Raw genomic sequence first — 72,089 nt, 5'->3', positions numbered from 1 at the left:
AACACGCGCACATTTTGGATTCCCAATCCAGCACGTTCAAGCGTCACCACACCCACGTTTCCGTCTGAGTGGCAGAACCGATAACCTGCCGTCGAGCGTCTGAGAAGTTTGTCACATGCTTCGTCGTCAGTGAACTTAAGATATACGACGCTGGAGACAATAGATAAGTGGATACCGATCAGCTCGTTAGGATCAACATGTACCACATCGCGTAAAAAACGCTCTACTTCGTGGGCCTTGGGTCTAGAGTACGTAGTGTCGAACTGCAGCTTGATCGTGGCTTTCCGATACGAAAGAGCCATCGTGTGTCAGGAACGTGACGGCAATACGTAACACTAGCGCGCCGGCGCGGTAAACAACAACACACCCGGAAACGCGACACGGAGCGGCCGGGACGTACCGCACCGCTCCACAGCCAAAGGCCGACTGACCCTAGACCACGGGTAGCTGTGATAGTGCTACTGGAAACAACAAGGGATGCGAGCCCCCTCCACGTAAAACACGACCACACCATGACACCACCGCCTCTAAATTTTACTGTTGGCACTACACACGCTGGCAGATGACTTTTACTGGACATTCGCCATACCCACACCCTGCCATCGGATCGCCACATTGTGTACCGTGATTCGTTACTCCACACAACTTTTTTCCACTGTCTAATCGTCCAATGTTTACACTCCTTACACCAAGCGAGGTGTCATTTGGCATTTACCGGCGTGATGTGGGGCTTATGAGCAGCTCCCTAACTGTCATAGTACTTGCATCTTAATGCAGTTTGGAATTCCTGTGTGATGGTATACAAAGATGATTGTCCATTACACATTACTACCCTCTTTATCTGTCGGCGGTCTCTGTCAGTCCACAGACGAGGTCGACCTGTACGCTTTTGTGCTGTACGTGTCCCTTCACGTTTCCACTTCACTGTCACATCAGAGACAGTGGACTTAGGGATGTTTAGGAGTGCGTAAATCTCGCGTACAGAGGTATGACACAAGTGACACCCAATCACAGTCCACAGCTCGTGGGTTCGATTCCCGGCGTGGTCAAGGATTTTCTTCGCCTCGTGATGACTGGGTGTTGTGTGATGTCCTTAGGTTAGTTAGGTTTAAATAGTTCTAAGTTCTAGGGGACTGATGACCATACATGTTTAGCCATTTTTGAATCCAATCACATTCGAAGTCTGTGAGTTCTGCGGAGCGCCCCAATCTGCTCCCTCAGAATGTCTAATGACTACTGAAGTCGCTGATATGGAGTACCTGGTAGTAAGCGGCAGCACAATGCACCTAATATGAAAAACCTATGTTTTTGGGGATGTCTTGATACTTTTGATCACATAGTGCAACCGTACGAAGTAAAGTAGGTGTAATGTCATCTAGATTCTGTATCTTACGAAACATTATACAGGCAGTTTATCTTTCGAAAATCGCCTTTGAATGTTGTTCCTTTGTAAAAAGATTGCATTAAGCATCAAGAAAAAACGAGTAATTTCTACCAGCACATATCAAATTTCGATAGTGAAATGATCATGAAATGAAATGTCGTGTGGCGAGGGTCTCCCGTCGGGTAAACCGCTCGCCTGGTGCAAGTCTTTCGATTTGACGCCACTTCGGCGACTTGCGCGTCGATGGAGATGAAATGATGGTGATTAGGACCACACAACACCCAGTCGCTGAGCGGAGAAAATCTCCGACCCAGCCGGGAATCGAACCCGTGCCCTGAGGATTGACATTCTGTCGCACTGACCACTCAGCTACTGGGGGCGGACGATGGTGAGATGAGGATGATGTTAACATGTTGATTACATTGTGATAACGATATGAGATGAAAATATGATGGTAATGATGATGTCATGGTGATGATTTGATGTGAGGGTGGTAATGATGTGAGGGAGATAATGATTTGATAATGACCTCAAGTCACATCCGGTCTCCTATCACTGTGCAAGTCCGCATCTCGTGGTCGTGCGGTAGCGTTCTCGCTTCCCGAGCCCGGGTTCCCGGGTTCGATTCCCGGCGGAGTCAGGGATTTTCTCTGCCTCCTGATGACTGGGTGTAGTGTGATGTCCTTAGGTTAGTTAGGTCTAAGTAGTTCTAAGTCTAGGGGACTGAACCACTGTGCAACTTTGCCTGTTGGTGATATTTTGATATGATGATGTAAGTAGATGAGAAGCTGATGAGATTGTGATGATGTCTATAAATGACAAGGTTGTGATGATAATGATATTTACAACGATTTTATTATAATTGGCGATCAAAAATTTTCGGTTTGAGGTATTGCTACAGCATATATGCAACATAATGCAACTTCAGTGCAGGTATACAGGGTGTTCGAAAATTCCTGTTGCAAACTTCTAGAACTTGTAAAGGGGAGTAAGTAGATAACAGAATGAGATTTTCACTCTCCAGAGGAGTGTGCACTGATATCAAACTTCCTGGCAGATTAAAACTGTGTGCCCGACCGAGACTCGAACTCGGGACCTTTGCCTTTCGCGGGCAAGTGCTCTACCAACTGAGCTACCCAAGCACGACTCACGTCCCGTCCTCACAGCTTTACTTCTGCCAGTACCTCGTCTCCTACCTTCCAAACTTCTGGAAACATCCCCCAGGCTGTGACTAGGCAATGTCTCCGCGAATTCCTTTCTTTCACAAGTGCTAGTTCTGCAAGGTTCGCAGGAGAGCTTCTGTGAGGCTTGGAAGGTAGGAGACGAGGTACTGGCATAAGTAAAGCTGTGAAGACGGGGCGTGAGTCGTGCTTGGGTACCTCAGATGGTAGAGCACTTGCCCGCCAAAGGCAAAGGTCCCGAGTTCGAGTCTCGGTCCGGCACACAGTTTTAATCTGCCAGGAAGTTTCAAGTTGATAGTATCTTGAATAACGACCCATGTCCGCAAATGTACCATTCCTGTGTTGCTGTCGTTTGAATACGTATTTCTTGTGTAAGTGGGCAGGATGGTACTCCATTGCATGCTCTTTTCGCAACAATTACGCACGGCTTCGAGAAATGGCACCTTCACTATCAGCAAGCTTGAGTATGATGCTCCAAGGAGACGCTGCCCGCTCAGATTGGAAGAGGCCATACTGTACCGTGTTGAAGGGCACCAGTCAAGGAGTACACGAGCAATTTCTTTGGATATTAGTGGGTCGAATTGTAAAACAAACTAGGTCTCTCCTAATCAGTTACTTGTAAGAATGGTTGCGTACCAACATGTTTCCAAACGGTATTAGTGCGTAGATGGTACGTTTGCGGATATGAGTTCCCATTCAAAATGCAGGGTGTACATAAAGTCTCCGAACACTTTCAATTATTTATTGCACAAGAACCAAACATTGTACAGATATCATACATGTGTCATTTTGAATAGAAACGCTGTATGTTTTTTTTTTTTTTTTTTCATGTACGCCGCCACAGAGTAGTTTGGTAATCATCCGATAGTCAGCGCTAGTCGCAAATATGGTGAGTTGACGCGCGGCGCGAACTTTCTGTGTGTTGGAATTCGACAAAAGCAAGTGAGCTACAGCTGATCGACAGCTGTTTAGAAACGACTACGGTGAGAAGCCACCAACAAGGAAGGCCGGAGTGGCCGAGCGGTTCTAGGCGCTACAGTCTGGAGCCGCGCGACCGCTACGGCGGCAGGTTCGAATCCTGCCTCGGGTATGGATGTGTGTGTGATGTCCTCAGGTTGGTTAGGTTTAAGTAGTTCTGAGTTTTAGGGGACTGATGACTTCGAATGTTAAGTCCCATAGTGCTCAGAGCCATTTGATTTTGAAGGCCATTTACCACTGACACAACAAGTTCGTTACAAAGGGTTGCCTGTGCCTGGCAAAGAGAAGCGGACGCCCCAATGCAAGTGAAGTGAGTGTGGAGCACGTACGAGAGACATTGGCAAGGAGTCCAAAGAAATACGGTGAACTCTAAATGACTCCAATGACAGTGAGCAAAGTACAGCGACAGAAGCTGTCTGTGAGACCATTCAAATTTGAGCTAGTGCAGAGGATCTATGACGATGACAAAGATAACAGTTTTGACTTTTCTTCGCAGTTGCAACAATTGAACGAGGATGGGGATGGCACTGTTTACTGCTTAATTTATAGCGACGAAGCCACTTTTCACAATAATGGTAAAGTGAACAGTCGTAATTTCCGAATGTGGCGTACAAATCAACCACACGAATGCACTGAATTTGAGCGTGATTCCCCAAAGGTAAATGCTTTTTGTGCCTTGTCACGTCGAAAATTGTACGGGCCATTCTTACCCGAGAGCACTGTCACTGGATATTCCTACTCGGACATGTTGCAGCAGTGGCTGATGCCTCAAACGCAATCGGACTCTCCGTTCATCTTTCAGCAGGATGGGGCTGCCACCCCATGTTCATCGTGAGGTTCGTGGGTACCTGAACACGCAGCTGCCGCATCGGTGGATCGGCCGTGTTACAGAAGGGGACAGCTGTTTCACGAAATGGTCTCCAAGATCACCAGATCTCACTCTGTGTGTCTTGTTTCTGTTGGGACACATTAAAGAACTGGTGTATGCACCGCCTCTACCACCTGATGTAGCAGAGCTCCGGGAGAGAACGCGGGAAGCGACTGCCAGAGTCGACGATGCCGTGCTGGGACGAGTGTGGCGAGAATTCGATTACCCTATTGACGTCTGCCGGGTCACTCATGGTTCGTGTATCGAATGTCTGTAAAAAAAAGACTTTCAGGTTTTCTCTTCAAAATGCAGAATGCATGACATCGGTACAATGTTAATTCTTGTGCAACAAATAACTGATTGTGTGTTCCCGCATTTTATGTACAGCCTGTACTATCTAATCACTCCCCTCCAAACGTAGAAGTCTGTAACGGGAATTTACGAAAACCCTCTATAAGCACCAATATGTAGACAAGGGATTATTGCAGTGTTTGTGTCTCTCTCCAACGTGTGTATCGTAAATGCGGAAACGTAATCTAAGGCGACGTTCAAAAAAACGGCTCTGAGCACTATGGGACTCAACTCCTGTGGTCATCAGTCCCCTAGAACTTAGAACTAATTAAACCTAACTAACCTCAGGACATCACACACATCCATGCCCGAGGCAGGATTCGAACCTGCGACCGTAGCAGTCGCACGGTTCCGGAGTGCGCACCTAGAAACGCGAGACCACCATGGAAGGCGACGTTATTACCAAATATGTGCAAACAGGCTTATCGTGCTGTTATTCCTTTGCGTGCTGCCAAAACATAAACACCGGTAGACATCCATCTGAGAATGAAGAAAGTGTGTGGGGCAGCATGTCTGTCGGAAAGCACCATTATGGAATTATACACAAAGCGGTGCTAGAACGAAATTTTCACTCCTCAGCGGAGTGTGCGCCGATATGAAACTTCCTGGCAGATTAAAACTGTGTGCCGGACCGAGTCTCGAATTCGGGACCTTTGCCTTTCGCGGGCAAGTGCTCTACCGACTGAGCTACCCAAGCACGACTCACGCCCCGTCATCACAGCTTTACTTCTGTCAGTACGTCGTCTCCTACCTTAGTTGTGCATGGTTCTGCATGGTTCGCAGGAGAGCTTCTGTAAAGTTTGGAAGGTAGGAGACGAGGTACTGGCGGAATTAAAGCTGTGAGGACGGGGTGTGAGTCGTGCTTGGGTAGCTCAGTCGGTAGAGCATAGGTCCAGAGTTCGAGTCTCGGTTCGGCACACAGTTTTAATCTGCCAAGAAGTTTCAAAGTGGTGCTATTGCTTCTTGGTATCACAGATTTCCATGTTGCAAATGTTCTAACGCAGGAGCTATGCCAACGCAAGTGGGAGACACCAGCACCCAATCTATAGTCCTTACCTTCCCCTATGTCATTATCTGTCTCCGTCCCTCAAAAAAAGGCCTCGAAGTGTCGACGCTTCCTGTCGAGCGATGGTGTAAACCAGGCAGTCACGGACTTCTTCACGAAGAAGGATACACTGTTTTATCAACTGTGTATCTTCAAATGGTTCAAATGGCTCTGAGCACTATGGGACTTAACATGTGAGGTCATCAGTCCCCTAGAACGTAGAACTACTTAAACCTAACCAACCTAAGGACATCACACACATCCGTGCCCGAGGCAGGATTCGAACCTGCGACCGCAGCGGTCGTGCAGTTCCAGACTGAAGCGCCTAGAACCGCTCGGCCACACCTGCCGGGTGTGTATCTTCAACCTGGTATATCGGCAGGATAATTCCCTCAATGCCCATGGAAATGTTGCCTGATTGGCATACCAATTCTGGACTGTACGAACTCTGAAAGTTTTTGATCACCCTTTACATATCAAGTTGTCTGACTGCTGATGACATTGAGAGTTGACAGTACTCTCTTAGGATTTAAAGGCTGGCTACAGCGCGCATACACAAGCTCTGGAATCTAAGATATTGTTATCGTGCTTCGCCAGCATGGGTAGCCGAACGGTTCTAGGCGCTACAGTCTGGAACCGCGCGACCGCTACGGTCGCAGGTTCGAATCGTGCCTCGGGCATGGATGTTTGTGATGTCCTTAGGTTAGTTAGGTTTAAGTAGTTCTGAGTTCTAGGGGACTGATAACCTTAGAAGTTAAGTCCGATAGTGCTCAGAGCCATTTCATCGCGCTTCGCAGCGCACGCGTTGACTGGTGGCAGTTTTGAAGGCCGGTGTAGGAGCCCGGCTGCCGTGGCGCGCACGTGTGTTGGGCGAGGGGTCGTCGCCGAGCTGCCGTACTGCCGTGTCCGCCAGCAGCGACACAGGATTGGGTACTGAGTTGATATTTTTTTATAATTTGCAGCGCGCTTATTAATTTAAAGCAAAGGGTTTGTGTATGTGCGTAGAGGCAGACGGTAATTTTGATAATGATAGGAGTTGAATTCTTAAGGAAAAACCATTGTTAGGCGAATAGATTAACTATTGCTTTTCGTCATTGATTTCTATTGTAATTGTCAGGGAATTGTTCCAATATGTATTTAATTGAGAAGTATTTCAGTCTGTCTCAAGAGTTTCACTAGTTTGTGATGCCACTGGAGGGACATTTACATACGAAGCGATTGTTCAAAGAACTTCTAGCGTTTTGTTAATTGAATGAGAAAGAATCGCTTTCGGAAAATAGTTTTTTGAGAAAGGAGTTATGTGTTTGGGTTATCATTTATCGAGTTTAGATTTGACCAAACCCTTTCTCTTGAATTATATGTAGTTGTAGTAAGCAGGAGCAGCAACAGCAGGAGCCGCCATACAGAACATGCATTGCAATCAGCATGAATAATAGGTTTTTTTTATGTTTTTGTTAAATAATGGAACGCAGCAGATCAACCAGTGCAGCAGAAAGACCAAGTAAGCTATTTGTCACGCACATGACCAATTAATATATATATATATATATATATATATATATATATATATATATATATATATATATATATATATATATATTAGGCGATCTCTGTAATAGTAAAGTTAACAAGAGCACAAGCGCGAGATTTTCACCGAGCGAGGTGGCGCAGTGGATAGCACACTGGACTCGCATTCGGGAGGAGGACGGTTCAACCCCGCGTCCGGCCATCCTGATTTAGGTTTTCCGTGATTTCCCTAAATCGTTACAGGCCGGGATGGTTCCTTTGAAAGGGCACGGCTGACTTCCTTCCCTAATCCGATGAGACCGATGGCCTCGCTGTCTGGTCTCCTTCCCCAACCAACCAACCAACCAACGAGATTTTCAGTAGAAAAAACGAATAAGAAGAAAGAGGTCGCGACTTTCAACATGATGATACGACTATGCATCGCCACTCTCAGAAAACACGAATCTCGCCTCTTTCCACTGTGACCTTACTTGCTGATGATATGATTATACTGAAATGTCGTCCGATGATAAGATGATGATACGATTATGGTATATTGTTATAATAGTGATGGTGATGATATGATGTTGAACTATCACACTTCGAAACGTGTATCCACTCTCTTACCAGTCTGCTTGGCGACGACATGCGTATGGCGATAAAACAATGATGTGATGATGACAATATGATGGTGATAATACACACATCAAAAAGAGTCTTGCATCACCTTAGTTCCGAGAGAGTTCCAGCACCTGCACTGAAAATTGGAATAGAGATCAACATAAACATCATGTCCACCCTTTTTACTACTCATGAAAACCACACATTTGCATGTTGTACCACCATACAGCGAGACCTTCAGAGGTGGTGGTACAGATTGCTGTACACACCTGTACCTCTAATGCCAAGTAGCACGTCCTCGTGCATTGATGCATGCATGTATTCGTCGTGGCATCCTGTCCACATGTTCATCAATGCACTGTTGGTCCAGATTGTCCCATTCCTCAATGGCGATTCGGCGTAGGTCCCTCAGAGTCGTTGTTGGGTCACATCGTCCATAAACAGCCCTTTTGAGTCTATCCCAGGCATGTTCGGCAACGCCCTTGCCGCAGTGGATCACCGAAGTTCAGCGCTGCCAGGGGTGGCCGGCACTTGAACAGGGGACCATTCAAGCTGCCATGCGCTGTTGTCATTTTTCCGGGTGCAATCAGCCTCCTAATGCCAATTGAGGAGCTACTCGACCGAATAGTAGCAGCTTCGGTCAAAGAAAACCATCATAAGAGCGGTGTGCTGGCTATAGCCCCACCTATTCGCACCCCCATCTGAGGATGACACGGCGGTCGAATGGTTCCTATAGCGTCCCCAGTGAAATACTTAAAACACTTAAAAAACAGTATTTACAAAGAAGAGACATTTAAAAATTGAATAATATATATTTTTATCATGTAGCCGTAAAATAATAATTTCTCTGTGTAAGTTTCGAGTGCAAAGAAATAAAACAATATGATCTAAATAGACGACAAGATACGCTCTCTCGTTAATTTTTTAGCCGTCTTCTCTTGTGTTGGTTGTGTGTAGACGGACATTTTGCGAGTGCTGGCAAATGTAAGGATATTTGTACTAATTCAGCAGATAATACACTACTGGAAATTGAAATAAGAACACCGTGAATTCATTGTCCCAGGAAGGGGAAACTTTATTGACACATTCCTGGGGTCTGATACATCACATGATCACACTGACAGAACCACAGGCACATAGACACAGGCAACAGAGCATGCACAATGTCGGCACTAGTACAGTGTATATCCACCTTTCGCAGCAATGCAGGCTGCTATTCTCCCATGGAGACGATCGTAGAGATGCTGGATGTAGTCCTGAGGAACGGCTTGCCATGCCATTTCCACCTGGCGCCTCAGTTGGACCAGCGTTCGTGCTGGACGTGCAGACCGCGTGTGACGACGCTTCATCCAGTCCCAAACATGCTCAATGGGGGACAGATCCGGAGATCTTGCTGGCCAGGGTAGTTGACTTACACCTTCTAGAGCACGTTGGGTGGCACGGGATACATGCTGACGTGCATTGTCCTGTTGGAACAGCAAGTTCCCTTGCCGGTCTAGGAATGGTAGAACGATGGGTTCGATGACGGTTTGGATGTACCGTGCACTATTCAGTGTCCCCTCGACGATCACCAGAGGTGTACGGCCAGTGTAGGAGATCGCTCCCCACACCAAGATGCCGGGTGTTGGCCCTGTGTGCCTCGGTCGTATGCAGTCCTGATTGTGGCGCTCACCTGCACGGCGCCAAACACGCATACGACCATCATTGGCACCAAGGCAGAAGAGACTCTCATCGCTGAAGACGACACGTCTCCATTCGTCCCTCCATTCACGCCTGTCGCGACACCACTGGAGGCGGGCTGCACGATGTTGGGGCGTGAGCGGAAGACGGCCTAACGGTGTGCGGGACCGTAGCCCAGCTTCGTGGAGACGGTTGCGAATGGTCCTCGCCGATACCCCAGGAGCAACGGTGTCCCTAATTTGCTGGGAAGTGGCGGTGCGGTCCCCTACGGCACTGCGTAGGATCCTACGGTGTTGGCGTGCATCCGTGCGTCGCTATGGTCCGGTCTCAGGTCAACGGGCACGTGCACCTTCCGCCGACCACTGGCGACAACATCGATGTACTGTGGAGACCTCACGCCCCACGTGTTGAGCAATTCGGCGGTACGTCCACCCGGCCTCCCGCATGCCCACTATACGCCCTCGCTCAAAGTCCGTCAACTGCACATACGGTTCACGTCAACGCTCCACGCTGTCGCGGCATGCTACCAGTGTTAAAGACTGCGATGGAGCTCCGTATGCCACGGCAAACTGGCTGACACTGACGGCGGCGGTGCACAAATGCTGCGCAGCTAGCGCCATTCGACGGCCAACACCGCGGTTCCTGGTGTGTCCGCTGTGCCGTGCGTGTGATCATTGCTTGTACAGCCCTCTCGCAGGGTCCGGAGCAAGTATGGTGGGTCTGACACACCGGTGTCAATGTGTTCTTTTTTCCATTTCCGGGAGTGTATATTGATTTAATATTATTGTTCACTTTCAATTTGTAAGAGGTGATCCCGATTTCATGCCCGCCTTCCTTGAATTAACCTGCATTCAAGTAATTTACAGTTCAACAATCGCAGCGGCCGATGCAGGCAACGACGCCATTATGTGGTGATATTAACCTATAAAGAAATTAGCGGAAGCGAGAAACTCGCCCGCTATCAACATAATACTCATTTTTCTCCACAGCGCACGAAGGTGGAGAAAATACGTAGCTTTAAAATTCTTATTTTCAGCACCACAGCCGAGAGGCAGGACTCGGACTACAATGCAGTGGTTAACGGAGGTAATAAAAAATACTCTCGCGCGTGTGTGGGCCGCAATTGTAATTAATGACTAAAGATGTTTTGCTTTAAAGTGAACTGAGTAGCTGAGGAAATTAACGTGAAAAGTTTATTACATGGTTCACCTTACATGCTCATGTCTTAAGATTCAGCGAGCCTAACATTCATTAACATAACAAATAATTTGAGATTAATATTGTTAAAAAGGAGAACTTCGCAAAAGCATTTAATAGTAAATCAAAATTGAATGAAATATCATTTTTATTAAGCGGCCTAACGACGGAGTAAAGTGCCAGGCATGTTCGATAGGGTTCATGTCGCATGTCTGAAGAACGTACTGGCCACTCTAGTCGAACGATGTTGTTATGCTGAAGGAAGTCATTCACAAGATGTGCACGATGGGGGCGCGAATTGTCGTCCATGGATGCCTCGCCAATTTGCTACCGATATGGTTGCACTATCGGTCGAAGGATGGCATTCACGTATCGTACAGCCGTTACAGCGCCTTCCATGACCACCAGCGGCGTATGTCAGCCCCATATACCGCCACCCCAAAACATGAGGGAACCTCCACATTGCTGCACTCTCTGAACAGTGTGTCTAAGGCGTTCAGTCTGACTGGGTTGCGTCCAGACACGTCTCTGACAGTTGTCTGGTTGAAGGCATACGCGACACTCATCGGTGAAGAGAACGTGGTGCCAATCCTGAGCGGTCCATTTGGCATGTTGCTGAGCCCATCTGTACCACGCTGAATGGTGTGGTTACAAAGATGGCCCTCGCCATGGATGTTGGTAGTGAACTTGCGCATTAGGCAGCCTATTGTGCACAGTTTGAGTCATAACACGACGTCCTGTGGCTGCACGAAAAGCCTCATTCAACATGGTGGCGTTGCTGTCAGGGTTCCTCCGAGCCATGATCCTTAGATAGCGGTCATCCACTGCAGTAGTAGCCCTTGGTCGGCCTGAGTGAGGCATTTCATCGACAGTTTGTGTCTCTCTGTATCTCCTCCATGTCCGTACAACAATTCACTCCGAGATCCTTGGCCAGTTCTCCTGCTGAGAGCTCTTCCTGGCACAAAGTAACAATGCGGACGCAGTCTAACCGCGGTGTTGACCATGTAGGCACGGTTGAACAACAGACAACACGAGCCGTGTACCTCCTTCCTGGTGGAATGACTGGAACTGATCGGCTGTTGGACCCCCTCCGTCTAATAGGCGCTGCTCATGCACGATTGTCTACATCTTTGGGCGGGTTGAGTGACATCTCTGAACAGCCAAATGGACTGTGTCTGTGATACAGTCAACGTCTGTCTTCAGGAATTCTGGGAACCGGGGTGATGCAAAACTTTTTTTGATGTGTGTATTATGATGATAATAGGAAGCAATATGAAAATGGCATGACAATCTAAGGATAGTGATAAGATGGTAGAGATGTGATTATGAAGTGCCTCACTCCCAATTGTGAATCCGGACCCCTTCCACAGCGTGATGTTCTTGCTGATGTTATGATGCTAATGATTATGATGTGATGAGGATATGTCAAGATGAAGAGACGATGATGATTGTGTGAGGTAGATATAATGGTAAGATGGTGATTCTTGTGTATATAGTTCCACGTAGTCAGCACGTACACAACTTTCCCATTAGAGCGCGCCCCGCTAACCACAACAGCGCAGGCGCAGCCCTCATCCGCCTCTGCACTACGAGATGGCGCTGCCTTACAGACGGACCAAATTCTGCTTCCACCGATCCGCGTATTACCATGTAACGCAGCCAATGAGATCCCTGCTAACGTAGAACCTTTTCTCTTTGCAGATCACACTCACGCAGTGACACATGAACGCGCGAGGTATTATAACGAGTGTACAGACCTCCGATTAGTCAGTCTGCATTTGTCTGTAGCAGTCTATGGTCAAGTTTCAGTCTGCGCCTACTAAGATTATCATACTCCTGTACATAGCCATGAAGATAAATGTACAGACACTTTGTCAAGTATCAGAGATATGTGAGAATAAGATTAACGTACCAAGACCAAAGGAACTTCAGATTGTCAATTGTAAATAGCATCCAGAAGCAAGTTAAGTAATATTTATGCTTGTTATTATTTTAATAAATGTGTGTGAAAATAAGTTCTGTTTAATGTTGTTCACCGTCAATCTGCTACTCTAAGCGTGCAAGTGGCATTTCTATCGTCTGAGCTAACGGCAGAAGATAAACACGCCACAATAAGACCACGAGACATATTGCTGACACTCGCCTACTTCGTTAGAGCGACAAGTCAAATAATCTGATGGTGTGTGTACTGAAGGTCTTACAGTATGCACACCACAGTGATAACACAATTACAAATTGCCATCCTCTCAAATATGTCTAGACTCGTATGACATAGTGACCCAGATTACTGATGATATGACAATGGTTGTAAGACTGTGACGATATTATGATGGTGACCACAAGAGGAGGGCATGATATGGAGATGACAGCACGATGATTGGTGGAGCAGAGCTGCTACCTGCAGGAAGGAGCTCCTGGAGAGCGCCGCCACCTTGCCCACGTGGATGGTGAGTGGCCTGGAGGCCTGCGTCAACATCACCAGCAGCGCGCGCCGCACTCCAGCCTCGGCCTCCAGCCAGCCGCATCCTCCGACAGACTCCACGACGCGCTCGCTCTGGAACATTTTCAACATCGTCACTCTTAGTATAAATTTGAAAACTTGCTGAACCACGGAATAATGTAGATACAGAGGTAAAAATTGACACACATGCTTGGAATGACATGGGGTTTTATTAGAACAAAAAAAAGTTCAAAAAATGTGCAACAGATGGCGCTGGACAGCTAAACGTCAGCGACTGCGCATGACAATCGTGTATAAAAGGAGATGTAATGAGAGTGAGTCAATCCCTCTGATCCTTTCCCCCCACTCCACCAGCCTGTTACTGCAGCTCCAGCTGGGGTGGTGGCCCGTCGGGCCACTGCCCACACCCAACTCTCCCAATCGCCTTTGCCGTCACCGCCACGCCGTCGCCTTCACCGTCACCATCTCCGGCGCCGTCTGCTGCGTCCACGCCGGGACCTGCCTGTTCCCGCCACCTCCCCATAGCTCCCATCCCTCATGTCACCACCCACCCTTCTGCCGCCGTTAAACGCCCTAGTGGCACCGCCACCTCCTCCGCTCTCAAAATAGCCCCGCCCCGTCCTCCTTCCCCCTCCCAGGATGCCATGGATGTCGCCCCACCTGCCCCTGCTCCCTTCACTTCCTCCTCCTCCTCCCCCCCTTCTTTATACAAATACCTCCTCTCCTGTCCGGATCCTTCCCTTCTCGAGGCCCGAAATCTCTCCCTCCTCCTCCGTCAACACGTCCCTGGTGCCCCGTCTCTCTCCTCACTCCCAGACGGGATTCCGTTCTCATCTCCTACCCCAGCCCTACCCTCCATACTGACATCCTCTCCCGCCTCCCCATCACCCGTTTTGGTCCCAACGCTTCCCTCACCCCTGCTCCTTCTCCATCCCCCAACCGCCAACCCCAACCCCCACGTCGCCCGCCGACCCTCAAAGCTGTGATCACTCGGCTTAGTCTGACGATCACGGAGGAGGAGGTGTTGGCGGAGCTCAAGGCGCATCCCACACTGGAGGTGCGGGCGGTCCGCCGCATTTTCAACTCGTCCGGCCCCACCCGCCTTATGCGGGTTTTCTCTGAGGACGCCCCTCCATTGACCGTCTATTGAAGGAGGGTGCCCTGCTCTTCCAACAGCGCTATAAGGTCGACCCCTCCCGTTCTCCTCCTCAATCCCTGTGCTGCCAGAGGTGTCTGCACTATAACGCACACCCAACAGCTGAGTGCTGCGAGGCCCCCACCTGCCCGCATTGTAAACAAACGCACTTCCTCCGGCAGTGCCCTAACCTACAATCCCCTCCCTCCTGCAAAAGCTGCAATCTCCCCCATCCCACCTACTCCCAAAAGTGTAAAGCCCGACCCCCTCCGACCACTCCTGAACTCACTGTACCTGTCCATCCTCTGAACGCTCCCACCCCTCCTGGCAATTCCCTTCGCCCCCCCCCCCCCCACCGCTGAGGACATCATCAGGTTCCTCACCATTGTCTTACAAAACGTCCACCGTTTCCAGCGCCCTCACACCCTTCAACAGGTTTCCCTCGCCGCCCGTTCCATTTTCCACTTGAAAATGTATGCCACCTACTCCAACAACCAGGCCCATTTCACCTTCTCCCGTCTTGACACCCTTGTCTCAATCCCTGTCATGGCGCGACAGCACCAAATCCTTTTCAACAACATCCGCTCCCTTCCTGCCAACAAGGACCTCTTCCTGCACACCCTTGCCACCCACCGTGTGGAAGCCTTCCTCCTCAATGAAACTTTCCTCCAACCCCACCACACCATCCACACGTCGCCCTACCTCCTTCACCGCTCCGATAATCCCCTCCCGATTGCGCGTGGCTTAGTTGCCATTGGTCACCACTGCCAGATCCCAGTGCCGCTCCAACCTCTCCTTCCCGACCCCACCGAACACCTGATCCATAGTCTCTTCTTCCCTGGCCTTACCGTCACCTGCGCCACCATCTATGTCCGCCCTAACACCCCTATTCCCTTAGACTTCCTCTCCCACACTGACCGTACCTTCTCCTCCTACGTGATCGCTGCCGACCTCAACATCCATAGTCGTTCCGCCGCCCAGTTACGGCGGTGGCATCGGTTCCTCTCCTCCCTTCAAGGTGACCTCATCCCCATCCCCCAGCACACCTGTCCCGAATCCAACTCCACTCCCAATGTTATCCTTTTCTCCCCTAACCTCCTTGGCCGCATAACGGTGGATGTCCTGGAACCTATTGGTAGTGACCATCTCCCTGTTCTACTCACCGTTTCCGACGGTCGTCGCCCCTGCCCCAACCCTCGTAATGACCCTCCCCCAAAGTATATCCATGACTATTCCCATGGCAACTGGAATGCCTACCGGGATACCCTCTCCACGCAGGTCGATAGCCACCTCTTCACTTACCGCCACCCTGACGATGTAGACCATGCCGCCTCCTTTCTCCAGCAGACCTTGTCTGAGGCCGTGGAGGCCCACATCCCTACTGTCGCCATCCACCCCCACCGTCCTACCTTACCCCCACAGGCCATCCTCCTCCTCCGTGAATCCCGTCGTCTCTACCGTGCCTTCCTCCACACACGTGACCCGGACACACTCTGCCGCCACCGGCAACTCCAGCGACACATTCGTAATTTGCTCGCTGCCAAGAAACGCCGGGACTGGCGACAGACATGCACCCGTTTGAATGCCACCCTACCTATCAACTCGTCCAAGTTCTGGTCAGCCTTCTGTCGCCTTACCGGAACTATACCCTCCCCCTACTATCCTCTCCTCCATGATGATCACCCATTCCCTGACACCCTTAGTAAGGCCAATCACTTTGCCTCCTACCTCTCCGATGTCTTTCCCATCCCCAATGATCCCCAGTTCGATTACTCCCTCTTCCCGGATGTCCGCGATCGAACTGACACCTCTGTCCCTCCCCTAGCGCCTGGTTTCCAGTACTTGGACAACATAGCACACACAGAACTCAATGCCCCTATCACTATACGGGATCTCATTGCTACACTCTGCACCAAACGCAACACCGCTCCTGGTCACGATCGTGTCACCTACCGTCACCTTTGTGAAGCTCCTGTCTCTTTCCTCTCCACCCTGGCCAGGCTCTACAATGTAGTCTTATCCACCAGTTACTACCCCCACCTGTGGAAAACCTCACATACCCTGATGTTCCTTAAACCTGGTAAACCTCCATCCGCTGTCTCCTCCTACTGTCCCATCAGCCTTACCTCGGTCTTCAGCAAGGTCCTGGAATCTATCCTCACCCGCCGCATCCACCAGCATCTCCGCCAGCACCGCCTCCTTCCCATCACCCAGTGTGGCTTTCGGCCATCCTTCTCTTCCGATGACCTTCTCCTTCACCTCACTCATCTCCTTTCTGAACAGCTTAATTCCCGTCGCTCTGCAATCTTCCTCTCCCTGGACCTCGAACGTGCTTATGACCGCATATGGCATTCCGGTCTCCTCTCCAAGCTCCAAACCTTCGCCCTTCCCATTAATTACGTTCGTCTGATCGGCTCCTTTCTCTCCCGCCGTCCTTCCTACGTCACCATCCATAACACAGATTCCTACACCTTTTTTCCCTCCGCCGGTGTGCCCCAAGGCTCCGTCCTCTTCCCCCTTCTGTACCTTTTGTATACGGCGGACATGCCGCGGCCGTCACCCCCCGTCCACCTTCTCCAGTTTGCCGATAACACCGCCATCCTTGCCCTTGCCCCCACCCTGCAGCACTCCCAACACCTTCTCCAATCCCATCTTGACCGGTTCACCGCTTGGTGCAACCAGTGGTTGCTCAAGGTCAATCCCTCCAAAACCCAGGCGATCATTGTAGGCAAAACCACCCCTTCCTTCCGCCTCCTTGATTTCTATCTCACTGTCTATGGCTGTCCTATCACCCTCACCCCCACCCTCAAGTACCGTGGCGTCACCCTCGACCATCGACTCTCCTGGACCCCACATCTCTGGACAATCCAAGCCAAGGCACGCTCCTGACTCTGTCTCTTCGAGCTCCTTTCTGCCTGTACGTGGGGTCTAGACCCCTCCACCATACTCCACACCTATAAATCCCTCATCCGCCCTATCCTCTGCTACGCCCATCCAGCCTGGATCTCTGCCCCCGCTACCTTTTACAAATCCCTCCAAATCCTTGAACGCCATGCTCTCCGCCTCGCCTATCGCATCCATCTCCCCTCCCCCAAGCGGATCCTGTACGATCTCATTCCTTTCCCCCACCTCCTCCTTTTCCTTGAGAGGCTACAGATCCAGTACACCTCACGCAAACTCGACCCTCCTCACCCGCTTGTCTCGCCCATCCTCTCCCGCCCCCGCCCGCTGCCGCGCCTGTATTCCCACGTCCCACCCGGTCTCCATCTCTCCACCCTCCATACCCTCTCCCAATGTGGCTTCCGCCAGCTCCCCCTCCCTGATGATGTCCTCCTTCCATCCATATACCCCTCCTACCAACTTTGATCCTCCTTCCCTCTTCCTGTCTCTGTTCCTTTGGGCATCCTCCCTCCCTCCTCCCTTTCTCCCCACTCCTCCCCCGGGCTTTCCCTCCCCTGTCCCTCTACCCCTCCTCCCATCTCCTCAACCATTGGTGTCTTTGTTCTCCCCTCTCCATCCCCCACCCCGCCCTTCTTCCCCTCTTGGCAGGTCCCCGGACTCGCACACGCTACGTGGACTTTCGCGCGCCGGAGATCATCGCCATCAGTGTCTCGTGTGTGCCGTCGTGTTTAGTGTTCAGTGTTCACCGTCGCACTCCATCGTTCACCTGTACCATCGCCGTCTTCCGTGTTTGTGCGTCGCGTCACCAGTTTTATGTGTGGACTATCGTCAAGTGTGAACGGCTCCGTGTTTGCCTTTCTGTGTCAACTGTTTTCTTGCCCACCGTTCTGTAACGTATGTGTAATCTTTCTGTATTTCCTCATTGTGTATCCTCTGGCCGAAGAGCAGCATAGAACGTTGCTGACAGGCTGCCTGTTGTACAGGCTTTAAAATAACAATAAAGAAAAAAAAGGAGAGAATCAGATGCGCCAGCAGTCGCAGCCTGTTGACGTTACCTGAAAAGGCGCTTTTAGTGAAGCTGTATTATCAGAATGGGGAATGTGCTAGTTCGGCGTTGCGATCCTATCGCCATGGGAAGGAGATTCGAACGGGTAAAGGTCCGTTGACAAATGCAGCTCTGGTGAGAATGATTTCGAAGCCACGGGTTGTTTGGACGATAGATCCTGCAGTGGCCGACAGAGCACAAGGGGTAATGCTGCTGAGACAGTTCAGGAAGGAATGGAGACAGTAGCGGGTTCGTCTATGCACGGGGAAGTCAGCGCTCGTGCAGTCGCACGTCGCACCGGCATTCCATACACTACTGTTTGGTTGGCACTGAGGCGTACCCTCCGATGCTATCCGTACAAAATCCATCGGCGTCACGAACTGTTACCTGGCGATTTGGTGAAGCGGAGGGCATTTGCGGTGTGGGCGTATCAGAAGATGGCGGAAGATGGCGGTTGGTCGAGTAACGTGTTGTGGACCGACGAAGCTCATTTCACGCTCCGAGGGTCTGTCATCGCCCATATCTGCAGAATTGGGGCTACCGAAAATCCTAGAACTGTCGTGGAAACTCCATTGCACGGCGAGAAAGTCACGGTATGGGTTGGCTTTACCACATTTACCGTTATCGAGCCTTTTTTCTTGGGGAAATGCGTGATTCTGGTTTTGTCACTACTACCGTGACGGGTGAGAGGTACGCCTATATGTTACAGAATCGCATCATCCCCAGCCTGGCTGATAAACACCTGCTGGAACGTACGATGTTTATGCTGGATGGCTCTTCACCGCATATTGCTAGACGTGTGAAAGATGTCTTGCGCGCGTCGTTTGGTGACGATAGTGTGCTCAGCCGCCACTTTCGTCACGCTTGGCCTCCCAGGTCCCCAGACCTCAGTCCGTGCGATTATTGGCTTTGGGGTTACCTGAAGTCGCAAGTGTATCGTGATCGACCGACATCTCTAGGGATGCTGAAACACAACATCCGACGCCAATGCCTCACCATAACTCTGGACATGCTTTACAGTGCTGTTCACAACATTATTCCTCGACTACAGCTATTGTTGAGGAATGATGGTGGACTTATTGAGCATTTCCTGTAAACAACATCATCTTTGCTTTGTCTTACTTTGTTATGCTAATTGCCGGCCGGTGTGGCCGAGCGGTTCTAGGCGCTTCAGTCTGGAGCCGCGCGACCGCTACCGTCGCAGGTTCGAATGCTGCCTCGGGCATGGATGTGTGTGATGTCCTTAGGTTAGTTAGGTTTAAGTAGTCCTAAGTTCTAGGCGACTGATGATCTCAGAAGTTAAGTCCCATAGTGGTCAGAGCCATCAGAACCCTTTGATGCTAAGTATTGCTATTCTGATCATATGAAGCGTCATCGGTCGGACATTGTTGAACGTTTGTATTTTTTGGTTCTAATAAAACCCCACGTCATTCCAAGCATGTGTGTCAATTTGTACCTCTCTATCTACATTATTCCGAGATTTATTCAGTTTTCAAATTTATACCGACTTTTTGATCATCCGATACATCTACATCTAAATGGATAATCTGCAAATTACATTTAAGTGCCTGGCAGACGGTTCATCGAACAACCTTCATAATTCTCTATTATTCCAATTTCCTATAGCGTGCGGAAAGAATGAACACCTATATCTTTCTGTACGAGCTCTGATTTCCGTTTTTTATCGTGGTGATCGTTCGTCTCTATCTAGATTGGTGTCAACAAAATATTTTCGCATTCGGAGGAGAAAGTTGGTGATTGGAATTTCGTGAGAAGATTCCGTCGCAATGAAGAGCGCCTTTGTTTTAATGATTTCCAGCCCAAATCCTGTATCGTTTCTCTGACACTCTCTCCCATATTTCGCGATAATACATAACGAGCTGCCCTTCTTTGTACTTTTTCTATGTCATCCGTCAGTCCTATCTGGTAAGGATCCCATACCGCGCAGCAGTGCTCTAAAAGAGGACGGACAAGCGTAGTGTAGGCAGTCTCCTTAGTAGGTCTGTTAATTTTTTAGTGTCCTGTCAATAAAACGTAGCCTTTGGTTAGCCTTCCACACTTTTTCTATGTGTTCTTTCCAATTTAAGTTGTTCGTAATTGTTATACCCAAGTATTCAGTTGAATTTAAGGCTTTTATATTAGACTGATTGCTACGGCCATGAAAGTGAACGACCCAGATCATGCTCAAACTCCCAGCAGACTCCTATTAACCGATTCCCTCCTTTAGTCAAGTTGTGCCACAAATTCCGTTTTCCCCCTGTTGGATTCAGTGTCTGACAGGTAGAAAAACATGTGTAAATCTAACCTAAAATCATTTCTCCTCTTTTTAAGTGTAATTGTACCTAGTGTAGAATACAAAATGATCATTAATGTTAAAATTAATCACATATACACATCCTGAAAACTGATATCATTTTGACAAAAGAAACGTTCAGATGATCTATGGAACATGTAACTAAGTAACCAACTTACTAACTCATCATCAGTTATTCGATCTACCCATCTAATCTTCAGGTCACTTCTGTAAAGCAACATTTCAAGACAGATTAAAGTTGTGTGCCAGACCGAGACTCGAACTCGGGACCTTTGCCTTTCGCGGGCAAGTGCTCTGCCAACTGAGCTACCCAAGCACGACTCACGGCCGGTCCTCACAGCTTTACTTCTCCCAGGAAGTTTCATATCAGCGCACACTCCGCTGCAGAGTGAAAATCTCATTCTGGAAACATTTCAAGAGCTTCTCTTTTCTTGTCCTATCTGCTTATAGTTCCCCCAGGCTGTGGCTAAGACATGTCTCCACTATATCCTTTCTTTCACGAGTGATAGTTCTGTAAGGTTCGCAGGACAGCTTCTGTAAAGTCTGGAAGGTAGGAGACGAGGTACTGGCGGAAGTAAAGCTGTGAGGACGGGGCGTGAGTCGTGCTTCGGTAGCTAAGATGGCTGCCGGCACGGTAGCTCAGCGTGTTCGGTCAGAGGGTAATAAAAAACATAGAGTTAATCGATCAACAACGAACCTAAACGGCTGTCTCAGGACGTCCGCCTCGAGCAGATGCAATGAACAAAAGCGAACAAAACGAGATGTTAAAAAAATAAAAAATAAAGTTAGTATAGCACTTTCCCGCGAAAGGCAAAGGTCCCTAGTTCGAATCTCGGTCGGGCACACAGTTTTAATCTGCCAGGAAGTTTCATATCAGTGCAGAGTGCAGAGTGAAAATCTCATTCTGGAAACATTTCAGGAGCTTCTCTTTTCTTGTCGTATCTGTTCTCCTGGAAATTGAAATAAGAACACCGTGAATTCATTGTCCCAGGAAGGGGAAACTTTATTGACACATTCCTGGGGTCAGATACATCACATGATCACACTGACACAACCACAGGCACATAGACACAGGCAACAGAGCATGCACAATGTCGGCACTAGTACAGTGTATATCCACCTTTCGCAGCAATGCAGGCTGCTATTCTCCCATGGAGACGATCGTAGAGATGCTGGATGTAGTCCTGTGGAACGGCTTGCCATGCCATTTCCACCTGGCGCCTCAGTTGGACCAGCGTTCGTGCTGGACGTGCAGACCGCGTGAGACGACGCTTCACCCAGTCTCAAACATGCTCAATGGGGGACAGATCCGGAGATCTTGCTGGCCAGGGTAGTTGACTTACACCTTCTAGAGCACGTTGGGTGGCACAGGATACATGCGGACGTGCATTGTCCTGTTGGAACAGCAAGTTCCCTTGCCGGTCTAGGAATGGTAGAACGATGGGTTCGATGACGGTTTGGATGTACCGTGCACTATTCAGTGTCCCCTCGACGATCACCAGAGGTGTACGGCCAGTGTAGGAGATCGCTCCCCACACCATGATGCCGGGTGTTGGCCCTGTGTGCCTCGGTCGTATGCAGTCCTGATTGTGGCGCTTACCTGCACGGCGCCAAACACGCATACGACCATCATTGGCACCAAGGCAGAAGCGACTCTCATCGCTGAAGACGACACGTCTCCATTCGTCCATAATTCACGCCTGTCGCGACACCACTGGAGGCGGGCTGCACGATGTTGGGGCGTGAGCGGAAGACGGCCTAACGGTGTGCGGGACCGTAGCCCAGCTTCATGGAGACGGTTGCGAATGGCCCTCGCCGATACCCCAGGAGCAACAGTGTCCCTACTTTGCTGGGAAGTGGCGGTGCGGTCCCCTACGGCACTGTGTAGGATCCTACGGTCTTGGCGTGCATCCGTGCGTCGCTGCGGTCTGGTCCCAGGTCGATGGGCACGTTCACCTTCCGCCGACCACTGGCGACAACATCGATGTACTGTGGAGACCTCACGCCCCACGTGTTGAGCAATTCGGCGGTACGTCCACCCGGCCTCCCGCATGCCCACTATACGCCCTCGCTCAAAGTCCGTCAACTGCACATACGGTTCACGTCCACACTGTCGCGGCATGCTACCAGTGTTAAAGACTGCGATGGAGCTCCGTATGCCACGACAAACTGGCTGACACTGACGGCGACGGTGCATAAATGCTGCGCAGCTAGCGCCATTCGACGGCCAACACCGCGGTTCCTGGTGTGTCCGCTGTGCCGTGCTTGTGATCATTGCTTGTACAGCCCTCTCGCAGTGTCCGGAGCAAGTATGGTGGGTCTGACACACCGGTGTCAATGTGTTCTTTTTTCCATTTCCAGGAGTGTAGTTCACATTTAACTTCTGTACAAGGTCACATTTTGGACGAATAGCTTCAGAAAATTCCTGACACTTAAATATACAGAGTGTTTCAAAATGAACATACGGATTTTAAGGCATTGTAGCATATATCACATTCAAATAATGCATCAAATGAAGGGGCAACTCAGACGGTTTTGCTTGCATACCTGTACGCGGAGGGAAGAGAATGGAACGAGCTGAGAGTGACTGAACAATGTGTTGAACGGGTGAGAGCCTTTCACGCGGAGTCTCAAAAATGGTTCAAATGGCTCTGAGCACTATGGGACTTAACTTGTGAGGTCATCAGCCCCCTAGAACTTAGAACTATTTAAACCTAACTAAGCTAAGGACATCACACAACAACCATGCCCGAGGCAGGATTCGAACCTGCGACCGAAGCGGTCGCACGGTTCCCGACTGTAGCGCCACACCTGTGTGGAGACTTAAGGGGACGCTTACAACTACGTCCTTGCCGTTTTCAGTTGTTACACGCTCCAAAGCCTACAGAGTATAGTTTACATGTCAACTTTGCAACCAAAATGTTGCTGCATATCGATGAAGATTTCCTGGATCGGCTATGAATCGACATTTCACTAAAATGTGGACACAAGTAATGTGAGCACCTGGGGGGTCAACAAATCCACACGAGACGGTATAGTTGCAAAGAGAGTAGGCTGAATTTTTCTGTGCCATATCCCGGCGGAAAGTTTATGACGAGCCTTTCTTTTTCGATGAAGCAACTATAACTGGTGTTTCTTATCTTGATGCTCTAAACTATGGCTCTTTTCCCCAACTGCAAGAAGCTGAACCACAGAACTGTATTTGCCAGCGGGATGGTGCGTCTCCTCAGTGCACGATCGGTCAAACGCCGCAAGGGGCCGAATGCCAGAGCTTGTTTTGCATGGCCTCCACGTTGACACACTAGCTGACTCAACACGTCTTTTACATTTGGGAATTCATAACGGACCTTGTGTATGTGTCTCCGCTACCGGCTCAGCTATCTGACTTTATTTGCAATGCGAATTGTGTCTACATCTACATCTACATCTACATCCATACTCCGCAAGCCACCTGACGGTGTGTGGCGGAGGGTACCCTGAGTACTGAGTCAGACATAGGCGATATAAAAATGAAAAAGCTGTGCTTAATTTCATTCCGTAATGTCATATGGGACTATTTTCTGGGGTAATTCATCAAGCCAAGCTAAAGTTTTTCCGGGCACAAAAACGTGCAGTAAGAGTTATATGTGGTGTGAACTCAAGAACGCCCTGCAGAAGCCTGTTTAGGGAACTAGGGATACTAACTACTGCTTCCCAACATATTTATTCCTTAATGAAATTTGTTATTAAAAATATATCACTTTTTCAAACCAACAGCTCAATTCATGGAATCAATACTAGAAATAAGAGTAATCTTCACACGGATTTAAAGTCACTTAGTCTTGTACAAAAGCGTCTGTATTATTCGGGAACACACATTTTCAGTAACTTGCCAGCAGCCATAAAAAGCTTAACAACCAATGAAATTCAGTTTAAGAGAAGCCTAAAGGATTTGTTGGTGGTCAACTCCTTCTCCACTGATGAATTTCTCAGTAGAACCAACTGATTGATATATATATATATATATATATATATATATATATATATATATATATATATATATATATATATATATATATATATAAACAGCAGTAATGTGTTCATTGCAAATAAGTATGTGTGTGTGTGTGTGTGTGTGTGTGTGTGTGTGTGTGTGTCTGTGTGTAAATAAGTATTATAGTAGTTGTATTACACGTTTGTTACCTTACAAATAAATTTAAAAAAACTTTTTATTTTAAATTCAGTGCATTAGTATTTGTAAAAAGATCCTTTCATATAGCGTTCATCCACTTCGGACCTGTGGAATGGTACATTAACTTAGTTGTTTGACTTGTAAATATTTGTCATGTATTGTTGTTTTGCCAGCCGCTGTGGCCGAGCGGTTCTAGGCGCTTCTGTCTGGAACCGCGTGACCGCGACGGTCGCAGGTTCGAATCCTGCCTCGGGCATGGATGTTTGTGATGTCCTTAGGTTAGTTAGGTTTAAGTAGTTCTAAGGTCTAGGGGACTGATGACCTCAGATGTTAAATCCCATAGTGCTCAGAGCCAAACACAGCAGATCGTAGCGCGGGCCCTCTGTGTGCCACAAAGTGTGATCTCAAGATTATGGCAACGACTCCAGCAGACCGGAATCGTGTCCAGGTGCTACAGTACGGGACGTCCACAGTGTACAACACTACAAGAAGACCGACATCTCACTATCAGATCGGTGCCCGCAGACGACCACAGAGTAGACTCGCTCAGGAACTTACCGCAGCCACTGGAACAGTTGTCTCCAGACACACAGTCTACAGACTGAACAGACACGGTTTATTCACCCAGAGACCTGCAAGGTGCATTCCACTGACCCCTGGTCACAGGAGAGCCCGTAAAGCCTGGTGTCAAGAACACAGTACATGGTCACTGGAAGAGTGCTCCCAGGTTATGTTCACAGACGAGTCCTGGTGTAGTCTGAACAGTGATTCTCGCAGGGTTTTTATCTGGCGTGAACCAGGAACCAGATATCGACCCCTTAATGTCCTTGAAAGGGACCTGTATGGAGTCGTTGTTTGATGGTGTGGGGCAGGATTATGATTGGTGCACGTACACCCCTGCATGTCTTTGACAGACGAACTGTAACAGGTGAGGTGTATGGGGACGTCATTTTGCACCAGTATGTCCACCTTTTCAGGGATGCAGTGGGTCCCACCTTCCTCCGGATGGATGATAACGCACGGCCCCACCGAGCTACCATCGTGGAGGAGTTCCCCGATACATATCAGGCGAGTGGAGTGGCCTGCCAGTTCTCCAGACTTAAACCCTGTCGAGGACGTCTGGGATGCTCTCGGTTGATGAATTGCTGCACGTCTTCAAACCCCTACGACACTTCAGCTCTGACAGGCACTGGTGCAAGAATGGTTCTTCAGTTCTCCATGCCACAATAGGTTGAATTACAGAAGACGGTAGTACATGCACATGGACCATCGAGCCACTGTTAACAACACTAACAAGGTGAGACCAAGACTTTGCGATCACAGATTTAATGCAAACTGTAACAGCTTTAGTACGCCATTAAAACAACATAGTCGCGGGTTCGAATCCTGCCTTGGGCATGGATGTGTGTGATGTCCTCAGGTTAGTTAGGTTTAAGTAGTTCTAAGTCTAGGGGACTGAAGACTTCAGATGTTAAGTCACATAGTGCTTAGAGCCATCTGAACCATTTGAACCAGGCCGTGCAGGGAACATGAGGGACGTTCACAGTACCAGATGTTGGGTGAGCGCTGTGAAGAACACAGAGGTGCCACGTACTCCTGCGAGACAGCGTTATCAGTACCTGGCTGAGTTTGAAAGGAGCCTCATTGTGTGTCTCCACATGGCCCGCTGGTCGAATCGTGCGATATCCAGATTTGTGGGGTATCCAAGTGTGACAGTGGCTGAATGTTGCAATAAAGAACAGAGGTTAAAACATCCCAGCTTCCTCAACCAAATTATAACATTTCAGCTCCTCAACACCAAATTAAAACGTTGCATTAGGAGGTGTCTGCTCGTGCAAAAGGTCTTGAGTTCATATTGACGACAAGTAATTCTTCATTACAGACGTTTATTTACAAAACAGAACTGACAGACTCAACAACTGACTCTCAGAGCTAACCGCACTGCACATCCGAACTGGCCACTGACAACTCCTAGGTGTATTAATATCTTTCCCAACAATGAGAGTCTTTGACAATGCTTTGCTCACAATACGACAGCAATTCACGACTTAAAACTAAATTAGACATTACAGAATTTTAGTACAGATTAAAGTAAGTAAAAGGATCAGTACATGTAAATTCTTACAAGCATAATTTCCAAATAGATTTTATAACATTTTTCTACCAGCTTCTGGATAACCTTCACCAGATTTGTACCGATGTTTCCAGAAATATCTTGACATTTGATTCTGGATATTTCTTGAGTGATTTAGAACAACCATTCATATGCAAAATGATTTAAATCGTGTTTCAAAACGTAAATAAATCTTTCCAGCAATATTTCTTGATACAAATCGCCCTTCGAAACTAGGTCATGAAACAGCCCTCACAAGCTTTCGCATTTTTGCGATCATAATACAGAACCTCTCCATAGAAAGTTCCAGAAGCGTGCATCAAACGTTCATCCACAGACCCTCTCCCCAGGTGGCGAGTCTTCAAAAGCATCCCGTCCATATTACACGAAATAATGTAGCTCAAAACTGACAATCTACACAATTAATCAGAGTTACAGCAAACAGTGAGTCCTTCCTTTACAAAACGAAACATAATTACAAAATTGAATGAAAATAGGTTACTAACACTAATACATACCCACATTAATTCTATTTTTGTTCCTTCTGTGCAAAATGTCCCAATACTGACACAGTACAATATTTAAACATCACCAAAGTTTCCCCTTACACACTGCATGTCTGTATCGACATCCCCCAAAAGTCCACAGTATCGAACACTTCAATACGTCCCAATATGTCCTGCAATGTTACAAGACGTATGACACAAGTGATACCCAATCACATGACCACATTTGGAGTGCCCCATTCTTCTCTCTCACGATGTCTAATGACTATTAAGTTCGCTGATAAGGAGTACCAGGCAGTAGGTGGCAGCACAATGCGCCTAATATGAAAAAAATATGTTTTTAGGGATGTCCGGATACTTTTGATCACATAGCGTATTGCCATCCTGATCCATTCCTTGGAAACTATCTGCATCCAGGCTACGGAATTAGCACGGTATGCATAGGCTTCTGTTAGGACCACAGCACAGAAGGCAGTGTTTGAAGTGATGTCATAACCAGGAACCATGAAATGTTCATCAATGGCGTCATATTGTGTATAGCAATGAACCGTATCTGTGCAGTTTCTCGGATAGCTGTAGTCAGCGAGTATGGCGGGACATGGAGAGATGTCCCATCCTCCCAATGTTTTGGAGCTGCACAGTGCTGTTACCCCTTGGGTCGTGGTGTGGGGAGCCACCAGATACGACTTCAGGTCTTGACCAATAGTGACTGAGGCGACTGACAGCATAAAGGAACTTCAAAATCGTCCTGCATCCTTATACGCTACCTCACACGCGACCCTATCGTGGTGCTAATTTTCAACAGGGCAGTGCTCGACGGCACTTGTCACGTGATTTCCATGAACTGTCTGTGTGATTGATGTTGAGGTACACCTGTGGCTAGCAAGACACCCTGACAGAACGTGAGTGGGATTGGCTATGATTTCCACTCTGTCCCAGTGCAAGTATCCAGGGTTCAAATGGTTCAAATGGTTCTGAGCACTATGGGACCTAACTAGCCTAAGGACATCACACACAGCCATGCCCGATGCAGGATTCGAACCTGCGACCATAGCGGTCATGAGGTTCCAGACTGTAGGGCCTAGAACAGCACGGCCACTCCTGCCGGCCAAGTATCCAGGGTATCAAAGGCCAGTGACAACTGTCTCTGTTGGTCCATCATGTCCAGGGGACGTCGGCTGCGTAAGTAATAATTCACCACCAGCCGTGTGCTTTAAGATATTAATTTATTTTATTGTGGAGGAAACAGTTTCGGCATTTAATTATGTCATCTTCAGGCCCACCATTCGCATCTGTCCAAATAAACGAACTTGTATAGCGCCATAAACCACTGGATATCGTGAATTCAATCTAAAAACAAGCACCACACACGGATTCCACGTTCGTTTTAAACTTTTACTTTAGGCTTGACTGCTTCGTGTTTTTAGATTGAATTCACGATATCTAGTGATTTGTGGCGCTATGCGACAGGTTCGTTTATTTGGATTGATGGTTATGGGGCCTGAAGATGGCATAATGAAATGCAGAAACTACTTGCCTTCACAAAAAAATTAACTAATATCTTAAAATACATCGCTGTTGGTTTTGGGCCAGCTTGGCTCAGGAGAGGATACAACGGCTTTGTCAAACCCTTTTCAGGCAAATCAGTGCGTTCATTCAGGCCGAAGAGGGGCAAAGTGAGTGTTCATCGGAGGTGAGGGTATCATCTGGAGTGCCCCAGGGAAGTGTGGTAGGTCCGCTGTTGTTTTCTGTCTACATAAATGATCTTTTGGATGGGGTGGATAGCAATGTGCGGCTGTTTGCTGATGATGCTGTGGTGTACGGGAAGGTGTCGTCGTTGAGTGACTGTAGGAGGATACAGGATGACTTGGACAGGATTTGTGATTGGTGTAAAGAATGGCAGCTAACTCTATAGATAAATGTAAATTAATGCAGGTGAATAGGAAAAAGAATCCTGTAATGTTTGACTACTCCATTAGTAGTGTAGCTCTTGACACAGTCACGTCGATTAAATATTTGGACGTAACATTGCAGAGCGATATGAAGTGGGACAAGCGTGTAATGGCAGTTGTGGGGAAGGCGGAGAGTCGTCTCCGGTTCATTGGTAGAATTTTGGGAGATGTGGTTCATCTGTAAAGGAGAGCGCTGATAAAACACTAAAAGGTCCTATTCTTGAGTACTGCTCGAGAGTTTGAGATCCCTATCGGGTGAGATTGAGGGGGAACATAGAAGAAATTCGAGGCGGGCTGCCAGATTTGTTACTGGTAGGTTTGATCATCACGCGAGTGTTACGGAAATGCTTGAGGAACTCGGGTGGGAGTCTCTGGAGGAAAGGAGGCGTTCTTTTCGTGAATCGCTACTGAGGAAATTTAGAGAACCAGCATTTGTGGCTAACTGCAGTACAATTTTACTGCCGTCAACTTACCTTTCGCGGAAAGACCACAAAGTTAATATAAGAGAGATTAAGGCTCGTACAGTGGCATATAGACAGTCATTTTTCCCTCGTTCTGTTTGGGAGTGGAACAGGGAGATATGCTAGTTGTGGTACGACGTACCCTCCGCCAAGCACCGTATAGTGGATTGCCGAGTACGTATGTAGATGTAGATGAAAGTTATTCTGATAATTGGACTCATTTGCCAAGATGATTATGAATCTGACTTAATTTTGTAATACATCACATACTTTATAAAGTAGCGGTGATTCGTTTCGTTCCCTCGTCTCCTTCAGTGTGCTCAATTTATTTATTTATTTTTGCCTGATTGTGATGCACCAGTTCCTTTCTGTACCTCAGATGTCCTACGTAAGCCATTCTCCACATGTGATATGTTACTTTACTTTCTGATCCACCCTCCTACGTCTCCAGCATGGGGCTGACAAACTGCTCACCATGAAGGCATGACACGCACTCACCTGGTCCGTGATGGCCTGCCCGAACATGCAGAACATGCCCGTCTCGAACATGTAGGCGACGAACGTGAAGAGCATCTTGGTCACCAGGCCCCAGTCGATGCCACTGCGGAAGAGCTGACACACACAAGGCAACATTACAGGGGAGTTGGCTGCACGTGAGGAGCATCCAAAAAACGAGAATCATCCTCTTATGTTTACATATGGGACAATAGCATTGAATCTGAGATCATTAGTCACATAAACCAAAATTGGCGCGTTTTTCCCATAACACCATCAAAACCTGTGGTTCAAAGAAGTCAGATAGACGCAGTATTTCTTGAGTCCTCAAAAGCATTTAACTCGATATGACATCAAAGCTTATTATCAAAGCATGATCCTATAGGGTACCAAGTGCAGGTTGTTACAGGATTGATGATTTCATGGTAGACAGGACACAGCACGTTGGCAAGTATGTTGGATTATTTGCTGTTCATGTTGTGTATTAATGGCCTTCATAGTAACCTCATACTCCTCACAGAAGATGCACTTACCTGTCATGAAGTACTGTCTCAAATAAACTACACAAATTTTCAGTTGGGTCTTGATAAGATTCCCAAGTAGTACAAACACTGCAAACATGTTATACAAGGCGGCGATGAAAAGTAATGCCTCCGAATTTTTTTCTTGAGAACACTCTTAAAGCTTTTGAAATGAAATGCACTTCATTAACATCCCGCGTCGTTGTTCTTCATGTCGACATACACTGAAGCGCCATAGAAACTGGCAAAGGCACGCGTATTCAAATACAGAGATATGTAAACAGGCAGAATACGGCGCTGTAGTCGGCAACGGCAAAACAAGACAACAAGTGTCTGGCGCAGTTGTCAGATCGGTTACTGCTGCTACAATGGCAGGTTACCAAGATTTAACTGAGTTTGAACGTGGTGTTGTAGTCGGCGCGTAGGCGATGGGACAAAGCATCTCTAAGGTAGTGATGAAGTCGGGATTTTCCCGTACGACCATTTCACGAGTGTACAGTGAATATCAAGAATCTGTAAAACATCAAATCTCTGACATCGGTGCAGCTGGAAAAAGATCCTGCAAGATGGGGATCAATGACGACTGAAGAGAATCGTTCAACGTAACAGAAGTGCAACGCTTCCACAAATTGCTGCAGATTTCAGTGCTGGGCCATCAAAAGTGTCAGCGTGCGAACCATTCTACATCTACAGGGTGTTTCAAAAATTACCGGTATATTTGAAACGGCAATACAAACTAAACAAGCAGCGATAGAAATACACCGTTTGTAGTCCGCAACGGCAAAACAAGACAACAAGTGTCTGGCGCAGTTGTCAGATCGGTTACTGCTGCTACAATGGCAGGTTACCAAGATTTAACTGAGTTTGAACGTGGTGTTGTAGTCGGCGCGTAGGCGATGGGACAAAGCATCTCTAAGGTAGTGATGAAGTCGGGATTTTCCCGTACGACCATTTCACGAGTGTACAGTGAATATCAAGAATCTGTAAAACATCAAATCTCTGACATCGGTGCAGCTGGAAAAAGATCCTGCAAGATGGGGATCAATGACGACTGAAGAGAATCGTTCAACGTAACAGAAGTGCAACGCTTCCACAAATTGCTGCAGATTTCAGTGCTGGGCCATCAAAAGTGTCAGCGTGCGAACCATTCTACATCTACAGGGTGTTCCAAAAATTACCGGTATATTTGAAACGGCAATACAAACTAAACAAGCAGCGATAGAAATACACCGTTTGTTGCAATATGCTTGGGACAACAGTACATTTTCAGGCAGACAAACTTTCGAAATTACAGTAGTTACAATCGTCAACAACAGATGGCGCTGCGGTCTGGGAAACTCTATAGTACGATATTTTCCACATATCCAACATGCGTAGCAATAATATGGCGTAGTCTCTGAATGAAATTATCCGAAACCTTTGGCAACGTATCTGGAGGAATGGCTTCACATGCAGATGAGATGTACTGCTTCAGCTTTTCAATTGTTTCTGGATTCTGGCGGTACACCTGGTCTTTCAAGTGTCTCCACAGAAAGAAGACACAGGGGTTCATGTCTGGCTCCACTATGTTTCGGATAGCCCAAAGCAATCACACGATCATCGAAATATTCATTCAGGAAATTAAAGACGTCGGCCGTGCGATGTGGCCAGGCACCATCTTGCATAAACCACGAGGTGTTCGCAGTGTCGTCTAAGGCAGTTTGTACCGCCACAAATTCACGAAGAATGTCCAGATAGCGTGATGCACTAATCGTTTCGGATCTGAAAAATGGGCCAATGATTCCTTTGGAAGAAATGGCGGCCCAGACCAGTACTTTTTGAGGATGCAGGGACGATGGGACTGCAGCATGGGGCTTTTCGGTTCCCCATATGCGCCAGTTCTGTTTATTGACGAAGCCGTCCAGGTGAAAATAAGCTTCGTCAGTAAACCAAATGCTGCCCACATGCATATCGCCGTCATCAATCCTGTGCACTATATCGTTAGCGAATGTCTCTCGTGCAGCAATGGTAGCGGCGCTGAGGGTTTGCCGCAATTGAATTTTGTATGGATAGAGGTGTAAACTCTGGCGCATGAGACGATACGTGGACGTTGGCGTCATTTGGACCGCAGCTGCAACACGGAGAACGGAAACCCGAGGCCGCTGTCGGATGACCTGCTGCGCTAGCTGCTGCGATGCGTTCTGTGGTTGCCGTACACGGTCGCCCTACCTTTCCAGCACGTTCATCCGTCATGTTCCCACTCCGTTGGAATTTTTCAAACAGATCCTTCATTGTATCGCTTTTCGGTCCTTTGGTTACATTAAACCTCGGTTGAAAACTTCGTATTGTTGCAACAACACTGTGTTGTAGGCGGTGGAATTCATACACCAGAAAAATCCTCTGTTCTAAGGAATAAACCATGTTGTCCACAGCACACTTGCACGTTGTGAACAGCACACGCTTACAGCAGAAGGACGACGTACAGAATGGCGCACCCACAGACTGCGTTGTCTTCTATATCTTTCACATCACTTGCAGCGCCATCTGTTGTTGAAAATTGTAGCTACTGTAATTTCGAAAGTTTGTCCGCCTGAAAATGTACTGCTGTCCCAACCATGTTGCAACAAACGGTATATTTCTATCGCTGCTCGTTTAGTTTTTATTGCCGTTTCAAATATACCGGTCATTTTTGAAACACCCTGTACATCTATTTAGAACTACATGGATACTCTGCACATTTAAGTGCCTGGCAGAGGGTTCATCGAACCAACTTCACAATTCTCTATTATTCTAATCTCGTATAGCGTGGAGAAAGAATGAACACCTATAACATAATAGATATTGGCTTTCGGAGGCAAAGACCACTCGTGTACCCTTGATGACTGCACAACACAAAGCTTTACTCCTCGCCTGGACCCGTCAACACCGACATTGGGCTCTTGATGAATGGAAACATGTTGCCTGGTCGGATGAGTCTCATTTGACATTCTATCAGGTGGATGGACATGCATGAGTATGGAGACAGCCTCATGAATCCGTGGAACCTTCGAGGCCGAGCGGTTCTAGGCGCCTCAGTGCGGAACCGTGCTGCTGCTACGGTCGCAGCTTCGAATCCTGCCTTGAGCATGGGTGGTGCGATGTCCTTAGGTTGGTTAAGTTTAAGTAGTTCTAAGTCTAGGGGACTGATGACCTCAGATGTTAAGTCCAGCCAGAGCCATTTGAACCATTATTTGAAATGCGGACCCTGCATCTCGGCAGAGGACTGTTCAAGCTGGTGGAGGGTGTGCAGTGGTGTGCAGCATGTGCAATTTGACTGATACGTGACCCCTGATACGTCTTGATATGACTCTGTCAGGTGACATGTACGTAAGCGTCCTGTCTGATCACCGACATCCATTCATATGCGACGGATTTGGGCAATTCCAGCAGGACAATTCGACACTCCACACATCCAGAATTGCTACAGTGCTGCAGTTCTCAGCTTAAACTCCCTAGACACAAAACATTATTGAGCATATCTGGGATACCTTGCAACGTGCTGTTCGGAAGACATCTCCACCCCACCCCCACCCCCCCGCCCCTCCCGTACTCTTACAGATTAATGGACAGCCCTGCTGGATTCATTCATTCATTCAATTCCATCCAGCAGACACGAGTCCAATCCATGTCACCTCGTGTTGCGGCATTCCTGTGCGCTCGCGGGGGCCCTACACGGTATTAGGCAGGTGTATCAGTTTCTTTGGCTCTTCAGTGTATTTATTTCTCATCATAGTCACCTTGGCGACGAACATATTTCTCCCAACAAGAGACCAGTTTATTGACACTGTCATTGTATAGAATGTTTGACTTTTATTGAAGGAACCACAATCTCACCTCTGTTTGCACCGCTTTATCACTATCAAAGTGAAGTCCTTGGAGGGACTCCTTGAATTTTAGCACCAGATGAAAATCGGATGTGGCCAAGTCGGGAGGGTGATTGATGACAGCGAACCCAAGCTCTCACATTGTAACATATGTGTCAGCACTCGTGCAGGGTCTCTCCGCTGAAGGAGAGAGTGCTCATCCTTTCCGCCCTTTAGAAGACACCCAGTGCTATGGCAATGTGGGAAATACCTCTGATTCATTTCTGCCCCAGAATGACCCTCAACACAGAACCGCCCCTCAGATACACTACTGAATTCTGTGCACAGTGGAGTACCTGAATGATTATCTATATTGTCTGGTCCTAATAGTCAACCCTGCCAATGGCCTTGCCACAGTGGTATCACCAGTTCCCATCAGATCACTGGAGTTAAGCACTGTTGGGTTGGGCTAGCACTTGGATGGGTGACCATTCAGTCTGCCGAGTGCTTTTGGCAAGCGGGGTGCACTCAGCACTTGTGAGGCGAACTAAGGAGCTACTTGACATCTTGGGTTGTCGGGTGTTCTGCCGGATATCAGCGTCGTACTTGCACGATATTTCGGTCACGTAGCTCGTAACCTTCATCAGGTGCGACGTGAGACTGCTCCTCGAGTGGACCTGGAATTGTTAAAGGAGCAATGGGGCCAGCTGCAACACTACACAAACAGAAGAACCAGAGACATGGAGATGGAAAACGAGCTCCTATCAGACTGCCAGGCGCACCAGACCGAAGATGGAACACCCAGAAGTGGGACTGGTGGGCGCGGACCGCAGAGGGAACATCCAGAGCCGCAGCGGACAAAAAACGGAGCGGCAACGCTCCAACAGGTCGTGGTGAGCGGGCGCGGTCCATAGGCGGAACGCTTGGTACCCCAGACCGTAGATAAAACCCCCAGGAGCGGGTTTGGTGGGCGCGGACCGCAGAGGGAACACGTAGAACCGCAGCGGGCGGAAAACGGAGCAGCAGCGCAACAGCAGGTCGCAGGGAATGGGCGCGGTCCACAGAGGAAGCGCCTGCAGCTGTTGGTGGAGGGGGAAGGCCATAGGCATAAATACTGGACCAGATCCACTCGAGGAGCAGTCTCAGGTCGCACCTGATGAAGGTTACGAGCTACTTGTCCGAAATATCGTGCAAGTACGACACTGATATCCGCAAGAACACCCGACAACCCAAGATGTCATTAGATCGCCGGGATTACCTGAAGAGTAACAAGGAGCTACTTGATTGAGAAGTAGCGGTTCCAGTCTTGTTGAATGACGTACAGCCAGAAGAGTGCTGTCCTCACCACATGCCCCTCCATATCCGCTTCCAGTGACACCTATAAGCCGGCCGGGGTGGCCGTGCGGTTCTAGGCGCTGCATTCCAGAACAGCTGGATTCCTACAGTCGCAGGTTCGAATCCTGCCTCAGGCATGGATGTGTGTGATGTCCTTAGGTTTAAGTAGTTCTAAGTTCTAGGGGACTAATGACCTAAGATGTCAAGTCCCATAGTGCTCAGACCCATTTGAACCATTTTTTTGACACCTATAGGCAGAGGATGACACGGCGACCGGTCGTTACCGTTGGGCCTTCATGGTCTGCTCAGGTGGAGTTAAGTTTAGTTTGTTTTTTTAAAGTTAATTGGCAACTTGTAATAATACACGAAAGGTTCTTCACTGAAACGATTGGTTTACTGAACAGAAATGTGTATGGAATACGATATTCAAGATAATAATAGAGGGGAACAAATCCAACGAAACACATATAAATTACAAGTATGTCAGTAGTAACTATCAGCTGGCAAAGTTGCATGAAGGGATGGGATTTTCTACATTATGCCTCGCTCTTTGTGGATCACCAGCAACGCTGTCTGACTGACTATCTTATATGGTAACAATTATCAAACTACAGAGTCCGCCAGAAAATTTGTGCACTCTTTGCCAGGCTCTATCGAGATACCGATATTGTCGTTCGATTTGAGTTACGAGTGTGGTGTACGAGGTTCATTCAAGTTCTAAGGCCTCCGATTTTTTTTTCTAATTAACTACTCACCCGAAATCGATGAAACTAGCGTTACTTTTCGACGTAATCGCCCTGCAGACGTACACATTTTTCACAACGCTGACGCCATGATTCCATGGCAGCGGCGAAGGCGTCTTTAGGAGTCTGTTTTGACCACTGGAAAATCGCTGAGGCAATAGCAGCACGGCTGGTGAATGTGCGGCCACAGAGAGTGTCTTTCATGTTGCAAAAAGCTAAAAGTCACTAGAAGCCAGGTCAGGTGAGTAGGGAGCATGAGGAATCACTTCAAAGTTGTTATCACGAAGAAACTGTTGCGTAACGTTAGCTCGATGTGTGGGTGCGTTGTCTCGGTGAAACAGCACACGCGCAGCCCTTCCCGGATGTTTTAGTTGCAATGCACGAAGGAATTTGTTCTCCAAAACATTTTCGTAGGATGCACCTGTTACCGTAGTGCCCTTTGGAGCGCTATGGGTAAGGTTTACGCCCTCGCTGTCCCACAACATGGACACCATCATTTTTTCAGCACTGGCGGCTACCCGAAATTTTTTTGGTGGTGGTGAATCTGTGTGCTTCCATTGAGCTGACTGGCGCATTGTTTCTGGATTGAAAAATGGCATCCACGTCTCATCCATTGTCACAAGCGACGAAAAGAAAGTCCCATTCGTGCTGTCGTTGCGCGTCAACATTGCTCGGCAACATGCCACACGGGCAGCCGTGTGGTCGTCCGTTAGCATTCGTGGCACCCACCTGGAGGACACTTTTCGCATTTTCAGGTCGTCGTGCAGGATTGTGTGCACAGAACCCACAGAAATGCCAACTCTGGAGGCGATCTGTTCGACAGTCATTCGGCGATCCCCCAAAACAATTCTTTCCACTTCCTCAAACTTGTCGTCAGACCGGCTTGTGCGAGCCCGAGGTTGTTTCGGTTTGTTGTCACACGATGATCTGCCTTCATTAAACTGTCGCACCCATGAACGCACTTTCGACACATCCATAACTCCATCACCACATGTCTCCTTCAACTGTCGATGAATTTCAGTCGGTTTCACACCACGCAAATTCAGAAAACGATTGATTGCACGCTATTCGAGTAAGGAAAACGTCGCCATTTTAAGTGTTTAAAACAGTTCTCATTCTCGCCGCTGGCGGTAAAATTCCATCTGCCGTACGGTGCTGCCATCTCTGGGACGTATTGACAATGAACGCGGCCTCATTTGAAAACAATGCGCATGTTTCTATCTCTTTCCAGTCTGGGGGAAAAATCGGAGGCCTTAGAACTTGAATCCACCTTGTAGTATGTTCTTTGGCTCAATGCATGTTAGTACTTTCACCTTCGTATTGAGAAAACAAGATGGCTGGAGCACGCTTGATGTTGGAGCAACGAAAATGGATTGTGAAGTGGATTTTCAAGTTTGATAATACCATTGAAGTGCTACGTCAGTGCAAGCGGGAATTTGAAACAGAACTGCCTACCCGCCTAGCAATTAAACGCATCAATGACAAGTTTGAATTGCATGGGACGATTTGTGATGTTCCCAAAGGAAGATCAGGAAGACAGCGCACAGCTACAATTCCTGCTTCGTCGGCTGTCGTGTCGGAAACGTTTGTTAACTCTCCACAGAAGTCCGCTACGCAATGTGCACGTGATGGTGGGGTTAGCTGTACAAGTGTACGAAGAATTCTGAAAGCTGCAAAGTGGAAATTTTACATACCTCGGTTACTGCAGGCTATTAATGATGTACGATCCTGAGCGCCAGATGCAATTTTGCGAATGGTATCAGCAAGTGGTAGCTGATGACGAACAGCCTGTGACGAAGGTAATGTGAAGTGACGAGGCACAGTTTGAACTTAATGGAACAGTGAATCGGCATGACAGTGTGTACTGTGCACTGGAAAATCCGCACCTTTATGTGGATAACCCACCAGCGATTGGTGTGTGGTGTGGACTATCACCTAGGGGCTTAGCAGGACGCTTTCTCTTTGATGCTACTGTCACTGGAGAAGTGTACCTGGAAATGTTACACACATCAATTTTGCCAGGTAAACGTGTGCCTTATGTAGGGTGACCGGATGCAGTTGTTTAAAAAGGAGGACAAGCAGCTTCAAAAAGGAGGGCAAAGAAAGAAAAAAGAGGACACATCAGACGGGTCAACTATAGATGGGGATACCACCCGTCAGCTTTGGACAAGTCACGTGAGTGCCGGCAATTACCGGTAAAACTGGTATTTAATTGTTACTGGTGGTCAGGTGGTGGTTCCAAGAGCAATATATATTTTTTTATTTTAAATTAAAAACATTGATTGTGGTGACAGTGTGGGATCAATTGTTTTTATACACTCCTGGAAATGGAAAAAAGAACACATTGACACCGGTGTGTCAGACCCACCATACTTGCTCCGGACACTGCGAGGGGGCTGTACAAGCAATGATCACACACACAGCACAGCGGACACACCAGGAACCGCGGTGTTGGCCGTCGAATGGCGCTAGCTGTGCAGCATTTGTGCACCGCCGCCGTCAGTGTCAGCCAGTTTGCCGTGGCATACGGAGCTCCATCGCAGTCTTTAACACTGGTAGCATGCCGCGACAGCGTGGATGTGAACCGTATGTGCAGTTGATGGACTTTGGGCGAGGGCGTATAGTGGGCATGCGAGAGGCCGGGTGGACGTACCGCCGAATTGCTCAACACGTGGGGCGTGAGGTCTCCACAGTACATCGATGTTGTCGCCAGTGGTCGGCGGAAGGTGCACGTGCCCGTCGACCTGGGACCGGACCGCAGCGACGCACGGATGCACGCCAAGACCGTAGGATACTACGCAGTGCCGTAGGGGACCGCACCGCCACTTCCCAGCAAATTAGGGACACTGTTGTTCCTGGGGTATCGGCGAGGACCATTCGCAACCGTCTCCATGAAGCTGGGCTACGGTCCCGCACACCGTTAGGCCGTCTTCCGCTCACGCCCCAACATCGTGCAGCCCGCCTCCAGTGGTGTCGCGACAGGCGTGAATGGAGGGACGAATGGAGACGTGTCGTCTTCAGCGATGAGAGTCGCTTCTGCCTTGGTGCCAATGATGGTCGTATGCGTGTTTGGCGCCGTGCAGGTGAGCGCCGCAATCAGGACTGCATACGACCGAGGCACACAGGGCCAACACCCGGCATCATGGTGTGGGGAGCGATCTCCTACACTGGCCGTACACCTCTGGTGATCGTCGAGGGGACACTGAATAGTGCACGGTACATCCAAACCGTCATCGAACCCATCGTTCTACCATTCCTAGACCGGCAAGGGAACTTGCTGTTCCAACAGGACAATGCACGTCCGCATGTATCCCGTGCCACCCGACGTGCTCTAGAAGGTGTAAGTCAACTACCCTGGCCAGCAAGATCTCCGGATCTGTCCCCCATTGAGCATGTTTGGGACTGGATGAAGCGTCGTCTCACGCGGTCTGCACGTCCAGCACGAACGCTGGTCCAACTGAGGCGCCAGGTGGAAATGGCAGGGCAACCCGTTCCACAGGACTACATCCAGGATCTCTACGATCGTCTCCATGGGAGAATAGCAGCCTGCATTGCCGCGAAAGGTGGATATACACTGTACTAGTGCCGACATTGTGCATGCTCTGTTGCCTGTGTCTATGTGCCTGTGCTTCTGTCAGTGTGATCATGTGATGTATCTGACCCCAGGAATGTGTCAATAAAGTTTCCCCTTCCTGGGACAATGAATTCACGGTGTTCTTATTTCAATTTCCAGGAGTGTATTTATGCGTAGTTTTAAGATTTAACAAAGACGGCTGCCGAAACACCACTCCTGGTTGGCTGCTTTCTTGTAACTTGTCCGAAGTTGACAGGTTTTATCCACATCTTCAGTATTCCCAATCAAACATACGTTCAATTTCAATAAATGAGTTTATTATTTATGGACCTAACATACATACATTCCTTAACAATTATTGATACTTCTCGGAGGAACCAATTTTTTGTAGAAGGTTAGCCTTATTTAACAGATAATTGTAAGATGACACATAAAAATTCTTCTAAATTATGTTCGGCCATCAAAAGACCTTTCACTGATTCAAGGTTTAATCTGTTCCTCTCATCAGTCCACTGTGTGGTAATTAGAGAAAATATTCTTTCGGCATTAGCATTATGCCCTGAAATACTGAAAAAGTATTCAGCAACTCTGAGTGACAGTCAACTGACTTATTGTCACAAAAAAACTTTGCCCATTTTTTACTATAAGATAAAGTCTTAAATGCTGGATCATCATTATTGCTTTTTAGAAATTGCCTGAAATTGCAAAACTCATCAAAACATTTTGCATCTTCAATTTCAATGGCTTTACAACAACAAAAATGTTCAGATGTGTGTGAAATCTTATGGGACTTAACTGCTAAGGTCATCAGTCCCTAAGCTTACACACTACTTAACCTAAATTATCCTAAGGACAAACACACACACCCATGCCCGAGGGAGGACTCGAACCTCCGCCGGGACCAGCCGCACAGAAAGGCTTCACATTTATGCTGCTTTTCTCCTGTTATGTCAACACCACGGAATTGTTTACAAAACGAAAAACGTGAGACCATTCACCTCCCTTCATTCGACGCAGCGCTACCAACATCTACAATTCAAGCAGCAGCTTACGACATGTAAACTGCGCTTCAACCTTCCGAATGCAAATAAATTGAGTGAATATGAAACAATGAAATAAAACCATGACAGTCAATCTGTCGAGTTATTTCTTACCTTTATTGGCCACTGAGACGTACGTTTCAGTCCTCACATATCTCACATTCCGCTTCAAATTCATTTCTCCCTTTCTTGAGAGCCAGGTATTTGTAGGAGAGGACGTCAGAAAATGTACACTTTCGTTTAGTCATAGACCAAATATTTTACGTAACTCACTCGGTTAAAAATTTCACTCACAAATCACACGTGCACTACAGGAAGCCTAACCAATACAAAGCGAAGATACGAAGCAAAAGTTTTAAATAATCGATATTTACATTCGCTTATAGGTTGATCGACGATAACATCGACGATTCTGGTGCCACCTAGCAACACCGCCTTTGTGCGAGTTTAACACGAAGGCTGTGCCAACAGTCAAAGTATTTAAGAAAATAGCAATAGAACGGGACGAATTGTAAATTTAACTGCATTACGCTCAACTGCGAAAAAGCCGGACAGTGTAAAAATCCGACCGGACCCCGGACAAAGAGCTAAAAAAGGAGGACATGTCCGGATTAATCCGGGTGTCTGGTCACCCTAGGCTTACGGAGCTGATGAAGAGGTCTTCTACCAACAGGACGGGGCGCCACCACACTACCACGTAGCCGTATCAGGTTTCCTGGATGACAATTTTCCGGTGCTTTGGATTGGACAAAGAGGGCCCATAGAGTTCCCTCCACAGCCGCCAGATCTAACACGTACGAACTTTTACTTCAGGGGAACTGTGAAGGATAACGCCTACAGACGTAAGCCACGCACGCAGGATGAACTTCGCCAGGAGACTAGAGCGACATGTGCAGCGATCTCCGCTGTAACACTGACTGACTTATCCAGAATGAGATTTTCACTCTGCAGCGGAGTGTGCGCTGATATGAAACTTCCTGGCAGATTAAAACTGTGTGCCCGACCGAGACTCGAACTCGGGACCTTAGCCTTTCGCGGGCAAATGCTTTACCATCTGAGCTACCCAAGCACGACTCATGCCCCGTCCTCACAGCTTTACTTCTGCCAGTACCTCGTCTCCTACCTTCCAAACTTTACAGAAGCTCTCCTGCGAACCTTGCAGAACTAGCACTCCTGAAAGAAAGGCTACTGCGGAGACATGGCTTAGCCACAGCCTGGGGGATGTTTCCAGAAGGTTCGCACGAGAGCTCCTGTAAAGTTTGGAAGGTAGGAGCGAGGTACTGGCAGAAGTACAGCTGTGAGGAAGGCGCGTGAGTCGTGCTCGGTAGCTCAGTTGGTAGAGCACTTGCCCGCGAAAGGCAAAGGTCCCGAGTTCGAGTCTCAGTCCGGCGCACACTTTTAATCTGCCAGGAAGTTTCATATCAGCGCACACTCCGCTGCAGAGTGAAAATCTCACTCTGGACAATGTGCGTTCACCACGAGGTCGCCAAACACACATGCTATGCCAAAACATATTTATATCTCTCAAAGTGATTACCTATTAAATATTGCCCATAATTAAATTCTTTATTCTGTAAATAATAAAATTTAGAAATGAATGACATGATAAAAAAACTCATGTTGATATGACGTCATAGTTCACTACGGGTTTCAACTCCCATACACTCACGTGACGGAAAGTAGATCCGACTATATAGGGTATATTCCAGTAATGTTACAACGTTAAACACTAATCTTCCTTTCTTCCTTCGATTTTAGTTTCCGCAACCGTGGAAACTAACGATACGAAAAGTAGACATCATCAAAAGTCATTGTCTCTCAAAATATGGGACGCAACTTGTGCATTATGCTGCCTGTTATATCCAAGTATGGCATCATAATGACCTCTGTTTGTCAAACGCAAGTGCACCAAGTCAAATTTGTTTCTCAAATCCGTCGTCAATTAATGTTCCGTCCATACATCAAACAAGATGAATGTTTGAAAAAGACGTATACAAAGCAGCTCTGCCAAAGAATTTGGCAAACATGTGAAGTTTGACAAATTGATCATCTACGGGGATCTTAAATGTGTCAGTTTTAAGCGGCTTTGGAGTGTTAGCAGATGACCGAAAATTACTGCAGACTTATATTACACCCTATGACGGTTGGCTTCATTACAGCCGAAACATCATGACGTTTTCGTTCAGTCTAAATTAGCTTACGATGTGCTCCGGAATAAATTTAGATCTGTGACGTATCAAGATAAACCTCGATAAACATCTCACAAATAAGGACAAGGCTGAAATAAGGTAGGTTGCGAAAGTTTAACACTGTCAGCTGGCTGAGGTACTTACCACGGCAGAAGCGAAGGCCTGCGAGCAGATGTTGATGACGTTGGTGAGCAGGATCACGAAGATGGACTGGCCCATCACCCTCTCCAGGTCGCCCACGCACCTGAAACGAAACTGGACAGAATAATACCCAAAACACTTCCGGCTACGGGTTTCATTAAACGCCACTGGGTTCAAATGGCCCTGAGCACTAAACATCTGAGGTCATCAGTCCCCTAGAACTCAGAACTACTTAAACCTAACCAACCTAAGGACATCACACACATCCATGCCTGAGGCGGGATTCGAACCTGCGACCGTAGCAGTCGAGCGGTTCTGGACTGAAGCGCCTAGAACTGCTCAGCCACTGCTAAACGCCATTGGGAAACTGAACAAATTATCGCGACAGTTGCCCAGTTACTTCCAAAATAAACAAATTGCGCCGCTCACATGTAGCAGGGGTGCCAGACTTTCCTCCGTTTTCCGGATTTATATGTTTTCTTCGTCTAATTTTCGTTCTTCCCTCTTTTTCTTTCCCTGGAGCCACTAATAATCCGTTTCCTTTTTTTGAAGTTCGTTTTGACACGGGTATTTTCCTAAATTTCAGAGGCACTTCAAACGCTATGGAACCATAACGTGATTGTTTGCATGGACAGACATACACTGAAGAGCCAAAGAAACTGGCATACCTGCCTAATATCGTGTAGGGCCCGCCCGTGAGCAAGTAGAAGATAGATTGGGCAGAATTGGTGGTGGAGTGTTTGTGCCTGTCAGTAGTGGTTTATCTTGTAGTGAAGTCGAAGTAGATACTCCGTGCGAATTGGTATGGGTGGAGGTTATACTTAACAGCCGAACTAAGTTAGTAATTGGCTCCTTCTACCGACCCCCAGATTCGGATGATACAGTTGTGGAACACTTCAGAGAAAATCTGAGTCTCGTAACAAATAAATACCCCACTCATACCGTTATAGTTGGTACAGACTTCAACCTTCCCTCGATATGTTAGCAAAAATACTTGTTCAAAACCGGTGGTAGGCAGAAAACATCTTCCGAGATGGTCCTAAATGCTTTCTCCGAAAATTATTTCGAGCAGTTAGTCCACGAACCCACGCGAATTGTAAATGGTTGCGAAAACACACTTGACCTCTTAGCCACAAAAAATCCAGAGCTGATAGAGAGCATCATGACTGATACAGGGATTAGTGATCACAAGGTCGTTGTAGCTAGGCCAATACCGTTTCTTCCAAACCCACCAGAAACAAACGCAAAATAATTTTATTTAAAAAAGCGGATAAAGTGTCACTAGAAGCCTTCCTAAGAGACAATCTCCATTCCTTCCGAACTGACTATGAAAATGTAGACGAGATGTGGCTCAAATTCAAAGATATAGTAGCAACAGCAATTGAGAGATTCATACCTCATAAATTGGTAAGAGATTGAACTGACCCCACATGGTACACAAAACAGGTCCGAACGCTGTTGCAGAGCCAACAGAAAAAGCATGCGGAGTTCAGAAGAACGCGAAATCCCGAAGATTGGCTAAAATTTACAGACGCGCGATAATTTGGCACGGACTTCAATGCGAGATGCCTTTAATAGGTTCCACAACGAAACATTGTCTCGAAATTTGGTAGAAAATCCGAAGAAATTCTGGTCGTATGTAAAGCACAGGAGCGGCAAGACGCAGTCAATACCTTCGCTGCGCAGTGCCGATGGTACTGTTACCGGCGACTGTGCCGCTAAAGCGGAGTTATTGAACGCAGTTTTCCGAAATTCCTTCACCAGGGAAGACGAATGGAATATTCCAGAATTTGAAACACGAACAGCTGCTAGCATGACTTTATTAGAAGTAGATACCTTATGGGTTGTGAAGCAACTCAAATCGCTTGATACGGGCAAGTCTTCAGGTCCAGATTGTATACCCATTAGGTTCCTTTCAGATTACGCTGATGCAATAGCTCCCTACCTAGCACTCATATACAACCGCTAGCTCACCGATAGATCTGTACCTACAGATTGGAAAATTGCGCAGGTCGCACCAGTGTTTAAGACGGGTAGTAGGAGTAATCCATCGAACTACAGACCTATATCATTGACGTCAGTTTGCAGTAGGGTTTTGGAGCATAAACTGTAATCAAACATTATGAATCATCTCGAAGGGAACGATCTATTGATACGTAATCAGCATGGATTTAGAAAACATCGTTCTTGTGCAACGCAGCTAGCTGTTTATTCGCGCGAAGTAATGGCCGCTATAGACAGGGGATCTCAGGTGGATTCCGTATTTCTGGATTTCCTGGAAGCTTTTGACACCGTTCCTCACAAGCGACTTCTAATCAAGCTGCGGGCCTATGGGGTATCGTCTCAGTTGTACGACTGGATTCGTGATTTCCTGTCAGGAAGTTCGCAGTTCGTAGTAATGGACGGCAAATCAACGAGTAAAACTGAAGTGATATCAGGTGTTCCCCAGGGAAGCGTCCTGGGACCTCTGCCGTTCCTGATCTATATAAATGACCTGGGTGACAATCTGAGCAGTTCTCTTAGGTTGTTCGCAGATGATGCTGTAATTTACCGTCTAGTAAGGTCATCCGAAGACCAGTATCAGTTGCAAAGCGATTTGGAAAAGATTGCTGAACGGTGTGGCAGGTGGCAGTTGACGCTAAATAACAGAAAGTGTGAGGTGATCCACACGAGTTCCAAAAGAAATGCGTTGGAATTCGATTACTCGATAAATAGTACAATTATCAAGGCTGTCAATGCAACTAAGTACCTGGGTGTTAAAATTACGAAGAACTTCAGTTGGAAAGACCACATAGATAATATTGTGGGGAAGGCGAAACAAAGACTGCGTTTTGTTGGCACAGCACTTAGAAGATGCAACAACTCCACTAAAGAGACAGCTTACACTACACTTGTTCGTCCTCTGTTAGAATATTGCTGCGCGGTGTGGGATCCTTACCAGGTGGGATTGACGGAGGACATCGAAAGAGTGCAAGAAAGGGCAGCTCGTTTTGTATTATCACGTAATAGGGGAGAGAGTGTGGCAGATATGATACACGAGTTGGGATGGAAGTCATTAAAGCAAAAACGGTAGATCTATTTACGAAATTTCAGTCACCAACTTTCTCTACCGAATGCGAAAATATTTTGTTGAGCCTAACCTACACAGGTAGGAATGATCATCAAAATAAAATAAGAGAAATCAGAGAACGAACAGAAAGGTTTAGATGTTCGTGTTTCTCACGCGCTGTTCGGGAGTGGAATGGTAGAGAGATAGTACGATTGTGGTTCGATGAACCCTCTGCCAAGCACTTAAATGTGAATTGCAAAGTAGTCATGTAGATGTAGATGTGCCGCAACACGACGTGGCATCGACTCCACTAATGTCTACATCTACATCTACATCTACATTTATACTCCGCAAGCCACCCAACGGTGTGTGGCGGAGGGTACTTTACGTGCCATTGTCATTACCTCCCTTTTCTGTACCAGTCGCGTATGGTTCGCGGGAAGAACTACTGCCGGAAAGCCTCCGTGAGCTCTCGAATCTCTCTAATTTTACATTCGTGATCTTCTCTGGAGGTATAAGTAGGGGGAAGCAATATATTTGATACCTCATCCAGAAACGCATCCTCTCGAAACCTGGCGAGCAAGCTGCACCGCGATGCAGAGCGCCTCTCTTGCAGTCTGCCACTCGAGTTTGCTAAACATCTCCGTAACGCTATCACGCTTACCAAATAACCCTGCGACGAAACGCGCCGCTCTTCTTTGGATCTTCTCTATCTCCTCCGTCAACCCGATCTGGTACGGATCCCACACTGATGAGCAATACTCAAGTATAGGTCGAACGATTGTTTTGCAAGCCACCTCCTTTGTTGATGGACTACATTTTCTGAGGACTCTCCCAATGAATATCGACCTGGTATCCACCTTACCAACAATTAATTTTATACGATCATTCCACTTCAAATCGTTCCGCACGCATACTTCCTGATATTTTACAGAAGTAACTGCTACCAGAGTTTGTTCCGCTATCATTTAATCACACAATAAACGATCCTTCTTTCTATGTATTCGCAATACATCACATTTGTCTATGTTAAGGGTCACTCTCTGCACCAAGTGCCTATCCGCTGCAGATCTTCCTGCATTTCGGTACAATTTTCTAATGCTGCAACTTCTCTGTATACTGCAGCATCATCCGCGAAAAGCCGCACGGAACTTCCGACACTATCTACTAGGTCATTTATGTATATTGTGAAAAGTATTGGTCCCATAACACTCCCCTGTGGCACGCCAGAGGTTACTTTAACGACTCCATTGATAACAACATGTCATGTTCTGTTCACTAAAGACTCTTCAATCCAGCCACACAGCTGGTCTGATATTCCGTAGGCTCTTACTTTGTTTATCAGGCGACAGTGCGGAACTGTATCGAACGCCTTCCGGAAGTCGAGGAAAATGGCATCTACCTGGGAGCCTGTATCTAATATTTTCTGGGTCTCATGAACAAATAAAGCGAGTTGGGTCTCACACGATCGCTGTTTCCGGAATCCATGTTGATTCCTACAGAGTAGATTCTGGGTTTTCAAAAACGACATGATACTCGGAAAAAAACATGTTCTAAAATTCTACAACAGATCGACGTCAGATATATATGTCTATAGTTTTGCGCATCTGCTCGACGACCCTTCTTGAAGACTGGGACTACCTGTGCTCTTTTCCAATCATTTGGAACCTTCCGTTCCTCTGGAGACTTGCGGTACACGGCTGTTAGAAGGGGGGCAAGTTCTTTCGCGTACTCTGTGTAGAATTGAATTGGTATCCCGCCGGGTCCAGTGGATTTTCCTCTGTTGAGTGATTCCAGTTGCTTTTCTATTCCTTGGACACTTATTTCGATGTCAGCCATTTTTTCGTTTGTGCGAGGATTTAGAGAAGGAACTGCAGTGCGGTCTTCCTCTGTGAAACAGCTTTGGAAGAATGTGTTCAGTGAAACTTCCTGGCAGATTAAAACTGTGTGCCCGACCGAGACTCGAACTCGGGACCTTTGCCTTTCGCGGGCAAGTGCTCTACCAACTGAGCTACCCAAGCACGACTCACACCCGGTACTCACAGCTTTACTTCTGCCAGTACCTCGTCTCCTACCTTCCAGACTTTACAGAAGCTCTTCTGCGAACCTTGCAGAACTAGCACTCCTGAAAGAAAGGATATTGCGGAGACATGGCTTAGCTACAGCCTGGGGGATGTTTCCAGAATGAGATTTTCACTCTGCAGCGGAGTGTGCGCTGATATGAAACTTCCTGGCAGATTAAATCTGTGTGCCCGCCCGAGACTCCAACTCGGGACCTTTGCCATATTCCTGCACACCTTGTCTTTAACATAACCCCCCCCCCCCCCCCCCAGAAAAAATTCGCAGAATATGGCGGCCAATCGAGACTCATGCCAGTGACCACTGGGTACCCCAGAGCCAGAATGCGGTCCTCAAAGTCCTCCTCCAGGACATCAAACACTCTCCTGCTTCGATGGGGTAGAGCTCCGTCTTGCATGAACCACATCTTGTCGAAACTAGCGTCACTGTGGAAAATGGGGATGAAAATCATCTTCCAAATCCTTCTCGTACCGTTCGGTAGTCACCGTGCCATCGAGGAACATCGCACCGATTATTCCGTGACTGGACATTGCACACCACACAGTGACCCGTTGAGGGTGAAGAGACTTCTCGATCGCGAAATTTTTCTCACGAACCCATCCAAGTGAAATCTTGGGATCTTTGCCTTTGGCAGATTAAAGTTTGGAAGGTAGGAGACGAGGTACTGGAAGAAGTAAAGCTGTGAGTACCGGGCGTGAGTCGTGCTCGGTAGCTCAGTTGGTAGAGCACTTGCCCGCGAAAGGCAAAGGTCCCGAGTTCGAGTCTCGGTCGGGCACACAGTTTTAATCTGCCAGGAAGTTTCATATCAGCGCACACTCCGCTGCAGAGTGAAAATCTCATTATGCAAACATCCCCCAGGCTGTGGCTAAGCCATGTCTCCGCAATATCCTTTCTTTCAGGAGTGCTAGTTCTGCAAGGTTCGCAGAAGAGCTTCTGTAAAGTTTGGAAGGTAGGAGACGGATACTGGCAGAAGTAAAGCTGTGAGTACGGGGCGTGAGTCGTGCTTCGGTAGCTCAGTTGGTAGAGCACTTGCCCGCGAAAGGCAAAGGTCCCGAGTTCGAGTCTCGGTCGGGCACACAGTTTTAATCTGCCAGGAAGTTTCATATCAGCGCACACTCCACTGCACAGTGTAAATCTCATTAAGGTATGGATGTAGATGTAGAAGATGTTTAGTATTTCAGCTTTACGCGTGTCATCCTCTGCTTCAATGCCATCATTATCCCGGAGTGTCTGGATATGCTGTTTCGAGCCACTTACTGATTTAACGTAATACCAGAACTTCCTAGGATTTTCTGTCAAGTTGGTGCATAGAGTTTTACTTTAGAATTCACTGAACGCTTCACGCATAGCCCTCCTTCCGCTAACTTTGGCATCGTTTAGCTTCTGTTTGTCTGAGACGTTTTGCCTGCGTTTAATCTCGGAGTGAAGTACTGCTGGAGGGAATTGACATCATGAATCCTGCGCAGGCTGTCCATAAATCCGTAAGAGTACGATGGGGTGGAGATATCTTCTGAACGGTACGTTGCACGGCAGCCCAGATACGCTCATTAATGTTCTGGTCTGGAGAGTCTGGTTGGCAGCGACAGTGTTTAAACTCAGAAGAGTGTTCCTGGAGCAAGTATGTATCGATTGTGGACATGTCGGGTGTCGCATTGTCCTGCTGTAACTGCCCAAGTCGGCCTTAATGGATGCAGATGATCAGACAGCATGCTTGCATACGTGTCACCTGTCAGAGTCGTATCTAGACGTATCAGGGCTCCCACACCATTCATACGGCACACGCCTCACACCATTAGACAACCTTCATTAGGTTCAGCGGTCCCTTGTTGATATGCAGTGTCCATAAATTTGTGAGTGGAAAAATAGGTTCAAATGGCTCTGAGCACTATGGGACCCAACATCGGAGGTCATCAGTCCCCTAGAACTTAAAACTACTGAAACCTAACTAACCTAAGGACATCACACACATCCCCCAGGCTGGATTCGAGCCCGCGACCGTATCGGTCGCGCGGTTCCACATTGATGCGCCTAGAACCGCTCGGCCACCCCGGCCGGCCCGACCAGGCAATATGTTTCCAGTCATCAACAGTTCAATGTAGGTGTTGACGGGCCCAGGCAAGGCGTAAAAGCTTTGTGTCGTGCAGGCATCATGGGTACACGAATGAACCTTCGACTCTGGAAACCCATATCGATGATGTTTCGTTGAATGGTTCGCACGCTGACACTTGTTGATGGCCCAGCATTGAAATGTGCAGCAATTTGCGGGAGGGTTGCACTTCTGTCACGTTGAACGGTTCTCTTCAGTCGTCGTTGGTCACGTACTTGCAGGGTCTTCTTCCGGCCGCAGCTATGTCGGAAATTCGATGGTTTACCGCATTCCCGAAAACTCGTGATATGGTCGAACGGGAAAATCCCCACTTCATCGCTACACCGGAGATGGTGAGTCCCATCGCTCGTCCCCGACTATAACACCACGTTCTGACTAATGTAAATCTCGATAACCTGCCATTGTAGCAGCAGTAACTGATCCAACAACTGCGCCAGACACTTGTCTTATACAGGGTGTTACAAAAAGGTACGGCCAAACTTTAGGGGAAACATTCCTCACACACAAATAAAGAAAAGATATTACGTGGACATGTTAGAGCTCATTTTAGTTTCGTCAGTATGTACTGTACTTCCTCGATTAACCTCCAGTTGGCCTAATTGAAGGATGGTAATGTTATCTTTGGTTCTTGTGTTGACATGCGACTCATTGCTCTACAGTACTAGCATCGAGCACATCAGTACGTAGCATCAACAGGTTAGTGTTCATCATGAACGTGGTTTTGCAATCAGTGCAATGTTTACAAATGTGGAGTTGGCAGATGCCCATTTGATGTACGGATTAGCACGGGGCAATAGCCGTGGCGCGGTACGTTTGTATCGAGACAGATTTCCAGAACGAAGGTGTCCCGACAGGAAGACGTTCGAAGCAATTGATCGGCGTCTTAGGGAGCACGGAACATTCCAGCCTATGACTCGCGACTGCAATGGACGAGGCAGTTCTTCGTGCAGTTGACGATAACCCTAATGTTGGCGTCAGAGAAGTTGCTGCTGTACAAGGTAACGTTGACCACGTCACTGTATGGAGAGTGCTACGGGAGAACCAGCTGTTTCCGTACCGTGTACAGCGTGTGCAGGCACTATCAGCAGCTCATTGGCCTCCACGGGTACACTTCTGCGAATGGTTCATCCGACAATGTGTCAATCCTCATTTCAGTGCAAATGTTCTCTTTACGGATGAGGCTTCATTCCAACGTGATCAAATTGTAAATTTTCACAATCGACATGTGTGGGCTGACGAGAATCCGCACGCAGTTGTGCAATCACGTCATCAACGCAGATTTTCTGTGAACGTTTGGGCAGGCATTGTTGGTGATGTCTCGATTGGGCCCCATGTTCTTCCACCTACGCTCAATGATTTCGTACGGGATACTCTACCTGTGCTGCCAGAACATGTGCCTTTACAAGTACGACACAACATGTGGTTCGTGCACGCTGGAGCTCCTGCACATTTCAGTCCAAGTGTTCGTACGCTTCTCAACAACAGATTCGGTGACCGACGCATTGGTAGAGGCGGACCAATTCCGTGGCCTCCACGCTCTCCTGAACTCAACCCTCTTGACTTTCATTTATGGGTGCATTTGAAAGCTCTCGTCTACGCGACCCCGGTACCAAATGTAGAGACTCTTGGTGTTCGTATTGTGGACGGTTGTGATACAATACGCTATTCTCCAGGGCTGCATCAGCGCATCAGGGATTCCGTGCTACGGAGGGTGGGTGCCTGTATCCTCGATAACGGAGGACATTTTGAACATTTCCTGTAACAAAGTGTTTGAAGTCACGCTGCTACGTTCTGTTGCTGCGTGTTTCCATTCCATGATTAATGTGATTTGAAGAGAAGTAATAAAATGAGCTCTAACATGGAAAGTAAGCGTGGACGCATGTCCACATAACATATTTTCTTTCTTTGTGTGTGAGGAATGTTTACTGAAAGTTTGGCCGTGCCTTTTTGTAACACCCTGTATAGACGTTGCCGATAGCAGACCCGTATTCTGCCTGTTAACATATCTCTGTATTTGACTACACATGACTACACCAGTTTCTTTGGCAGTTCAGTGTATAATAAATGTTCATGATTGTTACAGAGATGAGTTGGTAACACTTACAGCCACTCACTTCTGGAGAATAAATGCATTGAACTAGCACCAGACTTCAGTCTGTGCGCTGAGAGCAGGCGCTTCCGCCTTATTCTGCTTGAGACTTATCGTCACAATTTGGTAGAGAACGTACTGTTTTCAACTGCTGATACCCATAGTGATCTAACAGTTCTTGTATTGCAACAGGTTTTATTTAATCATATTCCTTACTAAACATACGAGGGCTGTCCAGAAAGTAAGTTACGATTGATCGCGAAATGAAAATCACAGTGAAAATCAGAAATGTTTCATTTGTAACAGTTAGCTACACTCTTCAGCCACTTCTCTACGTAGTCGCGGTTCTGACTCAGACATTCGTCGTAGCATTGTACCAACTTTCCAATACCCTCACCACAGAAGGCAGCCGCCAGTGCTTTCCGCCAATTCTCTACGCTGGCCTGAAGCTCGTTGTCTGTGCCAAAATGTTTTCATAGCCAGCGGTTCGTCTGAGCAGAGATGAAACTCAGTGGGAGACAATTACGGGCTGTATTGTGCGTAACCACCGAAACGATACAGGAACATCTTCATTGCACCTGAAAAATGAGGCTGTAAACTGTCTTGAAGAAGAAACCGCGCGACAGTTATGTAATGTTCGTTGCATAGCTTCAGGGGAAAATTCTCACCAGGCCCTCGTACTTGGCGGGAGACACTATTTACTATAACATCTTTGCGCGCTCACTAAGAGCTCAGGAATGGAAGAGCGACATAATTCTACCTAGAGTCATACTAGAGACACTGCCCAACACATCTTTGCAAAGCTTTATCGGATTTTCATAGTCGTTTCCATTTCGCCACCGATCGTAATTTACTTTCTGGACAGCCGTCGTACGAAGATAAATGCCCCTTTAATGCACTTTCGGAAACCGTTATTACGTCTGTGTGTGATTTCTACCCTAAAAGGTGATCTGTCGTGCGAGTAAGAGATGGGAGCAGTGTAGAAGAGAGAGAAATACCAGGTGATCAAAAAGGTCAGTATAAATTTGAAAATAAACCACGGAATAATGTAGATAGAGAGATTAAAATTGACACACATGCTTGGAATGACATGGGGTTTTATTAGAACAATAAAAAAAGCAACAAAGTATCGCCAGACCCGCGAAAGACCTCTTTCGCGCATCGTTTGGTGATGATCGTGTGCTCAGCCGCCACTTTCGTCACGCTTTGCTCCCCGGGTCTCCAGACCTCAGTCCGTGCGATTATTGGCTTTGGGGTTACCTGAAGTCGCAAGTGTATCGTGATCGACCGACGTCTCTAGGGATGCTGAAAGACAACATCCGACGCCAATGCCTCACCATAACTCCGGACATGCTTTACAGTGCTGTTCACAACATTATTCCTCGACTACAGCTATTGTTGAGGAATGATAGTGGACATATTGAGCATTTCCTGTAAAGAACATCATCTTTGCTTTGTCTTACTCTGTTATGCTAATCATTCCCATTCTGATCAGATGAAGCGCCATCTGTCGGACATTTTTTGAACGTTTGTATTTTTTTGGTTCTAATAAAACCCCATGTCACTCCAAGCATGTGTGTCAGTTTGTACATCTCTATCTACATTATTCCGTGATTTATTCAGTTTTCATATTTATACTGACTTTTCGATCACCTGGTACTTCCTTATTTCTATTCTCGTCGCCTCGCAGCAACAATCACTACCCCTTGCTTTCCTCGCTTTATGGGTATAGGCTGACTCTGCGGCAAACCATTGTTGCGTTGCCTATTATGATTATTAAGCATTATTGTCTTTACCAGTTCCTGTTCAGCTATAGACAGAGTGGGACGCATTTCCGATTCACTGATTTTTCTTGCGAGACCAACAGGGAGGTAGGGGAAGTCGGGTTAAAATGAGATGTCATTTTCTTTTAGGTCGTTATTACTTCATAAACCATTATCTTAAGGAAAATTTGTATCAGGACCAAGGCCGTATGAAAATAGGGGGAGAGGAAATAGAGCAAGTGAATAACTTCAATTACTTGGTAAGTGTAATAATGGATGATAATTATGTGTTGTTCAGCAGAAATTAGGAAAAGAATTGCAGAGGCAAAAGAAGGATTCAAGAGAAAACAGAAATTACTTTGTGGACCACTAAACAAAGACATGAGGAAAAGACTTGCCAAGTGTTACATCTGGAGTGTTGCAGTGAATGGTGCGGAGACCTGGACACTGAGGAAGGAAGATGAAAGAAGATTGTGGAGGCACTAGAGATGTGGATATGGAGAAGAATGGAAAAAGTGGAATCGGAAGACCGAGTACGGAATGAAGAAGTTTGAAGAAGAGTGGGAGAAGAAAGAAACATGCTGAAACTCATCAGAAAGACAAAACGGAACTGGATTGGACATTGTTTGAGGAGGAACTGTTTACGGAAGGAAAGAATAGAAGGAGTGGTGGGGGAAAAAAGGGGAAAAGAAAAAAGAAGATATCAAGTGCTGGACAACATAAAAGGAGACAGATATTCAGAAGTGAAAAGACTGGCTATGGACGGACAAAAGTGGAAAAAGTTCTCGTAGAGAATGTATTTTTTAAACTGCTGATACCATACTGCAGGTTACCATGCTACTACTACTAATTGACTTGTAAGTTTCGCTATTGTTGTGTACATAGTTCCGTGTAGTCAGCGCTTACACAACTTTCCCACTAGAGCGCGCCCCGCTGAGCACAACAGCGCAGGCGCAGCACTCGTCCATCTCCGCACTACGAGATGGTGCTGCCTTAGAGACGGACCAAATTCTGCTTCCGCCGATCCGCGTATTAATATTAACACAGCCGATGAGATTGCTGCTGATGTAGAAGCTTTTCTGCTCGCGGATCACACTCGTGCAGCGATACATGAACGCGCGAAGTATTATGACGGGTGTACGGGCCTCGGATTAGTCAGTCTGCATTTGCCTGCACCAGTCTGCATTAGTCTGTACCAGTCTGAACGAGTTCTACATTTGTCTGTACCAGTCTATAGTCAAGCTTCAGTCTGCACCTAATAACATTACCATATTCCTGTACATAGCTCAAATTGTTCAAATGGCTCTGAGCTCTATGCGACTTAACTTGTCAGGTCATCATTAGCCTAGAATTTAGAACTAATGAAACCTAACTAACCTAAGGACATCACACACATCCATGCGCGAGGCAGGATTCGAACCTGTGACCGGAGCAGTCGCGCGGTTCCGGACTGCGTGCCTAGAACCGCTAGACCACCGCGGCCGGCTCCTGTACATAGCCATGAAGATAAATGTACTTTGGTCAGAGATATATGTGACAATAAGATTACCGTACCAATACCAAAGGAATTTCAATTATAAATAGCATGCAGAACCAAGTTAAGTAATTTTTATGCTTGTTATTATTTTAATAAATGTGTGTGAAAATTAATCAAGTTCTGTTTAAAGTTGGTCACCATCAATCTGCTACTCTAAGCGTGCAAGTGGCATCTCTATCATCTGAGCTAACGGCAGAAGATAAACATGCCACAATAAGACCACGAGACATATTGCTGACACTCGCCTACTTCGTTAGAGCGACAAGTCAAGTAATCTAATGGTGTGTGTACCGAAGGTCTTACAGTATGCTCACCACAGCTATCTTCATGCCACGTTTTTAAATTAATATAAAGCATAGGTGTTTACATTCCTGTAAAAAGTTCATAACATGCTGTTTCAGACTGATGTCAGGGTAAAATGACACAGAAGTAAGAAAAAGCAAAAAACTTAGATAAACAATAGATATCTGATATATTTAACAGATTTGTACATAAGAACAAATAAAACACTATTCCTGAAACAGTTCTTCGATAGTATCAACAAAGGTTTCTCAGGCCAGTGGCAAAAAACGTGGAGAATCACTAATCACGATGAAACAATAAAATTAGTTCCTTTTTTGAAAAATTGTTTCTCACCAATCCTGTCTATTTTCAGACATAACGAATAAAGGTTTTTTTTTCTGTGGCTTACTTCAGCGTATTCATTACTCTACTGACACCTTAATCACTGTTCTCCAGGTTTTCAGTGCGAGTAAAGTTCCAAGCAGTACAGACAAGTGAAAGCATCACTGCTGTGACTAAAAAGGCCTTTTTTCGTAAAATATGTCTTTTGCAAAAATAAGTTTCCTCTTTGCTTTTCTCGGCTATTTGTAATGCAAGTTGTGTCGCCTTCTTCATAATCGTACCAAATCTGCGCGACTCCAATAGCTCCAGGCTGTAACGGCTTCTCTAACATTACTTTCCCTCAACAGTAGTTGTCGATACCAGTATTATTTTTCGAATTGTGGACAGGTCAATACTAGCTCAGCTGTTTTTTCAAATCTTTCATATAATTTCATACACAATATGTTATATTTAGAGCTAAAATTTATGAAAAGGAATTACTTTATTTTCGGTGTTACATTCGATAAGTACTAGCTCTTAATGCACAGTTAAGTGGACCACATCCTGCCTATCTAACCCATGTTAATTTAGGCAAGTATTTGACCAATTTCTGAAAAACTATTTGATGCAGGACCTTAATATTTTTACTGTATGTTACATGATGCTAATAGAGTCAACTGCACTAAAATCTACTTTATCCATTTTATAGTTTTTAAGAAATACATTTTTAAATTTATTAACAAAAAATTAAGTTTTTTCTGCAGAAAATATCTTTCATGAACTTCCTAACGGGGGAATATTAATGAATGTAGTACCAGAGGTGGGTTTTTATATCATGCAGAGTCTCTGAAAATTTCATTCATTTATCTATGATACTTTCTGATATAATGGGGCATATGTACTGAAAATTTTAGTTTGTGGGTTATTGACTTAAAAGAAAAAAACTTTTGAAATTTGTTACTCACAGTTAGTTAAAACTGTCCTGCTGCATATGATGGCCCTTCTTTGGCCTCCAGCAGGTCTTCCAGCTTCTTTTTCACCTTCCTGGATGTTTGTCTTGCTTTCTTGGCCGTATTAGGTGCAGGCCTGTCTGCATCGGCTATCCTCATTTTATCGCAATGTTGCAGCCCAGTGATCATATTTTCACGCAACACTTTCCAATATTACCACACTTGAATGTAATAACAGCATCTTGAACTCCTAGTTTCATTGTATGCATGCCTACAAATACAGTTTTAAGAACGCGGTTTGAACTAATGCTGTTGAAACATGCATTTGGGTTGTGTGTCTGCCCATGCCGACATTCCTTAGAAGGTCAGGATGAGCCAAGTCTCTGAAAATAGGTTTAATTGCTGTAATAACAGCAGCATGAAGAGAACGCTGGTGAGAGTAAGATTCTCCAGTCCAGTTACCTGCGCCCTATTGTATTTGCACCACGAATTTTCTCCTGATGGACACAATCCATGACATGGTTTATCATCAGTAGAGGACTTACGGAAGAATATGGCCCAAACATCTCTCTTCATTGCCTCCAGATTTTCTTTATATTTCCTGACTCCCTGCCCATAGTACATCTGTAAGTTTTCTATAAAAACTACTCGCAATCACACTTGAGCAAAACTAAGCGCGTGTTTGAAAGCGTGTTGTTTACAAACAGCAGAAACAAAAGAATACCGACCGTTGCATTCCAAGGATAGCCACCACACTCGGGAGTAAAAAAAAAATTCCTGACGTGCAATGTAGGGGATATAAAGATCTAAAACATATGCAGAAAAGTGGGTGACAGAAACGTGGGAGTAGCACATAAACACAGGTGGTAGGAAAATGCTCTTTAAATGCTTGAAAAAAAAATTTTTCAGCAAAAAGCTTTTCAGAGAACTTAAATAAAACCTTAATATATCGAAATATGATGAAAATCGAAAATAGGTTTTTTTCGACCTGAACCACGGTGTGATCCCCTTAAAATTAATTTTATAAACATTGGAAATTATGAATTATTTTCCACATTTAAAATTTCCATCACGCAATCTATTACTGTTTATCATGCTTATTTCTGGATTCATTTATGAAATAATAATCGAAATTAATATAAATTCATTTGTCAAGAAAAATTGTAAACCTTTTTAAAATGTGGTTATTACCGCAGAGTGAAGCAGTAGTAAGTATGCCTCTGATGTGATGGGATGTATTTCCGTATTTTGGGCGAACGATGTAATTTCGGCTTTGTTAATGTGAAAATTCAAAAGACTGTATGACATGCTAAAAGGTGACAAAATATATTAACGTAACAACAAAAATTCTGCAGCAACAATCCGCAAATTTTTTTTAGATCAATTCAACCACGTGGACCTAAAATTTCAGCTTCAACAATCAGACCCCTAGACAAGAAGAACTGGAGCCAACTACACGAAAAGCTACGTAAACTAGAAAGTTTATTGTATTTTTCGCTCCTCTCAAATTTTTCATAAAAAAACTTTGCTTATTGTGGAAGATAACTGGAATTAGGTGGCTGGAATGTACCCAGTCACTTCTGAACACCACTGAAGATATTGTTCGCGTTTCTAGTTCGTTTTTTAAAGCATAGCCTGGGGAATTTCGAATGCTTTCAAGCCCGAAGCTGTTCCATCCCATGTCGCCTCTCGTAACAGTATCTCTAGCCTGCTGCATCTGCCCCGCTTCCCAAGACTGTCTTTATTTTCTACCATATGAAAGGGGAAATTCACCAAGATTGGCAAAGTTTTTACAGAAGTTCGAAATATATGGCGTACTTCAATGCGAGATGCTTTTAATAATTTCCAAGGCGAAATTGTGTCTCGAAATTTGGCAGAAAACCCAAAGAGATTCTGGTCATGCATAAAGCACACCTGTGGCAAGCCGCAATCAATTCCTTCACTACGCGATAACAACGGTAAAGTCACTGATGACAGTGCCACAAAAGCAGAGTTATTAAACACGGTTTTCCGAAACTCCTTCATCAAAGAAGACGAAGTAGATATTCCTGAATGCCAATCACGAACAACTGCCAAGATGAGAAACACAGAAGTAAATATCCTGGGTGTCGCAAAGCAGCTTAAATCACTTAATAAAGGCAAGGCCTCCGGCCAAGATTGAATACCGGTCAGATTCCTCTCAGAGTATGCTGATAAAACAGCTCCATATTTAGCAATTATATACAACCACTCGCTCACAGAAACATTGAAACCTAGAGACTGTAAAATTGCTCAAGTCACACCAAGACCCAAAATGGGAAGCAGGAGTAATTTGCTGAATTACAGGCCTATATCACTAACGATTTGCAGCACAGTTTTGGAATATATACTGTATTCGAACATTATGAAGTACCTCGAAGGAAACGATTTATTGAAACATAGCCAGCACCGATTCCGAAAGTATCGTTCTTGTGAAACACAACTAGCTCTTTATACTCATGAAGTAATAAGTGCTATCGACAGGCGATGTCAAAAGGATTCCATATTTTAGATTTCCAGGAGGCTTTCGACACCGTTTCTCGCAAGCGTCTTCTAATGAAACTGCATGGCTACAGACTATCGCCTCACCGGTGTGACTGGATTCGTAATTTCCTGTCAGAAAGGTCGCAGTTCGTAGTAATAGACGGAAAGTCATCGAGTAAAACAGAAAGAATACACGGCTTTCCCCAAGAAACTGTTATAGGACCTCTATTGTTCCCGATCTACACTCCTGGAAATTGAAATAAGAACACCGTGAATTCATTGTCCCAGGAAGGGGAAACTTTATTGACACATTCCTGGGGTCAGATACATCACATGATCACACTGACATAACCACAGGCACATAGACACAGGTAACAGAGCATGCACAATGTCGGCACTAGTACAGTGTATATCCACCTTCCGCAGCAATGCAGGCTGCTACTCTCCCATGGAGACGATCGTAGAGATGCTGGATGTAGTCCTGTGGAACGGCTTGCCCATTTCCACCTGGCGCCTCAGTTGGACCAGCGTTCGTGCTGGACGTGCAGACCGCGTGAGACGACGCTTCATCCAGTCCCAAACATGCACAATGGGGGACACATCCGGAGATCTTGCTGGCCAGGGTAGTTGACTTACACCTTCTAGAGCACGTTGGGTGGCACGGGATACATGCGGACGTGCATTGTCCTGTTGGAACAGCAAGTTCCCTTGCCGGTCTAGGAATGGTAGAACGATGGGTTCGATGACGGTTTCGATGTACCGTGCACTATTCAGTGTCCCCTCGACGATCACCAGAGGTGTACGGCCAGTGTAGGAGATCGCTCCCCACACCATGATGCCGGGTGTTGGCCCTGTGTGCCTCGGTCGTATGCAGTCCTGATTGTGGCGCTCACCTGCACGGCGCCAAACACGCATACGACCATCATTGGCACCAAGGCAGAAGCGACTCTCATCACTGAAGACGACGCGTCTCCATTCGTCCCTCCATTCACTCCTGTCGCGACACCACTGGAGGCGGGCTGCACGATGTTGGGGCGTGAGCGGAAGACGGCCTAACGGTGTGCGGGACCGTAGCCCAGTTTCATGGAGACGGTTGCGAATGGTCCTCGCCGATACCCCAGGAGCAACAGTGTCCTTAATTTGCTGGGAAGTGGCGGTGCAGTCCCCTACGGCACTGCGAAGGATCCTACGGTCTTGGCGTGCATCCGTGCGTCGCTGCGGTCCGGTCCCAGGTCGACGGGCACGTGCACCCTCCGCCGACCACTGGCGACAACATCGATGTAGTGTGGAGACCTCACGCCCCACGTGTTGAGCAATTCGGCGGTACGTCCACCCGGCCTCCCGCATGCCCACTATACGCCCTCGCTCAAAGTCAGTCAACTGCACATACGGTTCACGTCCACGCTGTCGTGGCATGCTACCAGTGTTAAAGACTGCGATGGAGCTCCGTATGCCACGGCAAACTGGCTGACACTGACGGCGGCGGTGCACAAATGCTGCGCAGCTAGCGCCATTCGACGGCCAACACCGCGGTTCCTGGTGTGTCCGCTGTGCCGTGCGTGTGATCATTGCTTGTACAGCCCTCTCGCAGTGTCCGGAGCAAGTATGGTGGGTCTGACACACCGGTGTCAATGTGTTCTTTTTTCCATTTCCAGTAGTGTATATTAACGACATAGGAGACAATCTGAGTAGCCGTCTTAGATTGCAGATGATGCTGTCATTTACCGTCTTGTAAAGTCATCAGATGATGAAAACGGGTTGAAAAACGATTTAGATAAGATATCTCTATGGTGCGAAAAGTGGCAGTTGACCCTGAATAAAGCAAAGTGTGAACTCATTCACACGAGTACAAAATAAACCAGCTAAATTTCGATTACGCGAAAGTCACACAAACTTGAAGGCTGTAAATTCAACTAAATACTTAGGGATTACAGTTACAAATAACCTAAATTGGAACAACCACATAGATAATATTGTGGGCAGAGCAAACCAAAGACTGTGATTCATTGGCAGAACACGTAGAAGGTGCTACAGGTCTACTAAAGAGGCTTCTTACACCACGCTTGTCCGCCCTATTCTGGAGTACTGCTGTGCGGTGTGGGATCTGCATCAGGTGGTACTGACGGATGACATCGAAAAAGTACAAAGAAGGGCAGCTCGTTTTGTATTATCGCGAAATAGGGGAGATAGTGGCACAGACATGATATCCACATCTACATCTACATCCATACTCCGCAAGCCACCTGACGGTGTGTGGCGGAGGGTACCCTGAGTACCTCTATCGCTCCTCCCTTCTATTCCAGTCTCGTAATGTACGTGGAAAGAAGGATTGTCGGTATGCTTCTGTGTGGGCTCTAATCTCTCTGATTTTATCCTCATGGTTTCTTCGCGAGATATACGTAGGAGGGAGCAATATACTGCTTGACTCTTCGGTGAAGGTATGTCCTCGAAACTTTAACAAAAGCCAGTACCGAGCTACTGATCGTCTCTCCTGCACAGTCTTCCACTGGAGTTTATCTATCATCTCCGTAACGCTTTCGCGATTACTAAATGATCCTGTAACGAAGCGCGCTGCTCTCCGTTGGATCTTCTCTATCTCTTCTATCAACCCTATCTGGTACGGATTGGAGTGGAAATCATTAAAACAAAGGCGTTTTTCGTCAGTCACCAGTTTTCTCCTCCGATTGCGATTGGCACCCACCTACATAGGGAGAAATGATCACCACGATAAAATAAATCAGGGCTCGCACAGAAAAATTTAAGTGCTCGTTTTTCCTGCGTGCCATTCGAGAGTGGAATGGTAGAGAGACAGCTTGGAGGTGGTTCATTGAACCCTCTGCCAGGCACTTTATTGTGAATAGAAAAGCAATCGCGTAATTCGGCATGGCAGTGCGGAAAATCATACACTGGGGAGGCAGTCCGCACTCTATAGAGAGGTGCCGCGAACACAAGTGTCAGGCCACTAAATCAGCCGTGGCAGACCATTGTGTAAACACTGGCCACACTATGGACTATGAAAAAACAAAAATACTCTGTCAATCCTCCTACTTCTGGGACTGCATTACTAAAGAGGCCATCGAAATTCGACTACAGGACGATGCAATTAATAAAGGCAGCGGCCTTCGACTCAGTCAGGCTTGGAACCCTGCACTCAGCCTGGAGAGAAAGATGCCGTCCCAGAAATCGAGGACCGCCGCTGACGGCGGCAGCAGGGAGACTGCAGACCCCAGTTCAGTTCAGATCGAGGCTCCGCTTCCCCCATCATCTCCAGTAGCCGCCGTGCCGGCCGCACCAAAGACACCAGGGGAGAAACGGTGGAGGGGGTAGCGGCCAGTATATATAAGGCGCCGAGAGGACGGCCTCATTCGCCTCATTCGCCGACTTCGACGTCCTGCTGTCGCTGGAGGGGCGAGGTTTCATTGCCGGGGATTTCAATGCGAAACACACCGAATGGAACTCGCGAACTGTTAGCCGCAGCGGGCGCCGCCTCTCCCGCGTTGTTCACCGCAACGGCGCGATCACCGTGGGGCCGTTTGACCCCACGATCTTCCCTGCACGGGGACAGCCCGACGTGCTCGATATTGCCCTTCTGAAGGGCATCGGGCACTTCGCGACCGCTGAGACGCGGAACGTTCTCTCCTCCGACCACGTACCGGTCATTTTTGGCCTCGACGTGGCCGGAACTTCTCTTCCAGACAGCCGTCCGAGCTATCGCAGGCTCGACGCCGAGCGCTTTCGGATGAAAGCGCTCGAACTGCTCGAGGACGCGCCAAACCCCGCCGTGGTAGGGGCAGACGCCGCCCTAGCATTCTTCACCCGAAGAATACTCCGAGCAGCTGAGGAAGCCACGCCGAGACGTCGCCAAGGAACACGAGACTTCTCGCGACAGCTACCGCGCCCTATATTGAACGCGATCACCGAGAAGAACCGACTGTTTCGTGAATGGCAGCTCACTCGCCTACCAGACACGAAGCGCCGATTAAACCGCATGAGACGGGAAATCAAGGCAGCAGTCGAGCATCACCGGAACCAGGAATGGGAAGACCTTGTGTCTACCCTCAATCCTGAGGATGGCAGTGCATGGAGGGTGGTAAAGTCCTTCCTAAGCCGGCGACACCGAATACCGCCTTTACAGGTTGGGAACGACTTCGCCAGCGACCCCGACGCGAAAGCCAGCGTCCTGGCCGACGCCTTTGCAGCCAACTTCACACCGGTCATCGACGACGACCACATACGGCGGGTCCAAGAGCAACTACCAACCTTCCGCGCCGCAAGGGAGGAAGGCGACGTTATCGAGCCGATAACGGAGCAGGAAGTTGCTGTGCAGCTTCGCTCGCTGACCCCAAGAAGGCCGGTGGCAGCGATGGCGTCACAAACCTCCTGCTGAAGCACCTTGCGCCGGGCCTACACCGGCAACTTACCGATGTTTTCAACGAGATTCTCCGATCGGGTGACTACCCCTCTGCGTGGAAACACGCGGAGGTCGTGGCCATCCTGAAATCTGGCAAACACCCACGCCAGGCATCGAGCTACCGACCCATCAGCCTACTCCCGTCCCTCTCGAAAGTTTTCGAGAGGCTGTACGCGAGAAGACTGATGCGACACGTCACCCAGGAGGGCATCATCCCGGACGAGCAGTTCGGATTCCGAGAAGAGCATGCCACTTCCCACCAGCTGTTGCGGGTGGTAGAACCGGCCATGAGGGCACTGGAGACAAGGGAATTCCTTGGCGCAGTGTTCCTCGACGTCTCCCGAGCGTTTGACGCGGTGTGGCACGACGGTCTCGAGTTCAAACTCTTTGAACAAGGGATACCGACGTTTCACATGACGTTGCTGCGGTCGTACCTGTCCGAACGAACCTTCCACGTGAGGGCTGACGACGGTACGTCCACAGACCGGCAGATACGTGCAGGGGTGCCGCAGGGGTCGGTTCTCGGCCCCTCGCTGTACTCCTTGTACACTGCAGACGCGCCGAAAGTGGCAGGAGTCGAACTGGCGCTGTATGCTGATGATACAGCTCTGTTCACGCGCAGCATGAATGCCCAGGTGCTGAGAAACCGCTTCCAACGCGGGTGCGACGCCTTGGGCTCATGGGCAACAAAGTGGCGGTTGAAATTCAACGCCACAAAGAGCCAGGCAGTCGTCTTCACTCGAAGACTTCTGCCGCCAGGGCTTACGCCGCTCGAAATCCTGGGAGAACCCATCCCATGGAGTGAGACGGCGAAATACGTAGGGGTTACCCTAGACCGCAGGCTCACCTGGAAGCATCACATCCGTGATGTGAAAGGGAGAGCAGTTGGACGCCTCCGCGCCCTGTATCCACTGCTAAACCCGCAGTCAACTTTGCCACCGCAACACGGCATCACGCTTTACCTAACATTGGTTCGCCCATTTTTAGAGTATGCGACCGTGGTCTGGGGGAAAGGCGCAGATGCTCACATTGTGACTCTGCAACGGATACAGAACCGCGCCCTGAAGACTGCTATGCATCTTCCAAGGCGCTTTTCGACGCGCCAACTCCACGAGGACACCGGAATCCTGCCTCTTCGAGAAAGGTTCCGCGCCATCGCCAGGAAATTCTACGAGAGGACGGAACACTCCCGTAACCGGCTCATCCGTGGACTGGGCCAACAACCACATCACAACAAGCACGCGCTGGCCTGACCTGCTGAGGGATTAAGTTTTACTAATCCCCCAGCAGAGTGTGTTACTTTTTCTCTTACAGGTCACACCAGCATGGAAAATTCGACAGGTGTGTTAATATATTTTTCTTTTCTCTTCGACAGGAACCGCAGGAATGACAAATCTGTCTAGACTGCACCATTCTCGAGCCAAGGATCGGCTCGTCTTTACAGCGTCAGCGTCAGCGGCCTCATTCGCAAACTCAGCGACGCGGGATTCCCCGACGGGCTGCCTCGCCTCATTCATACCTCACAGACAGTAGGTTCAACACTGACATGCACGGAAAACGATCAACACGAGACGGTGTACACGCGGGAGTACCCCCAGGGAGGCATCCTAGGGCACCTACTGTTTAACCTCTACATAAACGATCTCCCAGCCACACACAACACAACGATGGCATTACGTCAGGCCTACAGACTGCACTCAGAGTGGGTGAGCCTTGTTTGGAGAAATGGCGTGTTAGAGTAAACGTCGACAGGTGCGAAGCCGTTCTGTTCACTAGAAGACCGAAGCAACTGCGCAAACACCGATACTACAGACCAATAACTCTACATGCACGTCCAATACGTTTCCGCGAGACAGTCAAATACCTCGGTGTCTGGCTGGATCGGAAATTACTCTGGGGGTAGGGAGGGGGGGGGCGGACACCACATGCAACACATGACCACCCGAGCTAGCGCGAGGCTCGAACAGCTCTACCCTATGCTCAACAGGCGTAGCACACTGAACAGAAGGGTGTCGAGGTCCATGTACACGACACTTATTCCACCCCAGATGACGTACGCAGCCCCTGTCTGGGGATATGCTGCGCCCACACGCCTGCGCTGTCTGCAGCTCATACAAAACAAAGTACTCAAAATCATAAGCAGAGCTCCACGATACACACACACATCGTGGATCTTCACCGGGAATACCGACTTTAGACTCTCACCTAATCCACAAACTCACCACAAGACTATACAGAAACACCAGCCATTGGCAGAACCCGTTTATTCTGAATCTGGGCAACTACGACCACAACCATAGATGGAAACATAGAAGACCAAAAGACATACTTGTAAGGACCTTAGATCTATGGCGAAACTCACGCAAACAAAACGCTCCAGGTGAGCCCCTGTTAATCAGACGCCATTACTGGATATCCAGCTGGAATACCCTGCCGAATAACTGGCACCACACAGGGAAGCCGTATCGTACACTGCATGCAGATAAGCTCCACACATCCTCCCCCACACAGTGAGATGATCTATGCCCGATCTCCCACGTGATTGTTCCAGGAATGCATCCCCATCGCCTGCCATGGTAATGATACGTGATATCCACACTAACAAACCCAGCCTTGCATGAATTATCGCATCTACTACTGCCCTTACTACCCATCCCACTGTCGCAGAGGTTTTCTTTCCATGGCACGACCTTGCCACTTTTTTCCCCCTGCCCATCAAATCGCTGCCCTCACTCGCGTTTCGTCCACTATCACCTGATGGACCGTGTTAATGCATAGTCTTATCCAGATGCACGGATAACATAACAGCCCAGCATCCTGTGATCCACCTATTAGATAACTTACATGGTGACGGAGGTGACAGTAGAACTTTCAGTTTGGTCACCACGTTGGTGCGGGCGTGGAGGGGCCCCAAACGTTATTAAAAAAAAAGAAAACAGCAGAGCATTCGTCAGGGACCACCTGAAGATGGCAGCGTGTACATCTGCCGAAATATCGTGCGTGGAGAAATTATGACGCTACCCGGTCGGATACCCGAGAACTCTTCAAAATAGCATGGTAGTGATCTATCGAGCTGGCTACGTTTCTTTTCAGCTATACCAGAAACTTAAACTACCAAACATTTGTAAGATAGTGGGATTCTTCTTCAGAACACCAGGAGCTAATGCTTTCGTGGAAAGAGTGCTGCCGGTCGGTGTGGCCGAACGGTTCTAGGCGCTACAGTCTGGAACTGCGCGCCTGCTACAGTCGCAGGTTCGAATCCTGCCTCGGGCATGGATGTGCGTGATGCCCTTAGGTTAGTTAGGTTTAAGTAGTTCTAAATTCTAGGGGACTGATGATGTCAGAAGTTAAGTCGCATAGTGCTCAGAGCCATTTGAACCATTTTTGAAAGAGTGTTCCCATTAATGAATAACAAATGGAAATGAAATCCTAAAACAAAGGAAGTAGGATAGGATGCAGTACGCTTGTTCGCCTACTGCTTGAGTACTGCTCAGCAGTGTGCGAACCGTACCAGATAGGGTTGATAGAAGAGATAGAGAAGATCCAACAGAGAGCAGCGCGCTTCGTTACAGGATCATTTAGTAATCGGGAAAGCGTTACGGAGATGATAGATAAACTCCAGTGGAAGACTCTGCAGGAGAGACGCTCAGTAGCTCGGTGCGGGCTTTTGTTGAAGTTTCGAGAACATACCTTCACCGAGGAGTCAAGCAGTATATTGCTCCCTCCTACGTATATCTCGCGAAGAGACCGTGAGGAAGAAATCAGAGGGATTAGAGCCCACACAGAGGCATACCGACAACCCTTTTCACGAACAATACGAGACTGGAATAGAAGGGAGGAGCGATAGAGGTACTCAAGGTAACCTCCGCCACACACCGCCAGGTGGCATGCGGTGTAGATGTAGCAAGAGACGCAGCACAGAACTGATTAAGGCAAGGCTCCAAATTACGGTGAACTGTTATACGTCATATAAAGATTTGTTTGAGTCTGTAAAAACAGATCTTATATTATCGAAAGATGCAAAAACATCTACAAAATATCAGTAAACGTCAGTTGTGAATTGTATAAATGTTTTTCGTATTTTTAAATAAATCTCATTATTATATTGTAATACATGGTACAATTATTGGACTAAATGAAATAAAACAGTCAAAAGTTCTGAACGATTTGAGTTAGAGCGTTCAAGTTGCACAGTTGGCCGCGAGGCTTGATAGGAATTGGCATGCGCATGCGCAAGCGCCATTTTGCTGTCGCCCATTTGCACGTGAAAATCTCACGCTAGAGCGTGCCTAAGCATTCTATGCGAAGAAGAACAGCCCAATTGCGACTCGGAGGAAGTCTGCGACCGAGTTCAAGCTGAAGACAACCGGTCCAGTTTATTTGCAAGTTTGAGGGAACGAGTAACGTTCGTCATGACAGTGTTGGCAATGACAGTCTTCCAAAAAGGGTGAAAACGCCTCAAAACCAGCCTCAGTTTATCGATCAGACGAGCTGCACAAAGAGTGGAAACTATCCGGGAGATACTGCGACAAATTGTGGTTGAAGACCTGCTTGTCTTCCCGAATACTGCCCTGCCACAGTGGTAACACCGGTTCCCGTCAGATCACTGAAGCGCTGTTGGGCTGGGATAGCAGTTGGATGGGTGACCATTCTGTCTGCCGAGCACTTTTGGCAAGCGAGGTGCACTCAGACCTTGAGAGGCAAACTGAGGAGCTACTCAATTGAGAAGTAGTGGCTCCGGTGTCGGAAACTGACACACGGTAGGGAGAGCGGTGTGCTGACCACGTCCTCTCAATATCCACATCCGGTGACGCCTGTGGGATGAGGATGAGACAGCGGCCGGTAGGTACCGTGGGGACTACGAAGGCCTTTTGGGATTTAGTTTAGGAAACGGGGTGCACTCAGCCCTTGTGAGGCAAACTGAGGAGCTACTAAATTGAGAAGTAGCAGCTCCGGTGTCAGAAACTGACACACGGTCGGGAGTGCGGTGTGCTGACCATGTGCCCCTCCATATCCGCATCCGGTGACGCCTGTGGGATGAGGATGGGATGGCGGCCGGTAGGTACTGTGGGGACTACCAAGGCCTTTTGGGATTTACTTTAGGAAGCGGGGTGCACTCAGCCCTTGTGAGGCAAACTGAAGAGCTACTCAATTGAGAAGTAGCGGCTCCGGTGTCGGAAACTGACACACAGTCGGGAGTGCGGTGTGCTGACCACGTGCCCCTCCATATCCGCATCCGGTTACGCCTGTCTGATGAGGATGAGATGGCGGCCGGTAGGTACTGTGGGGACTACCAAGGCCTGTTGGCATTTAGTTTAGCAATCGGGGTGCACTCAGCCCTTGTGAGGCAAACTGAGGAGCTACTAAATTGAGAAGTAGCAGCTCCGGTGTCGGAAACTGACACACGGTCGGGAGTGCGGTGTGCTGACCATGTGCCCCTCCATATCCGCATCCGGTGACGCCTGTGGGATAAGGATGGGATGGCGGCCGGTAGGTACTGTGGGGACTACCAAGGCCTTTTGGGATTTAGTTTAGCAAGCGGGGTGCACTCGGCCCTTGTGAGACAAACTGAGGAGCTACTCAATTGAGAAAAAGCGGCTCCGGTGTCGGAAACTGACACACGGTCGGGAGTGCGGTGTGCTGACCATGTGCCCCTCCATATCCGCATCCGGTGACGCCTGTGGGATAAGGATGGGATGGCGGCCGGTAGGTACTGTGGGGACTACCAAGGCCTGTTGGGATTTAGTTTAGCAATCGGGGTGCACTCAGCCCTTGTGAGGCAAACTGTGGAGCTACTAAATTGAGAAGTAGCAGCTCCGGTGTCGGAAACTGACACACGGTCGGGAGTGCGGTATGCTGACCATGTGCCCCTCCATATCCGCATCCGGTGACGCCTGTGGGATAAGGATGGGATGGCGGCCGGTAGGTACTGTGGGGACTACCAAGGCCTTTTGGGATTTAGTTTAGCAAGCGGGGTGCACTCGGCCCTTGTGAGACAAACTGAGGAGCTACTCAATTGAGAAGTAGCGGCTCCGGTGTCGGAAACTGACACACGGTCGGGAGTGCGGTGTGCTGACCACGTGCTACTTCCATATCCGCATCCGGTTAGGCCTGTCTGATAAGGATGAGATGGCGGCCGGTAGGTACTGTGGGGACTACCAAGGCCTTTTGGGATTTAGTTTAGCAATCGGGGTGCACTCAGCCCTTGTGAGGCAAACTGAGGAGCTACTAAATTGAGAAGTAGCAGCTCCGGTGTCGGAAACTGACACACAGTCGGGAGTGTGGTGTGCTGACCATGTGCCCCTCCATATCCGCATCCGGTGACGCCTGTCTGATGAGGATGAGATGGCGGCCGGCAGGTACTGTGGGGACTACCAAGGCCTGTTGGGATTTAGTTTAGCAATCGGGGTGCACTCAGCCCTTGTGAGGCAAACTGAGGAGCTACTCAATTGAGAAGTGGTGCCTCCGGTGTGGAAACTGACACACGGTCAGGAGAGCGGTGTGCTGACCACATGCCCCTCCATATCCACATCCGGTGACGCCTGTGCAATGAGGATGAGACGGCGGCCTGTCAGTAGCGTGGGGACGACCAAGGCCTTTTGGGATTTAGTTTAGCAAGTGGGGTGCACTGCGCCCTTGTGAGGCAAACTGAGGTGCTACTCAATTGAGAAGTAGTGGCTCCAGTGTCGGAAACTGACACACGGTCAGGAGAGTGGTATGCTGACCACATGCCCCTTCATATCCACATCCGGTGACGCCTGTGCAATGAGGATGAGACGGCGGAGTGTCAGTAGCGTAGGGACTACCAAGGCCTTTTGGGATTTAGTTTAGCAAGCGGGGTACACTCAGCCCTTGTGAGGCAAACTGAGGAGCTACCCAATTGAGAAGTAGCAGCTCCGGTGTCGGAAACTGACACACGGTCGGGAGTGCGGCGTTCTGACCACGTGCCCCTCCATATCCGCATCCGGTGACGCCTGTGGGATGAGGATTAGATGGCGGCCGGTAGGTACTGTGGGGACTACCAAGGCCTTTTGGGATTTAGTTTAGCAAGCGGGGTGCACTCAGCCCTTGTGAGGCAAACTGAGGAGCTTCTCAATTTAGAAGTAGTGGCTCCGGTGTCGGAAACTAACACACGGTCAGGAGAGCGGTGTGCTGACCACATGCCCCTCCATATCCACATCCGGTGACGCCTGTGCAATGAGGATGAGACGGCGGCCTGTCAGTAGCGTGGGGACTACCAAGGCCTTTTGGGATTTAGTTTAGCAAGTGG

General features: G+C 47.7%; 1 non-coding gene and 1 pseudogene across 1 annotated transcript; both read left to right on the top strand.

Annotated features, from left to right (window-relative positions):
- The first annotated feature begins 35,105 nt into the window (after positions 1–35,105).
- Positions 35,106–35,223, top strand: LOC126295576 (5S ribosomal RNA; annotated as a pseudogene).
- A 14,336-nt stretch (positions 35,224–49,559) lies between these two features.
- On the top strand, positions 49,560–49,633 carry Trnas-cga (transfer RNA serine (anticodon CGA)). The gene has a single exon. It is a non-coding gene; the product is annotated as a tRNA-Ser (tRNA).
- The last annotated feature ends 22,456 nt before the right edge of the window (positions 49,634–72,089 follow it).

This window comes from Schistocerca gregaria, chromosome 11 (genome assembly GCF_023897955.1).
Source record: "Schistocerca gregaria isolate iqSchGreg1 chromosome 11, iqSchGreg1.2, whole genome shotgun sequence".
Lineage (NCBI taxonomy): Eukaryota > Metazoa > Arthropoda > Insecta > Orthoptera > Acrididae > Schistocerca > Schistocerca gregaria.
The sequence above is the reverse complement of the archived record's forward strand: the minus strand, read 5'-3'. Positions and strand labels throughout refer to the sequence as shown.